The 72,089-nt window shown below is 44.6% G+C and overlaps 2 protein-coding genes and 1 long non-coding RNA gene across 4 annotated transcripts; 1 reads left to right on the top strand and 2 right to left on the bottom strand.

Moving 5' to 3' along the window:
* The first annotated feature begins 8,868 nt into the window (after positions 1-8,868).
* LOC147857359 (uncharacterized) lies at positions 8,869-13,550 on the top strand. 2 transcript variants are annotated; one of them, XM_087328400.1, is made up of 4 exons: positions 8,869-9,286; positions 10,332-10,621; positions 10,894-11,819; positions 12,666-13,550. In XM_087328400.1, the coding sequence occupies exons 1-4, from the start codon at positions 9,078-9,080 to the stop codon at positions 13,041-13,043; spliced, it is 1,803 nt and encodes a 600-aa protein (XP_087184526.1). In that variant the 5' UTR covers positions 8,869-9,077; the 3' UTR covers positions 13,044-13,550. The 2 variants fall into 2 exon arrangements, with proteins under 2 accessions (XP_087184526.1, XP_087184525.1); XM_087328399.1 differs by having other exon boundaries at positions 8,871-9,286; positions 10,332-10,618; positions 10,891-11,819.
* A 13,812-nt stretch (positions 13,551-27,362) lies between these two features.
* Positions 27,363-29,476, bottom strand: LOC147857358 (uncharacterized). The gene is made up of 4 exons (XM_087328158.1): positions 28,566-29,476; positions 28,117-28,456; positions 27,851-28,015; positions 27,363-27,764 (listed from the first exon to the last, which is right to left on the bottom strand). Exons 1-4 carry the CDS (start codon positions 29,474-29,476, stop codon positions 27,363-27,365), a joined length of 1,818 nt encoding a protein of 605 aa, XP_087184284.1.
* An 819-nt stretch (positions 29,477-30,295) lies between these two features.
* LOC147857357 (uncharacterized) lies at positions 30,296-66,668 on the bottom strand. Its single transcript, XR_015530570.1, has 3 exons — positions 66,657-66,668; positions 31,542-31,735; positions 30,296-30,318 (listed from the first exon to the last, which is right to left on the bottom strand). It is a non-coding gene; the product is annotated as an uncharacterized LOC147857357 (long non-coding RNA).
* Positions 66,669-72,089: the final 5,421 nt, after the last annotated feature.

Genomic DNA, 72,089 nt, shown 5'->3' with positions numbered 1-72,089 from the left:
ACATCATCAATACATGCTCCAATAAACTCTTCAAACTCTTAGTTTTTGGTCTGCTCCTATTGGCTTTACAACATTGATAGTGAGATGTTTTCCATAACGCAAGGAGTGAAAGCGATAGGTATGGATTTACAACATTGACATTTTTTCGACAACAAAAGGAGCGAAATCAATAGTCTTTACAACAATGACAATGACATTTTTCTACAACACAAGGAGTGGAATCGATAGTGTTATGACTTTATAACATTGAGACTGACATGTTTTCCTTTAAAAGGCAACCTTTCAAATATTTTATGATGAGTAGCATAATTCATATATAAAGGACTATGGAATATTGTGCAAAAAATACACTTGCTATTTGAAAGTATTTGTCATGGAAACATTTCATACTGTGAGAACCTTGCATGAAAGAAATGGAATACCTTCTTTCTTTGTATTTGGTCAATTAAGTATGGGAATTAATGAAATAGGGCAAAACTATTATTTGAGGATACTACAAAATTGATACTTTCTAATCTAATATTGAAGAGCACAAACAAGGACTGTTAGAGTAATAGGAGTCAAACATGAATTTTTCACTTTCTTGGGGTCTTCAGGGTGGTGTTAACGAAGGATGCATAGATAACAAGGAGCGAATGAAAAGGCCTTACCAATAAAACTTATTACTTTTATTAGGTCTTCATCCAAGAAAGCTAGCCCCTTCAATTGTGATATACTAAATTTAGCACACTCATATTTAGTCAAAGCTACGTAATCCACAATTAGTTTGCTCTTTAATGCTATTGTTTAGTGTGCGTGGTGTGGTACATCAAATTGTCAACCATACACTTATGGCAATCATCCTTGAAGCATCGAAGCTTTGTGGATGAGGCAATGAAAGATAGGAGGTGGAAAAAGGCTATGGAATTGGAGCTAGAGAGAATTTCAAATTACTAGTCTCAAGACGTAGTGGGTTGCTAAGAAGGTTTGAGGGACAAAGTGGATCTAGAATACTATGTACCATAGTATGAACCATACATACCATACGTGCATTTGCATTGGAGTATGGTAAACACCCTCAAAGTATGGTAAATACCATACTTTTGTATTCATTATTTATTATAAGTTAAAACGTTCTTTTAAGGTTTAAAAAAAGACATGAGTATGTTTTCATAACATACGCATTCATTTGCAAATGTATGAAAAAGAATGTTTGCAAATGCATTCAAGTATGTTACGTTCTATGCTAGTATCTACAAGGTTGGCGGGTTTATGGATTAGTACATAAACAAGTAGCATATGGGTATGTACACACGAAAGGTGTGGGAGAATTGTGTATTCCTAGACTTTGTTTACAAGGTTCTAAATTATTCATGCAATCATGGTAGTGTCCATAGTGAGAAACTAGTTACATACCAAATAGATGTGAAATCATCCTTTCTTAATGGATATTTCAAGCAAGTATTTGTAGAGTACACACTAGACTTTGAACTAACCAATTCCAAAAGCAAGGTTTTGAGGTACCATGGGCCTAATATGAATGAACGAATGTAATTTTCAAGATGGGTGGATTTATAAAATGTTTAACAAATGTCATTCTCTATGTCACGACAAAAGGTGAGTAAATAATGACCATTGGTTTGTGTGTGGATGATTTTGTTCTCATGGGAAGCATCGTGTTTTATTTGGATAGAATGAACCAAAAGTTCGATCCTAGTTCAAGATGATGGATCAAAGTATGTTGCTCTTCTATTTTGGGTAGATGTGCATGGCGGGGAGATGGAGTAGTTCGTTGTTCTTTGTGGACATGGATTGAAGGATTGGAGGATTGTTATATACAATGTGACACGACGTGGCTAAGAAATATTTTGTTGAAAATTAAAATGTACACGTAGGGAAGGCAACCATAGTTTAGTTCATATGAAAACTTTTTAAAGCCGAGAACATGGAGTATTGTCCTTTAGACAACAATTGTGTGGATATCTTGAGGCAGTATCAACAAATGGAGAAAAGAACAACAAGAGGATGATGCAAGTTTCCCAAGGGATAGATGCGAGAGTTTGGGAAACCAAATGATGATGGAGGTCCCCATCAAAAAATATGAAACCGAATCTTAGTCTTATAAGATGACAATGTTGGCATGAGCAAAGAATTGATAGATGAGCTAACTTTTTAAATCCTCTTTCAACTTTGTTTGGAGCGTTAATGGTTGAATTAACAACATTTTCCACGTATATTGAGGACCTTCATTATTTGAATGCTTTAAAGATGTCCAATGAGTGCCAAATAATTGGAGAAATCATTGATGAAATCATTTAATTGAAGAAGGGTTAAAGGACTTCAACAATAACTCTAAAAACAATATTTGTAGCTCAATCAATGCATTGGAATGGTCTCTTCATTGCTTAAGACATGATTCAAGGGGAGGTAGATTCATCTTCTCTTAACAAATGCTTATGATAAATTTGACAATCTTACCATGATCAAATTTGTCTCGCATGCACATGACATACATGTGCTCCACATATTTTCACACCCATGCATACATATACTCTCTCTATGGTCATGTTTTCCACAATTTATGTTTATATACATCCATTTATTTAGTGTAGACCATTTGTAATTTTTCTTGATGTTCTTTTAATTGTATCACTGCCATTTATATAACGTGATTACATCAAAAGAACCAACTTTGCTCAATTGAGAGTGTCATCCCGCAATTTAGCAATCAGCAACGGTTCGGTTCGAGAGTGTTTTATAACCGCTTAAAACCGAACTATTAAAAAAATTTGAAACTTAAACCAAACCAAACCAAAATCATTTATACCGAATTGTTACAAAAAATTCAAGCTCAAACCAAACAGTTTTAGAGACTTTCAAACCGTTAACCATTAAAACTGTGGGTTTTTTTTGTTCATTTTTGCTTTTTAAGTTTATCAAAATTCAAAATTTCACATTATAATTTTAAAAATTTTAAATAAATATTTCAAATTTTAATTTTTCAAAATTTAAAAATTTGCTAAAATATCAAAATTAGGCTTAAAATGTTAAAAAAAATATTTAAGAAAATTATATCAAGTGTCAATCCTAAACAATCAAACTGTTTGAACTGAAAACCGATAAAGACTCAAACCGAAACATTAAACCCCCAAACTAAACCAAACCAAACCATTTAAACCGTTAAACCTTGATTTCACGATTCGGTTCGGTTCAAACCAAATCATTGCCGATTATTACCACTTCCCTCACTCACTCAGGGGAGAAGAACGTCCCCTAATCTTCAACCGATTCTGCGCTTCAATGTAATTACCAGGGGAAAGTGCTATTGCTTGTCTCCGATAATCAGCATACATCATATAAGAATATATCTTCTTTGAACCTCAAAACTATCTCAAAGGAATACATTAAGTACTTCTAGGTTATAAGTAAACATGAATAAACCTGGATTACACATTACTTTGCTCGGAAAGGCAATAACTCATTATTGATTCATTATCAACTTACATATTGAAGTAAGACAGTTAATAAATACAATATTTCTCGAAGCGATTGGTTTGTTATAGAACTACTCTATGTTAAGATTATTCTATTACATACTCGTCATACATATGCCACTATAGTGAATTGCATACATGCATGTCATTTTGAGGAATTCAAGTTAGTTCATGTGGGCTTAGTTTTCTAGAAGCTTAGGTGATTGCATTCTTTTGGGCAAGTGGGTGCTCAACCACTTGGTTTTTTTTACCTTTGGTGAATTATAGCATTTCAACAACCATGTCAACATGACATTATGGTCCATCTCATGAAATAGGGGGCTTGCAACTAGTCAACTGATTATTATTTTTTGCTTTTCATACCCATTCTCTATGTGTTATTATCATTTCAAACATATACTATTTTATTATTATTAGAAAAAAGGAAGTATGATCTTAGCTTGAAGTAGAGAGAAATTTATCTTTTTGCAAACTTCAAGACAAAATCATAAACCGAGCTCTATCTCAACTATGTGAATGGAGAAATTTGAAAACACAAAACATTGGCGTTAATAGACCTTTTGTCGAGCTGTGTAATGTAAAAGTGCGGGAGATGCATGCGGAACCCATTGATTAAATTTGAAGTATGTGTATGTATGTTTTTCATCTTCAAATATTCACACGTGTGTTAGTTATTATTCAATTCTTTTAGGCTTGCTTACATAAGGTCTAAATGAACCTCCTGAAATATCTAATATTGGATGTTGTAATGGTTGAGAAAGTATAGTATGAAGATATGAGTTTTAGTTATGTGATAAATTTTGGTCTAAGCAATGAGCATTGAGGTCACAACGTGACAATGCCACATGATTTGACTGTGTGTGTGTGTGTGTGTGTAACTATAAGGGGTGGTGTCGAAGTTTGGTACATCCTTGGACAACGATTTCTAAATTGTAATTCAATAGAACAAATTAAAGGGCTAGAATTACCTAACATAGATGTTTATCATGTGTAACATCCTTATTGGTGAGAACCTAATAGATTGTTTTCATTGATGGGACTTGATGAATGCACTTGATGCTGCGAAATTGTCAACATCAACTATTCTTGCTCTGAGGTGAAACTCATGAGAAACAACAAACTTTAAAAATAAAAGGGACTAGGATATCTCCTATTGGGTTCACAAAAAAACCACCCATAAGAACAAATGTGAATGATATCGGTCTCCATGGATAATATAGTGTAGATGTCTTATCAAGGTTCTCAAATTTGAGAAAGGAGTACGAATTGGTGAAATATGATTTACACGTTATTGAGATTTAATGTAGATAGTTTTGAAATCTCAAAGGGTTTTACAAACATATACCCTCATTATATACACACTCATTTGGACTTACCGATATATTGAGTAAACATGTAACGTGAATATCCCATTATGATGAGCATATTTGCTCCATGAAAGCAAATTTGTTTGCTTTTATATCAAATTTGTGTTTAGCGTTGAATATCTTTGAATAATCTTTGATTTAGAATTGAAAGAATTTGATGCATAGAAAAAGCCAGGAGTGTTATTGCTCTTTGAACATTGCTTGAAAAGTTAAGTTGCCTTTTAGAATTGACTAAATATTAAAATCTCAGTAAGGTCATGTGCTCCTTTTTTCTCATCGGTTCCAAAAGCATGTTTTCGTGGGCATTTCTCGTGTTCATCTTGATCACCCCATATTTTTATTGTCTTGCTTGGAATTGTGTAGCCCTTCATCACAAACTTGTATTGCACTTTGTCCAAACTCAAATAAATGTGATCAATGATGAAATGAACCATGAAAGTAAAACGAGCTTAATGTCATTCATGATCAACTCATCTTTTTTTATGAGATTATGTACAATTGTTGATTATCGGAAATGAATTAGAAAAGAAGATAAGTATTTCCTCAACAAAAGGAAGGCCAACTTCAATAAGTGTACTCAAAATATCAATGGACAAATAACACATCCTTAAATGAATCAAATCCTTCGACAAACCATTGTAAAAATGCAAAAGGATGTTGTTTCGAAGGAAGGTGTCTCATTGAACCAATGCAATGCAACACGATAAGAAGATTTGGTCAACTACGGTTGTGCTTGTAGATTCAACCATGAATACATGTATTACGTTAAGAAAGCATTCCTCTATTGTGGTGAAGTCTTCTCCTAATTCTTTTAGCAATTGAATGGTGATATATTTTCATATGCCTCTACCTTGTTACATGCTTCGAGATGGGGGAAACAATGATGTATCTATTTTACCCAAGTGAAACTAGAGATAATTTTGATACTATGTTACATTATTGCAATTGGGGCCCCAATGAGATGACCAAAAACTTTAATAGCAAAGTTAATCCTTTTTGGATGTTAGGATAGTAATACAGTGCAACATGCGTTCATGTGTGGAGTCCTGTGCTCGGTTATTTCACGTTGCTTTAAGATATATGTACTGTCACACATCCTTCAACATTTGTAAATGGTCAACACGTGATTAGATTGACAAATCTAAAGAGAACCACCATCTAGATAACTTCATAAGTGTATTCCAAATGGAAATAACAAATTGTTAGCCTTTAATACCTAGATATTTCAAAGAAAATTTACTATATTGTTTTAGATTTAAATGATCCAAAAACAATGAGAAAAGTTAGGTTGTCAGAGCTGTAGCCATATCTAGACACAAGAGTCCAATAATTTGGTTATAATATGCTTCAACCACAACATTGTCATGAAAGGAAAGAAATATCTCATTCTTGATTTCTCTTATATTGGTGAACATGATGAGGGATCAATGACGATTTATAACAAACCTCGTTGCAACTACATCCTATTCGATTGTGTAATTGATCCTTTACCACACTGGTGTTGCTAGTCATAGAAAAGGACAAAGCCCTACCACTTACTTGATCATAGTGTTTAATTTTATATCACAATCGTTATCTCTTTGTGCTATGTATTTGTGGTTGCATATTGTGAAAAATATGTATGACCAACAATTTTTTAAATGTGACCATGTTGAGAACTGGTTTACAACTAATTGGAGTGAAATCATCAAGATTCATTAGGAGTGGCAAATACATGTAGGAGGATATGAAACCTCTTTTAAGCATGGAAATGCATAAAAAATAATGTGAAGTCCACGAGTACTCCTCGATGAAATGGCAGTGAAGAAGCTGGTTATGTGACAAAAGCAAAGCAATTGGGTTGACACAATGGTGATTACCACACATTTTGAAACAACTCACCAAGAAATGACGTGCAGGATAAAACTCCTTTTTGACGCCCAACATGGATTTAGCGAGAAGTAGACTACTTCAACAATTTTGGTTCCATTATGCACATGCATGTGGCATCTCATCTCAATACGATTCTAGAAAGGTTGTGCTATTTTTTAATTTGACTGATCTATTAATTGACATGTGTTTTTCGAGAAGGAGATATTGTTATTGTATCTGGCAGGAACATGGCCATAAGTTTGGGGATTTGTGTGCCAACCAAGCAGTGTTTTCACCCTACACTCACTCCTTGATACCAAAGACGCTTCTGCTAGATGACGAGTAGTGAACCGGGTCCATCAATCTCCTCGAGCATTGACACGCAAGGGTTCTGACCCTTGAGAAGTGTCCATTGACTGGAGTGTTCGGCAAAAGTTTGCACACATTCATCAAAAAACGCCAACGAGAAATTGGAACACGGCAACTCGGAGCGAAAATCACAAACATCACAACGAGCAACTCCTGAAAAGTCGTGACAGGGCTGTGGCGGTTTCTTCTTCTGTTGTCTCGTGATGTGATGTGAGGTGCGAGTTCTCGGGCGAAAGTGTCAGGTGGACACGAGGGGGAGGGGGGTCTAGAGAGTGGGTGGGCGGACAATGCTCGATGTTAGGTTTTAGGGTCCAAGGCCATGGCTATGACCAATGTCCTCCTCCCAACCAACCAAACCCTTGTGCCAGTGTCCTCACTCTTACCTCTCTGGAAAGTGTGAATGGAGAGAGAGAGAGAGAGAGAGATAACTAGATAGATAGAGAGATAGATGAGATATATGTATATATAGAGAGAGATGAGGTAGATAGATTGAGAGAGATGCGATAGATAGATAGATAGAGAGAGAGAGAGAGAGATGGAGAGAGAGAGAGAGAGAGAGAGGGTTTGGAAGCCCTAAATTTGGAGGGTTTGTTAACAGTTGACACAAAATAAAAACTGATGTTGACTATTTGCACAAATTTCCCTTTTTTTTTCTGAAAATAAAAAAAAGAAAAAACATGAACAAAAAGAAAAGAAAAAGTAAGAAAAGAAAATAATAAAATTGTTTTTTTAAAAAACTTTAAAAAATAAAATAAAAAGAAAAGAAGAAAAAAGCACAAAAAAAAAGAAAAACGAAAAAAAGAAGAAAAAAAGAAGAAAAAAGAAGAAAACAAAAGAAAAAGAAGAAAAAAAGAGATGAAAACAATTATTCAGAAGTTTATATATTTTATGACACGTGTAAATATTCTATTGGAAGATGGATGAAGTGATTAGGTTAACCATATACTGTATCATCTCATCTCTCTCTCTCTCTCTCTTCCTGCTTCTCTCTCTAGAAACCCCCCTTCTCTCTCTAAACCTTCTTTCTCTGCTTCTCTCTCTCTCTCTCTAAAACGCCCCTTCCCTCTCTCTCTCTCTCTCTCTCTCTCTCTCTAAACCTTCTTCCTCTGCTTCTCTCTCTCTCTCTCTCTCTTCTTCTTATTTGCTTGAGCTTAGATCTGCTCCTTTCTCTCTTAGATTTGGGTCTCTCTCTCTCTCTCTCTCTCTCTCTCTCTCTGCTGCCTGTCTCTATCCCTGTCTCTGTCTCTGTCTCTTCATGGAGCTCTTAATGGCACCTCCATTAATCCTACTTTAACCTTCTTATCCCCTCTCTACTCCTCAGATGAATCCTATCCCTATACCAATTCTGTTCCCTAACCCTCACCTTGACTCTACACCAATTCTACTTTTAAACCATAAACCCTAACCCTAACCCTAACCCTAAACCTAACCCTAACCCTAGTCTCAATGGTGGTCCGCAGCATGTCCGCCGCCTCCTAGCCCTTTCCTTTCCTGTCTTGGTGGAATCAGGTTAGCTCACGTTGGAACACCTCTCTAATTTTCTCTACTGGGGGCTAGGTTTTCTGTCCACCAGTTAGGGCTTTGCTCACTTGTCAACGTCTTCTATGAGGTTAGGGGTATCTTCTTCCAGGCCGCTGTCATTAGGGGTATCTTCCACCAGTTAGGGTTTTCCCGCCAATTGGAGTGTTTGTTTTGCAATAATTAGGGTTTCATGGAGTGAAAAGGCTCTTCCTGGAGTTAGGGTTTCAACTTGTTCAGGGGGGTTTTTCCTGCAGGTAGGGTTTCTACCGCTTTTTCTTTCTTTCTTTCTTTCTGTGTGGATCTAGTGAGAGAGAAAGCAAGAGTTGAGGGGTATGCTTAAATCAAACTCATGTCAGGAACATCCATATCCATGAAGACCACGAGAATGGTAGTAGTGTGAAAGATACAGAACTCCACACATTTCATCAAGAGTTCATCTTCAGTCCAAAGGTTTACGCAAGGATCGGCAGAGAGCGAGCGGAACACGGCACCGGCAATGGAATTAGCAGCAGTTGGAACCACGAGGACCCCATCCATGGCCATGGCCATGGTGAAATCATCTGCAGAGGCAAAGAAACACGAGGAAGATCTCATGGATCCTCCCCGCTGCAGCATTCCAGAGAAGGAAGGCCCCCATTGTGCAATTGATTTGAAGGCTGAATGTCCACTTCCTGCACCCATGGCAGACCTTCTGACTCCATCAATGTGAGTTTAAGAAGAAAAAACCCATCAAATCTTTTGCGCATTGGATGCTCTTTTCTATTAAGAAAAAAAACAAAACAGATTCCCTTCTTGATTAGCTAAAGTTTGCTTGCTTGATTCTTTTCCATCAAGGCCTTTCTTCATTAAATTTGTTCACCATTGGCCAAACAATTTTGTATGTAGTGTGAAAAAATCTGCATACAGACATAGGGAAAACCACCAAAACACCTCCCAATTTACTGGACATTTACCACAATGCCCCTACCTTTTCAAAAAACAGGGGATAAAGGGACCTGACATTATGTGTAATGGCCACATGACAGAAGGCAATTTCTGGTTTTTCTTGAACAATGAGTAAGATGTATTTTGGTGTTTACTTCCTTACTTATACTCCCCCCCCCCCCCCCCCCCCCCCTTTCCTCCCTTTTCATATGAACAATCTCTCTTTTTATTTGAGTGTACTACTTGATGCTTTTCTATCAAGGCCTTTGTGCATTAAATTTGTTCACTATTTGGCAAAACAATTTTGTATGTAGTGTGAAAAATCTGTATACAGACATATGGAAAACCACCAAAACACCTCCCAATTTGCTGGACATTCACCACAATGCCCCTACCTTTTCGAAAAACCGGGGCTAATAGGACCTGGCATTATGTATAGGGGGGGGGGGGGGGGGGGGTAGACACCACATACCCTTAACTTGTTGCTTAGTATTTATTTGACAGAATGGCCACATGACAGACGGCAATTTCTGGTTTTTCTTCGGTGTTTACCCCTCACTTATACTTTCCCCTCTCCTCTCTTTTCATTTCAGTTTACTTGATTTGACCAATCTCTCTTTTTACTTAATTTCCTCTTCGTGAAGTAGTGAACAAGTCATCAGATGCATATTGGTTCTTGTCTCATTGACCACATTAGCATTTTGTAGTTGTCAATCCATGATATCTTTACCATCTGAATTTGCATAGGTTTTATAGGTGATTATTAACGTTTTCTTTTTGTTTTCATCTTTTTTTTGACTCTAAATTTGCTTTCCCCTTTGTTAAGGAATGGGTATTCGAAGAGTAATCCTACTCTAGATCAACATGTTATCATAGTGGAGAGAGCTACTACTACCACTACTTCGAGAAACACTAATAATGCCCACATGCTTGTTATAAATGATAAAGCCAGTATCGATGATGCTGGCGATGGTGAAGGTGGTGTACCTGTGTTGTCGATGATGAATTCTCCAAGATTAACCCTAGGACAGAGAAACCCAGAACACACAGAATCTGGTGTTAGGCACAAATGGGGATGTGATTTGGAGCTCGCTAGCACAAAGATATCTGAAGGTACTTATTAGTCATTTGTATGTAGCTTCACATGTTGGAATTCTTTTCAAGATTCATCTTATGTTATCTGCTCAAAAGAGTGATATATATATACTTATGCATGGTATGATGATATGCTGAAAACAGTTAAGTATTGGACCATAAGATTTATGTACATAATGTAGGTTGATAGAGGAGGTATGAGACCATAATGTTGATGTTCATGTATTATATTGCGTGCTGATAGAGAGAGCTATAGTTTTTGTATAAACAAGGAGGTCTTGTTGTTTCAGGACGGCACGAGAATGTTTTTCTGAAGCGTGATGGCCCTTGCATTCTTGACTTGAACCTAGATCTCACCAATCCACCCTTAACAGATTGTGCTCGGCAAGAAAACCATAATTTCCTTGACCTTGAACTAGGGGCGTCATCATCACTATCGTCATTAAGCTCGCAACCAGAAGAAAGTTCTTTCTCAATTGATGGATTCACCCCCGACAGTTCGACATGTTACAATAAACCACTCTTCACAGAAGCTGTCAATAGGCCACTCTTCGAAAAAACCTTCGATAAGCCACTATTCTGTGTTGTCCCTAAGAACAATGAGAAGCCCCCGGATATGGATAGCTTCACCCCCGAAACGCTGGCAACATTTTATGATAAGTCACTCTCCAAAGAACCTCGCAATAGGCCACTGTTCGAAGAAATATACAATAGGCCACTATTCTATGTTGACACGGGGAACAATGATGAGTCTCCAAAGGCGAGAATGAAGACGAAGATGACACCATCTACATCTAGTGAGGAGAGTATAGGTAATGCTGGCGGCAGTTTTTTGAGCCGACCAACAAGCTTGTCTCCACCCCCAGACGTGAATTGTAATCATTCATGTACAACATCTGGCAGCATGTATTCAGGTGCGAGGAGGAACCAGATAGTGGGCATGTTTATGCGCGAGAAATCCTTGTTTGAAGAGGAAAGTAGCGTGAGCCAGAGTTGCCGACCATGCCGACCTCGCGTTAGAGGAAATAGTATCAGTGAGAGGATGACGGAGATCACCTTACATGACCTTTCTCAATACTTCCACATGCCTATCACTCAAGCTTCCAAAGAGCTTAAAGTCGGGCTAACTGTGTTGAAGAAGCGTTGTCGGGAGTTTGGCATACCGCGGTGGCCACATCGCAAGATGAAGAGCCTCGAAAGTCTGATCAATAACATCCAGGTAAGCATGGAGAATTGCATCTCTGAGCACCTCTTTTTGTGACCCTAATCCTGAACCCGTAATCCATCTCAAGCATACATTTGGAACATATCCCTAAATCATAAACCGATCCCAACCATATATATATATACATGGTACATAAACTGTAAACCCTAAACGTGGAGCATAAAACTGGTACGTAAATTCTAAACTCTAATTCCATCTCAATCCGTATATATATGGAAATAAACCCTTATCCCTAGAACCTGAAATTCAAATCCGAAGCATCAAAATGGTATGTAAATTAAATTGTAAAGTCTAAACCCGAAAACCAATTCCGAGCATTTCAATGGTATGTTAGTCCTAATGTATCCCAAATTTATAGAGTACATAAAATGTAAACTCTGATCCTAGTCTTAGCATGCAGACAGAACAAAAACCTTTAATCTACAGCCATCCCAAGCACATATATATTAAATAAATAAATAGATAATCCTTAAACACATCCAAGCATTTAATATCAGTACGAAATCCCTAAATCCTAATTCTCAACCATAGAAAACTGGCAGTTAAATCACCATACAACCAAACTCCAAACTCATAGTGCTTACCTATCCTAAGCTTAAATATTGTACATAAATCCCAAAGCCAGAAACCATCTAAAGCATATTTAGGTACATAAGCAATAAACCCCATCCCAAGTAAATATATGGTACTCCAACTCTAAACCCATCTCAAAATAACAAGAAACCCTAAAGCTTAAACTCTAAACCCATCCACAAGCATGTGGATGTATATACAATATATATATATTTTTCAATGTGAAGCATATTGTTAATGTAGTGATGTAAAATGAAATGTGGGCAGGATCTTGCGAAGGATCAAGGAGTAAAGAGCTCAACTAGGGTGATGACGACAGTGCGAGAGTTGGAAGAGCAAAAGAAGCTCATGGAGGAGATGCCAGGGACAGAGCTCGCAGATAGAACCAAGCGCCTCCGGCAAGCTTGCTTCAAAGCCAATTACAAGAAAAGAAGGCTAAGCACTCCCTCTTCACTGTCATCATCACTGTCATCAGCATTACGATCACTACCGTCATCATTTTCGGCATTACAGTCACTACCCTCGTTATCATCAACGCCGGAAAGTGTTAACAAGACCCTGCTATCATGCGATAATCATGCATCGGTGGTTCTTGACCTTAATTGCGGCCTTATTGCATCTGCAAATCAGATCGGCTTCCTCTAATCGTACCCTATCGTAGAGAGGTAGCTCCCTTCCGTCCAAACCTTGTAGCCCTCCAAAACAAAATCCTTTGGAGTTCAATCCAGCATCTTTTTTCGCAATGCTATGTTATATTAGATCTCTTTTTCTTCTAATCCTTTTTGTCCTTGTTTAAGCTTAGCTTGAGCTTTAGTCCAAATTTCACATCCAATATATGCCCATTTAGATCTAAGCCCAAGCCTGAAACCCTGAGTCCCAAGTACCTGCCATAAGCCATAAAGTCTTACCATAACCTTGAATCCTGAATCCTTAAACCCTTGACTAAGAATCTCAAACTGCAAACGTGGAACCCCTAGTTTGGAATATTTAGGCCACACCTAAAAGCCTAGACTATAACCCAATTCTCAAATCTGAGACCTAAGTCCTGGAACCCTAAACCCTATTCATGAAATCTTTAATCATTTATTTTTCTTTGGATAGTCATGATATGCAAAGGATATGGATTGTTTTAATGATAAATTCTATCATTTATCACTTCTTTCACTTATCATGAGAGACTCTTGTGCCCCCAAAACAGACAAATCCCATATGATTCTGATGGGGAACAGTTATCCTTGACAAATTTGCACTTGGGGTATATCTGTAAATTCCTTGTGTCTACTACTGTCTTGTCCCTTGCTAGTCATGAACACACATTATGTACACAATGTGCATTGGGCAAATGTTCACTGCAATGAACCCTGGTGAATTACCTGCTTTCGGTGTATGTTCTAGGTGGGTGTAATTTTCATTTGTTTTTCTTCTTTTGAATACTGACTTTTAATGGTTATCTCTTAATTTGTTTAGTTAATCCTTCTAATGTATTGTAAGTGAATGTCAAGTGTTTCATTTTTTCATATTATCATCATTATCTACTTCGATTACAATTTTAATGGGCATTCTCCATGATTAAATCTTATTGATAACTCACTAAAACATACAAGGTACTGCTCAAGGACATGACTTAATTGTTTTGTTTGGCTATCAGTTTGAGAATTAAGGTTTTTGAGAGCTGGATTGAGGTTAAGAAGAGCTGATATAGGCACTTCAAAAGCTGAGATGAACTATGAACTGTAATTGAAAATGTCATTCGGAAGCCTATGTAGTTGAACCATGTTCATTCGTATTAAATGTGCTGGTTTTGCTCATGAGATGGCTTAAGATCAACGAGTATATATAATTCTCTAGTTAAAATTATGGACTTATAAAGTTAGGCATCTTTGTAAACCAAAATATTATATCCATTATTAAAGGGAGCCTATTAGCTCATGGGAGATTCATGACGAGGCATGCTGAATTTGAGGCTTGGGGTCGAATGGCATCTTTGTAAACCAATCTAATATATCGATTCTAGAAGGGAGCCTATTGACTAATGAGGGCCTCACGATGAAGCTTACCAAACTTGAGGTTTGGGGTCGAAAGTTGATTGGAATAGGTTGTAGAAGCTTTTGAGATGATGATAGGGAGAGATGCATCACAAGACAACAAATTCCTTGATGATCTTCCACTTTTGGGGCCACAAATAATTCCATGGTGCAACATCAAGGGTCTTAATGATATCAAATTTCCCGTGAAATTATACGAGATCTTGATCAACATGGGACAATTTGAGATGCAAACTAGGTCGTTTCAAAGTGAGGGGCCATCTTCAAATGTGTAGGTACAAACCATCACATTTAGAGCACATACTAAGATTAACTAGGATTTCTTTGACTAGGATTTCTTTGGAACTTGTGATCATTGGCTTGTTCAAAAGGAGAGTAGCTCGCAAATATTTAGCTTGGTTTGGTCTTAGAAGACAATAACTTTGTGGTTATAAGCCTCATCGTTTGCTTGAAGCTCCAATTCCACATGACAAGAGAGTGCCTCCACTTTACCTTCTTAGGAGCTTGATCAAATCAAGATTTTGATATGGTAATCTGTGGAGAGGTTAGACTAGTGAGCTTGTTTGTATTTTTTTAGAATGCAAGTGGTGGTGAAGTATGTCACAAGGTTTTTATGGTCCATCACCACTTCAATGCAACATTTGGCCCCCCTTGAGTAAGGACATCATTTCTTGAATGTCACGATGATAGTGTTCAATTCCTTATCATACATTGGATTATTGATGTTCAATGGTGTGAATCTCTAATAAAATGCAATTGGGTGTAGGAGACCACAATCATATAGCTAGAATAGGATTGCACTAAGGTAAATTAAGATGCATCCACTTTTACTATGAAGGGCTTGGTCAAATTGAAACTCAAGTACGAGCTCGAGGTGAAGGATTTCTAGAGAGTCTTGAATGTTAGTTGGGCTAATTCCAACAAAAAAGATAATTCTAGAGGGTAAGACACTTAATGGCGTTCTTAAGGTCCAAAAGTTCAAGATGAACCTTTAATAGAAGTTTGTGAAACTCAAGAAAGATGGGACATCCATAAGATGGGTTAAAATTTATCATGCTTGGATTGTAGCAACCCTCCCTCTTGTCCATGCCGATGCTTGTAGGAGGGAACACATAGTCGAAGAATTCCATTGAGTTTTGATTGCCTCACATTTCTCCACATTGACATAGAGTATGTAGAGCTCATGCTCATGGAATTTGGAGAAGGTGAGGCATATATGTTCATTGCACATGATTCTCTTGAGTTTACAAGAAGATCAATCTATTGCCCAAATGTACTTCTAATGCCTATATTGTGGGCTTGATAAAAAGCAAATTGGTTGAACTGGAAAGATCAATCTTGAGTAGCTTATGGATGAAGGCCAATCCATACATCTGATACAAAGCCACAACTATACCTTTTTCGTCATGACAAATGAGATGAATTCTGGAGTGGGGGACTTTGAATGGAAAGAGAGTCTTTTCCAAGATTTTTGTGAACCTAGATCGATCCAAATGGCGGATAAACGCATTGGTAGACATCGATCGATCAATATTTTTTCGCATCCATAGAGAGTAGTCATAAGGTTAGTGTCATGACATATGATCTATGCTCATATTTTTGAACACCACACAAATTGATGTGAATAAATTGGATATATTGGGGTTTGTAGAATTGTAGGGCTTGGCAAGGAGAGAGTAAACATGAACATGTGGAGCACCACACAAAAACAAAGTTGCTTCAAAAATAGAAATCTAGTTAGATTTCTAGAAGGATGGGTCATAGTAGCAAAAGACTAGATAGAATATTACTTTGGGAAAGGGCATACGAAATAGGAGTGGAATAAACAAGAGCCAAAATAGGAGATGTGATAGCATTGTCATTGAGAAGGCTAGCCAAAACAAGAGCTAAAACAATGCTCCTTGTAGAAGATGGCAAAACCAGATTGCAAATCAACAATCAAATTGTGGGTCTCGAGTGTGGGCAAACTAAGAATGGTCGGATACGTGATGCAGTTAAGGGCAATTTCTTGGTGCCAAGAGATATGGAAGATCAAAGAAATGGTCTCTTGCATTGTGCTTTGTTGCCATTGGCATGTTGTGCAACCACCTCCAACACGAGCATATTCCCCATTTAAAAAGTGATTTATAAACAAGCAAACAATACCTTTATTTTAAGACACATTGTAAATATCATTAGAGTAATGATTATATTTTAAATAGACTTTGGACCCTAGATAAGAGCATTCTATATAAATAAAAGTGGGGTCAATTATCTTTATGTATGCGGATTATCAAAGGGTGTCTATGATAGAGAGACAAAAAGGATAGACAAAAAAAATAACTACAAAGAAAGAAAAGGGGCAAATAAAAGTTAGTAAGACAGAAAGAATGAAAAAGAGGAAGAAGAAATAATTCTATAATAGAGAATTATGGTGAATTGAGTGAAGGCAATTTACTTTTAACCTTAACGTCCAATACTTGTCTATGCAGATGCAACCTAAACTTTGCTACAATGTAATTGCACTAGATAATTATGAGTAGTTGTCAATCATGTAAACCAAGACCGTAACAAATTTCCGACAATTGGTATACCTATATATGATATCAAGAAAGCAAGATATAGTCCCAACTCGACTAAAACCGTATTCTAGAGGATTCTTGAGTAGCTATCCGGCCCCATGATAGAAGCTGGGAGTAGGACAGGTCATTGGACATGTGCTTGGACAAAGGTGTTAACAATTAGTGACCATATGCAATTGGACATTGTTGTTTGTGAGTAGTTTACAACATTTATACCATCCACTTGTTGGTAAAAGTGGACAATATTCCCAAGCATGTTGTACTCGGGGTAAATATTGTTGGAACTTGGCACGTCAGTTTTGCTTGTCGATCTACTAGCATGCAAACCTCAAATTTCCAGGACGACAAAGGGAAGCTCTTCATCCTTAGTTTTTCGCACTTGAACTCATTATGAGTTCACCCCCATGTTTTGATGGTTTGACAAATCAATAAACCTACACGAATGAGGTACAACAAATTCACAACTCTTTACAATTAAGATAGAATAGTTTGTTATATTAAGATCATTAAGACACACAAGCTCTTCACTTTAGTTTTTTGCACTCAAACTTGTTGTGTGTGCATCAACACAGTTTAACAAATTGGTACAAACATAGAACTAGGTATGATATTGAAATTCACAATTTTTTATGATTAAGATAAAGTGGTTTGGAAATATTTAAGATCATAAAGAGTGGTTATAAAATCTACAACTTACAAGAAATATGACTAAGGATGACCTAGATACATGGAACAAACCCAATGGGATCACACTTTTGATCACATTTTGATGGATTCCTCTCCACTAACCACTAACTCTTGTGGAGTCTTGTCAACACTAAATCTAAAAGAAGTAAAATCATTTGAACCCTAACCCTAATCTCAAAAGTTTTAAAAGAAGATTCCTAAGAAAATTGAAGAAAAAGGAATTGAAAATTTCTCCATTCATCAAGAGAGAAAAATTCAGGTTATGCCTTATTTTATGAGGTTTCGCGCTTCTTTTTCCTCCCTTGTTCAATGGAGTGAATGCCTTTTCATCATTGCATGGTGTATGGTTCAATGTACATATTTGGTTGAGTAATATCATAATTTTGAAAGGTAAAAGTCATATTTTTGGTCTCGGTGAAAATTTAACTTACACTTTTCCTTCTAACAATCATTTACCTTATCCAACTGAACTAATGAAACCATAGTACGTAATATACTCGAATGCATTGGCAAACATTCTTTTTCATACAAATGCGTATGTTTAAAAAAAAACAAAAAACAAAATCACCTTATAATAAATAATGAATGCAAAAGTATGATATTTACCATACTTCAAGGGTGTTTGCCATACTCGAATGATTGAAACATTCTCGAATGCGAATGCACGTATGGTACGTATGGTTCATAGTACATACTATGAATAAAACACAACGCCACTTCTATTATTATTTTGACTATACTAGACATTCCTCATCCCATCTTAATTTCTCTATGTCCCCTTGTTTTTGACATTTTCCCTTAGTAATTTGCTCATATCTTCAAACCCATGCATGCACATACACGATGCATTTGAAAATTTTCTAATGTAACACATTTGGCTTCCTCCCATAGTATTGTTGATTTGACGTCACACCATGTATAATGGCAACACTGATTGATCAAGTAGACTATTGTAACCACCACTTCTAGTCAATATCAAGCCACTCTTTTCTATTTCGATTCCTTTGCTCCACAACTCCATTTTGTTGTAGCATCTATGCAAACATGAGTTGTTGGCATACTCTTGATCACTAGAGGTATGATGTAAATTCAACAAAGAAGTATTCTCCTCTGCCATTGGATTGTACACATCGTATCTTTAGGTTGCTCTCTTTCTCCACAAGATTTTTGAAGTGGGCAAAATTAGTAAATACTTTGTTTTTCTTGGGTAGACATTGGCTAGAACCCTGTATGCTGAAACCAACCATTGATGAAGGTGACATATTACCTACATCCACTGTACGTTTCCATTTTGGTAGACTACAAACATTGATGTAGGTTATGTCTAGGAGTTCGTTGCCCTTTGATAATGGATGGTGGTTTTGTTTTCTGAATTGGCATGTTTCACACATACAACTCATCCTCCACCTTTGAACTTTAGAAATCCACCCATGACTTCTCTTGATTGCGTTGACTGAAACTTTTATATGTTAGAATTAGAATTTTTATCATCCATAAAGAGGCCAATTTTGACCTATGGGACCAGAGTATACATGTGTTCTTGATATATGTCTCCTTCCTAAGAAGGGGTATTCATATGTCGAAGCACAAAGTCTCTATGTGTTAAAGCATACACATATGAGCTCAACCTTCTAGGTGGTGTCTTAAGTATGAATCTAAAGTTATCACTCCCTCTTAGTACGTCAACATATCTTGAACGAATTGCACTATATGTTGAGCATGTGAAGAGCAAGTGGCATTCATCCTCTACCATGCCTTCATTGCATACTTTACATGTCTTCAAATTCGTTACATTTTGATACCATGATGCAACTTCAATACCTAACTTGTGAGATCGAGGGCGAAGTAGTGTAAGGGCTCTACGAGCATTGCTACTCATATTGGTAATGAGATAAGGTTGGATACAATCAATAGACATTCTTGCTTTATATTGGGACCAACATTCAGGGTTGACATTTGCAATGTCATATTCTAGCTTTGTCCTCTTAGCATCCTCCCACTTCATCCTTAATGATCCCACCAACCTTTCCTCAATCATTACATATTGCATAGCATTGCCTGAAAGCTCTAAAAGATCATCCACACCCCATCTTCTAAACCATTTCTTTATGTCAACAACCCAACCGGATGAGAGAACCTTACTTTTATGATTCTTTTGTAGCTTACACCCAACATTCCAAGAAAGATGTGGTAATCGATGATTCGGCATATTCTTGACTTTTGTAATGTATTTATATACTCTTTGGAGTGCCAATAGTTCTATGGGTCGAACACCCGTTTCCAAGAGCATAACCTGGTAAGAGGTAGTGCATTTAACTCCTAATTGCCTCCTTAAAAACATCTTTTGAATTTTCTCAATCTCGTTCCATGCATTAAGAGAGATGGTGTCACCCCATACTTCTACTCCATAAAGCAATACTTGAGTTACCATGACATTGAACAACATTAATTTTACTTCCCATCCATAAGTATCTCTTTGGTTGCATTGGTTCTCCAAAAGGTAATATGATTTCCAACCGGCTTGGAGTCTAGAATCAAAGCATGCATTCCATTTATTTGTGGCGGGTACATCAATACCAAGATATTTAAAGTTTTGAACAAATTGTATATGTTCACCTTTATATGTGAGCATAGGGTAATGATTGTTAAGATCTTGGTCCCTCCGGATGGGATACGAAGGCCCGACATCGGAAGACCCAGTGAGAACCTCTCATCGGATGAAGGGACATATATGTAGATATATTTCTGAGAGCCTATTGGGGCTATATCTGTAAATAGTCCTAATGTCATATTAGTATAAATGTGACCTAGGGCAAACGGTGTGAGATATATTGTATAGTGTTATTGGTGTAACGACTGTACAGAGAGACTGAGAGAGAGAGAGAGAGTGATATAGAACATGTCTCTGTTGTAACCGCCACCAGGCGAAGATTGTGAGCGAGAGGTCGTTGCTTCTGTGCTCCTTGTTGTACTCCTCGACATAGTGATAGTTTGGAGTCTGTGGACTCCCGTGGTTTTTCCCTCTCAAGGTTTTCCATGTTAACATCCTGTGTATTTCTCTTTCTGTTTGTGTACTTACCTCCATTCCCATTTCTTCTGTGTTTGATTGTCATCAAGTGATCTACGCTTCGGTTGTGGCCGGAGATTATTCCGCATATTTCTCGTCAAACTGGTATTAGAGCGAAACGACACAGAAAAATGGACGAATAATTGGGAGGCATGTTCAAGCTCACCGGCTCCAACTACTCAGTGTGGAAGTCGAAGATGAGAGACATGCTCGTGGTTAAAAATCTTTGGTTGCCGGTTCAGTTCGGGGACAAGAGACCGGACAAAATCGATGCCACGATATGGGAGGTGATGCACATGAAGACAACGGCGTACATGCGGTGCTTCATCGACATGAGTCTATACAACAACTTCAATGAAGAGAGTAAGGCTCATGAGCTCTGGGAGAAGATCAACATTATGTTTCAAAACAAAAATGTTGTTAATCAGGTTTCGGTATTTCGGAAGCTAGTAAGACTCCGGTACCAAGATGGCTCCAACATGGCAGAGCACATGAATGCCTTCCAGGGGCTGATCCACCAGGCAACATCATTGGAAGTACCTCTCGCTGATGAGGTACTAGCACTACTCCTGCTTGGTTCCCTCCCATATAGCTGGGAGACGTTGGTTGTCAGTTAGGGCAACGCCGGGCTGGAAGGGAAACGGTTATCCCTAGCAAGAGTGAAGTCGAGCTTGCTAGATGAGGAGGCGCGTCGGAAAGACAAGGATACGAGCTCTGACTCCAAAGCGCTCCTTACCGAATCGGAACGTGGAAGACAAAGGAACAGTAGTCCCTAGAACCGGGAAAAGTCAGGGACACGGTCAAAGTCAAGGGGGAGGCCTACTTGCTTCTATTGCGGCAAGCCGAGACACTTCCAGAAGAACTGTCGGCACTTCCGAAAAGACAAGGAAATCGACGGTACCAATTCGAAGCGGACACCGGACCGGAACAGTAAAGACCGGAAGGGAACGACGGCAATTGCGGCAAGTGAAGAAGAGTTGATGCTCATCACCGAGGAGAGTGAGTTGAACCTTGCCGGCGACGAGACAACGTGGGTTGTCGATTCGGGAGTGTCGTTCCACCTTACCCCGGACCGGAAATGCTTCTCATCCTACACAACCGGTGATCAGGGCTGTGTCCGGATGGGGAATGAAGGTACATGCCGAATTGTCGGCATAGGAGACGTGTGGTTGACAACACCAACCGGATGCAAGCTGCTGCTGAAGGATGTGTGACACGTTTCGGAGGTTCGACTGAACCTGATATCAGCCGGTCGGCTAGATGATGAAGGCTACATGGGTAACATCCAGAACGGAGTCATGAAATTCAGCAAAGGGAGCCTGATAGTGGCTTGGGCCCGGAAGGTCAACACACTGTACCTGATGAATGCCCGGTTATGCTCGAAAGAAGTGAATGTGGCTTTTGACACTGCCGGTGAGCTGTGGCACAAGAGACTGTTGCACATGAGCGTGAAGGGGATGAAGAGGCTTGCCGATGACAACCTCATTCCGGTGAAGAACATGCATCTTGAGAGGTGCACCGACTGCCTAGTCGGTAAGCAAAACCGGACCTCCTTCCAATCAAGGCCATCGATGAGATGTAATGCACCATTGGAGTTGGTGCATACCGATGTGTGTCAAGTGGACACGAAGTCCCATCTCGGAGCGCAGTACTTTGTGGTCCGTTCATAGATTACCACAGTAGGAGGCTATGGGCCACACCGTTGAAGACGAAGGATCAGGTGTTACCTGTCTTCAAGGAGCTCCACGCAAGAGTGGAAAGAGAAACTGGATGGAAGCTGAAGGCGGTTCGAGCAGATAACGGAGGGGAATACCGGGGGTAGTTCGAGGAGTACTGCTGCTCAAAGGGAATCCGGCTCGAATTTACTATGCTGAAGACGTCGGAACTTTAGTGTGCCTGTCAAGGCCATATATGTAAAAAGTCCTAAAGTCATATAAGAATAAATATGACTTTAGGCAATCACTTTAGGTAGTTGTTGGTATCATTATTGTTGTATAGATAGAAGATAGATGGAGAGAGAGAGAGAGAGAGAGAGATACAAGAAGTTCTTTTGTTGTAACCGCCGGTTGGCGAAGACATAGGGCTTGTGGTCGTTGCCTTTGAGTCTCGCATTGTATCTTCTCCTTATAGTGATAGTTGGAGTTTGTGGGCTCTCGTGGGTTTTCCCTATTAGGGTTTTCCACGTAAACATCTTGTGTCCTCTCTGTCGTCTATGCAAGTGCATTAATCTCCATTTCTTCCATTGAGTGTTTAAGATGTGATGCAATTGTGGCCGAGCGATATTCCACACACTTTCTTAATTCTAAACGATCAATGTTGGTTGCTTGTTCTCATGGGGTATTAGAGACATGTACTAAAGTAAGCATTAGATAAGGATAGATCTAGGTAGATAGAAAGAAAGGAGAGAGAGAATGAAGGGTGCCGATCCACCCGACCACCCTCGAGCGAAGGGATCGAGACGGACTCGAGCCTCGATTGGCGTCCCATACCACCGCCATGGCGTCGAGTCGTACCTGGTGCTGGCGCGCTCGCTACAAGAGTTGACCCACCACAAGACAGAGTCTCGACGTAGTCAACAAGATAATGAAATGAGGGTAGCTAGGCCTCTATTTATAGCGATACCCAAGGCCCCCAGCCATGTTCACACTTGGCCTAATGGGTTGTCTCAATCCCGAGGATTTAAAAGTAATCCTCCCCTTCTTTACACTCTCGTTTAACCCTCACACTTATCCACGTGTATAGAATACTACGGTAAATTCTCACCACGGGATATTATATGGTCATGCCCGTAACATACTCCCCCTCTTTAAAACATTGCACTCTTGCAATGGAAAGTTAGGGGAGTTAATTCTGAGAGTACTTTCATGTTCCCATGTGGCATCTTTTATTGATTTATCCATCCATTTTATTTTAAATTCTCGGATTTCTTTAGTACGTAATTTTTTTGTTTTAACATCGAGAATTCTTTCTGGCACATGTGGTTTAGAAGATAATTCTTCAGAAGTTACCAGAGTTTCAATTGTAATTGTATTGTCGCCAGAACCTAGAAGTTCTTTTAGACGACTCACATGAAAGACTAGATGAATTCCAACATCATCGGGAAGAGCGAGACGATAGGCTGATGACCCAATGCGTTTGAGGACTGTAAATGGTCCACAAAACCGTGGGGCTAACTTAGTGCACTTACCCTTAGACAATGTCTTAGAATTGTGAGGTACACGTAAAAATACCTTCTGTCCAGGGTTGAATACACGAGGTTGCCTATGATGATCGGCATAAAAATGCGCTCTATCTTGAGCTGTTTTTATATTATCTCGTGCAATATGCAACATATCTTGCATATCCCGAAGAAAGTTTTGCGTACTTCCCAACTCATCATGATGTATATTAACATCAATTGGGGCTCGTGGCTGAAAACCATACATCAACATAAAAGGACTATATCCCATTGAAGTATGCTTGGAGATGTTATAAGCAAACTCCAAAATTGGGAGATAACGTTCCCATTTTGTTGGTTTTGCACCAACATATGCTCGAAGCATGTCCTCAATAATTTGATTTACTCGTTCTGTCTGTCCATTGGATTGAGGATGATCCGTGGAGCTCATGCTCAACGTAGTTTCTAACTTCTTAAAGACTTGCGTCCAGAAGTCACTAGTAAATTTTGGATCTCGATCACTCACGATATCCATCGGTAACCCATAAAAACGAAATAATTCGTCAACGAATTGGTCAGCCAATTCAGGAGCTGTTACCGTGGTTTTAGTAGCAATAAATTTGGCCATTTTAGTTAGTCGATCAACCACAACCTAGATGGCATCATGGCCTTTTTGGGTGCATGGAAGGCTAACATTAAAATCCATGGATATACTTTCCCACTTATTATTGGGAATGTCCGAGGGATGTAAAAGTCCTGCGGCTTTAAGTCGCTCGGCTTTGTTAACCTGACATTGGTGACATTTAGTCACATAGCTATGTATGTCAGGACACATCTTAGGCCAATAAAATTGAGTGGAGATGAGAATGAGTGTACGATGTATTCCAGGGTGCCCTGCTGAGGGTGCATCATGGCATTAAAAAAGAATCCTCTTTTTGACCTCGGGTAAATATGGAATACAAACCTTCCCATTACGGTAGAGCAGACCATTAGCAATGTGGAAGTATTCCTTCGAGGATGTGGTGGTGTCTGTTCTAGACTCAACTCTTGCCCAGTATTTTGCAAAATAACTGTCATTAGGATACTTTCCTCGAAGGTGATCATAAAGATATGATGTTATTTCAGTGAAGCTAAGCACGTTAACTTCACGGATGCGACTTAGTGCATCAACAACAGTATTCATGGAACCTTTACGATATCGTATGGAAAAATCAAAGTCCTAGATGAGGTTAGCCCATCGTGCCTTACGACCTTTCAAGTCTTGTTGGTCACAAAAATATTTCAAGGACTCGTGGTCCGTAGTTATCACAAAGCGATTTCCATAAAGATAATGGCGCCATGTTTTGAGTGCATGTATAACTACAAATAATTCCTTTTCTTGAACGGTATACCAACATTGAGGAGAATCAAGTTTCTTACTCTCGAATGCTATTGGTTTACCATCTTGATATAAGACAACACCTATAGCATAATCGCTTGCATCGGTTTCAACCTCAAAAGGTTTTGAAGGATCGGGTAAAAGAAGTGAAGGAGCCTTGCATACCAGGTCCTTGAGTTCCTTAAAGGCGAGGTCTAGTGTAGCATTCCAGACAGTAGGTTTTGTAGACTTACGCGTTTGACCTTTTAAAAGATCAGTAAACGGCGTCGTCAATTGGGAGTAATTACGAAGGGATTTTCGCAAAAATCCGACAAAACTAAGGAATGATCGAACTTCTCGAATATTCCGAAGAGTGGGCCAAAGCTTGATTTTCTCGATGCAAGAAGGATCAATTTCAACTCCTTGTTCGGTTATGAGATGTCCAAGATAAGTAATTGATTTCTTGAAGAACTCACATTTTGAGATCTTCGCGTAAAACTGTCTGTCACGCAATGTTTGTAAAACAAAGTGGACATGTTTAGCATGTTCTTGTAATGTACGGCTATAAACTAAAATATCATTCAAGAAAATAATGACAAATTTTCCAAGTTGTTCTCGGAAAATGTCATTCATTTCTTGTTGAAATGTAGCCGGAGCATTGGTCAAACCAAAAGGCATAACCAAAAACTCATAATGGCCATAGCGCGTACAAAATGCCGTTTTAAGAACATCGTCCTCACTTATACGAATTTGATGGTAGCCAATACGAAGATAAAGTTTCGTAAAATACCGAGCTCCCTAGAGACGGTCAATTAGATTGTCAGCATGGGGCAATGGATATGAATTCTTGATCGTTACTTTATTCAAGCGTCGGTAATTAATACACATACACCATGTGCCCTCTTTCTTTTTAACCAAGAGAACTGGTGCACCCCATGGAGATTTACTATAACGTATATAACCCATTCGTAAATAGTCCTTGAGTTGCTTAGATACCTCATGTTCTTCGGATTGACTTAAGCTCAAAATGAGACTCCCATCGGCCCAGCCATGTGCAGATTGCTTCTTCGGTTCTTTCCTTTTTCTCTCCTGTAAATGCCTTAACGACAAACGATGGTTCACCCTGTCGCTCATCAGGTCTATTAGTCTCACGTTGTAGACTAATGACATGTGCCTCGAGAGCACTTTGAGATTGCCGAAGTTCGGTCATCTGTTGAGTGGTGAAACTAAGCTATTGGCTTATTTGCGAAAAATACATCTCAATGGCATGGTTGTTAGGTACGTTAGGTACGGTACTGATACCATATGTATTTAACGTATTAATACGGGTATAGTACCTCCCAATTTTAAAATACGTTAAATATGTTTTTTAGTATGTTAAATACCTATAAAATACATAAAATACGTATAGTACGTTAAATACGTTAAATACTTCTAGAATTTGAAATTTATTTACTTTCTTAAAAAATATTTGTAATATTGTAATATTGTAACCGTGTATATGCAATGTAACGAAGTATTCCATGGCTGTAGTTGCATCTTAAAAGTACTAAAGGGCAAATCGAGCAAATATGAGAATCAAAAGGATACAAATCAACAAATCAAATAGATATTTGTTAGGTAAAAAAAAACTCAAACTTGTTGGGCATTTACAACAACAGCCAAGGCCACGAAGCAAAAACTGTATATCCCTCACATGATTGAGGGAATTCACATGATGAGTCATGACAAGCTAAAATTCTACAAAAAAAATCGTACTTTTGACAAAAACAACACTTTGACAAGAAGTGCAACATACCTATTGAAGAAAAGACCACATCTTTTGATTTGGAAAAAACCTTCAGAACACATAACATCAAATATTTGAGATACACTTACATTGCATTTTGTCAAAGAAATAGAATGCATTGTAGGAACAAAATTTAGAAAAAAACCTTAACAACACATAACATCAGATATTTGACTTTTAAGAACACATAACTTGAGCTATGTCCAAGACTCCAATGTATCAAAATGGGCTTAGATCAAAGAAAAGTAACATATGGCTATTGAGCTTAGTAATAATGTATAGAAATCAGAAATATTAGTCATTAGATCTCGTCCTCATCACAATCACCATCTTCATCATCAGATTCAGTGTTAGTTGATGACATCAACATAGGTTCTTCGTCAGTAAGATCATCATAATTTGTATGAATTGCTTCTTCTATTCCATTGCCATTATCTTGATCATTTGGTGGTAAAGAAGCAAATGTACTTGATCTTGTTATTCTCCTATTACAAGAAGACCGCTCATCATCTCTTCTTGGCCTCTGCCTCCGTATTCGATCAATAGGGACTCCATCGCTTGATGTTGTCATATGTGATCTTGTCATGCTCCTTGTCATTCTTCTCATGCTCATTGTTTCTTGAAAATAAGTTTCATAGAATTCTCTATCCATATCATTCTCGTGGCTAATAGATGGAATATCAGGAGTCTTAGAGACATCTATCTCATTTGGATTCACTTGCAAACAAGTTTATAAAAGCTTAACGAAATTTGAGGAATGTAAATTATAAGAAGTGAATAAAACAATACCTGCATTGGAGATGCATTCACAGTCTCAAACTTGCGAACTAGCCTTAAGTTCTCTCGCACATATACCAATCGTTCAAGTTGTGCTACCTTTAGTCTGTTTCTATTTTTTGTATGTGCGAGAGCATGTGCATTCCAATTCCTTTTTGTTGCCCCAGAAGAGCAATCCTAATAGAAAACAAAATATGAAATAAAAGGTAGTACACAAAAGTGCAGTATTTTAGAACCTAACTATAAAATTGATCATTTTTTCAAAACTTGACACTTACTTGGGATAATATGCGGACATCTAATGCTTGGAGCTTTGGAGTTCTTCCACCAAAATTTTCCCACCATGTGACTGGCGTCATCATAGATATCTCTTCACGTGCTAATGCATAGCTAAATGTCCCTGTACCATTTCGATATTCATGCAATTCACGAAATAAGATATCACATTCAAGTGTCGAGTACAATTTTTCTGTATAGCTCATCCATGCATCCATTAACTCGGGGTTAATAAATGTAGCCTCCTCTCTCCACATCGGATGCAGCAAATGAGCTACAAGGTGGATCGGCCTCTTGAACCATTTCCATTGTATGTCAAATAACTTCAAAACATCTTCGTACCTAAAAGGGTATTAGTAATTACAAAATGATCTGATCTTAAAACATGAGAAAACATTTGGAGGTTTAATGCTAGGAAACCATAAAAAATTAAAATAAATATGAAATTTACTTGGATCTGTGGGGGATGTTTTCTTCCACTCCTTTTGCTAAAACATCTTTGCTTCTTCGCATAAACTCATATAACAAACCAATAGTGGATCCCTCCCTATCAGTAAGTCGTAAAACACTATACAATGGTGCCATTAGGGTCAAAACAACTTGAAACGAGGACTCAGTTGTAGGATCAAGGATGTAGTTCTTTACATTCATGGCATCTGGCTTATTGCAATGTGACCAAGACCTCCACATGTCACTCACCACTGTTTGCTCAAGAGGATACCAAACTTTGAGCAAACGTTGTATGACAAGGTACATCACACCAAACCTTGTCTTAGAAGGTCTCAAGATGGCGAGGTTATTGTGAGCAGAATTTTTTTTCCTAGCATTCCTCTTCTTGCAAAAAAAACGTACGATATTATTTGCTTTCAACATAATACTTTTCATCCAAGGCAGCTGACCAATGTCCTCCAAAAGTAGATCCAAAGAATGGGTTGCACATGGAGTCCAAACAATATTAGGGAACTCTGATTCTAGCAAAGACCCCATGCGGACACAACTAGATGCATTGTCTGAAATGACTTGGACCACATTTTCCTTACCAACTTCTCTAATTGCCTCTGAAATTCTTTCAGCTAACCAAGAGCTATCAATTGTTGGTGTTGTATTAGCATGACTACAATCAATGGACTTGAGGAACAATGTCCCATAACAAGATGATACGAGGACATTTACAAGTTGCCTATGAGAAACATCAACCCATCCATCTGTTAATATAGAACAACCATACTTGGGCCATGATCCTTTTACCCTTTCTAACTTTGCTTGCAAGGATATAACCTCATTTTTCAAGCCTTTCGTCCTCATGTAATTATATGTGACTCCATTATGTTTCTCTCCAATTGTAGAGAAAGCTTCTAACATGTTCCGCCAACATGGTGTTTTTAATAGATTAAATGACAAAATTTGCTTCAATGATACATCTCACCTCCATAACGTTTGCATGTTGTTTCCTTTGCATTTGTAACACATGTCCTTTACGCAACGGTTGTTGTTTCACTATAATTGCTGGTGGATATGGTTGGCGACTACCACCACCCATACATGACATGCTTTGACTTTCATCAACAAAGGTAGACGAGCATGAGGTAGAAACACCTAAAAGAAAAAAAATTCAAGATAAATAATTTACAATTATTTAAACATTAGTAATCAAGACACCTATTGTAGGCTTGTGTCTATACCTTGTTCAGGCATGTTGAATGAGTTGATCTCTGCTACTATATCTTCTTCTTCGCCAATTGCTTGGCTTCCACAATTACCATACAAAGTTGTAAGGTCAATCAACATTTCCTTGGGGACATTGGTACATTTCGTTACTCCATGGCTAGGTTTTCCAATTAAATGAGCAATCATTCGTGTTGCTGACCCATGCATATGTTTGTTGCAAAATTTACAGTTCCAACTCCTATTTCCTGTTTGACTTCTTACGACATTGAGGCAACATGTATCCCAATATTTGTTCTTAATGGGCGGCATTTTCCTTCTTTACGACATTGAGGAGCAAGATTATATGAATGCATTAAAGCAAATCGAAGAACTAAAAACTTTGAATAGATCAACCTTCAGGGAGGATGAGGATTATACTACTTTAAATAAGCAACTACAGGATACTCAAGAGTATCTTTTATTCATAGAAAGCAAATACAAGAAAATGTTACAATTAAGGACATGTATAAAAACAGAAAATTCAACTCTTTTGGAAGCTAAAAAGGAAGCAAAAATTACCATAACTTAACTAAAGAGCCTTAATGCTTAACGTAATAACGACATGCATAAAAGCAAAAAATTCAACAAGTTTGGAAGCCAAAAGGGAAGTAGAATTTGGTCAAGAAATCCATCTTGAAGATGTACAGAAAGGGTTCGATGAAGATCTATTTATTCATAGTGCTTTGCTAGATATGTATGTCAAATGTGGATATATAGTGGAAGTGCAAAATGTTTTCAACCGAATGTCCAATCGAGATGTGGTATTATGGACAACATTGATTGCATGATATGCTGAGCAAGGACCCGTTGAGGATGCACTGAAAAGCTTTGAAAAGATACAAGATGAGGGGATACTTATTACTACCAAACACTTTCACCTTTTCTTGTGTCTTAAAGGAATGCTCTCATTGGAGGGTTTGTTGAGTATAGAACTACTGAGAAAGCATTAGATTCTTTCGATAAAATGCAAGTTGATGGAATCTTTCCAGATGCATATACATTGCCCATGTCCTAAAAGTGTGCGGTTTATTAGGGCCTACAGATAAAGGACAATCCATGTATATGGAGGCTGTATTGAAAGGGTTCTAGCAAGTGCACATTTATTCATACCCATCACATTCAAAAGCAGACAACCAAAACCATGATATTCCAAAAAATGAGTAGTTGTTAACAAAAATAAATATGCATTGCAAATGATAAAAAATGGGACATCATTAAAAAAGGACCAAGCACTTTTCCCATGACACGAAATTGAGATCTTCAATGTTTCTGGAAACCAATGTCATTTATAGTAACATGGAAAGTAAATTAGAATGATCAATTTCTGAAATGAATTCAAATGGGATACAACCACTAAAATCAATAAGCAAAGGATTAGCTAATGCTACAAATTGTGAAAGATTTTGAACACATTGTCTACATGTATACATACATGTTTGAGTTTCAACACATGGTTCCTATAATATTTGATCTCAACACTTGCAAAGAGGAGAGTTTTATTGCATGACGTCAATTACAATTGTCTACCAATTTGTTACTTGTATAGATGCATTATTGTGGAATAGATAGATTGCTGGACACAAGCATACGTAAACTAGATCAACTAAAAATTAAATCTCTCTTGTCATTTGGTATTATCATACAACTTGACATTGGAATACAACAAAATGGGAGGTATACTTAATCATAAAAAATAAAAGAAAGAAACATATTCACTAACCTGATTTTATTTTCTTCTTCTTCTTCTTCTTCTTGTTGTTGTTGTTGTTGTTGTTCTTCTTCTTCTTCTTGTGCTTCTTCTTCTTCTTCTTCTTCTAGTGCTTCTTCTTCTTCTTCTTCTTCTTCTTCTTCTTCTGCTTTTTCTGTTTCTTCTTCTTCTTCTAAGTCTATTCTGTCCGTCTTTCTTCGTTCCTTCTATTTTACTAAAGTTGTTCTTTTCTTTTGCGTTCTATAGGGTTTTACTCACATTTTCTATAAATACGTACTATACGTATTTTTTTAAAGGTACATTAAATACCGTATTAGACGAATGTATATGACATTTGAATGAACAACTTTGACGTATGGTACGTACTATACAAATAAGAAGGTATTATACGTATTGATACGTTAAATACGCGTACGTAAACAACGCTGCTCAATGGACATTTGTCTAGGAGGATTCCCTTGAGTTCCTTCCGCTTGAGCGGATGACATCGGGTCGTTATTTTGAGCCATTAAATGATTATTTTTGGAAAAGAAATAGGATAAGGTCAGAGAGATAGTCACAACATCATGTCGTGATGTAAACCTATAATGGGCAAACATTAATCGATATCATGATCTCACATCAATACCCCTCTAGACGTATGAGATGAGGTTCAAGATTAGGTTACTATGGTAACACAAAGGTGTTTTAAAAACCATGGGGGTGACAAATGAATGTCTTTCCCTGATCTCTATATCGATTTTATATGGCGACTCCTCGAGGCTCAACCATGTATGTTCGCGTCATGAATAGCTTATACACGAAAAAAATGTTAACAATAAACTATGTTTCGGTGCCCACATATGTGGTTTCGGCTCTTTAAGTCCTATTACGAGGACCCCGAAGTGCACTTAGACCTCAAGTCTAAACATGTGTTATAGTCATATGTATCAACGATGTTGTATGATCTTGGTCATATTTGAACTCGAGACCTCGAGAACAAATGCATTAAACATTTGAGCCAACCAAGTAAGTTGCTCTTCTTGAATGTTTAATATTTCATGCATATAAGAGATATGCGAGGCATTTGCCCATATATGTTTTTTTAAAAGAAACATATATGTCAAGAGTCCTTATTTCGCCCTCTTTTACTACAACTATGTTGGTACGTTACCTAACCTCAAGTCTCGTAATTACGATGGCATACGCCAAAGTGCAACCTTATGGTCAAGCCAAATGAGCCCTCTTTTCGTAGTAGGCCCATGTGGCCCATCACATGGTCACGTCATTATGAATGCCTCTCGTAAGAATGATCTCATGGTGGCATCGTATCCATGTAATGAGGGAGGGATGTTGGATACGTGTGTCATAAGAGCGACCTCACATGAAGTGGGTCAAACCCTATGTACTCAACATCATTATGGCTATTGGAGTTTCTTTACGTAATGAAATATCAAAGTCACCAATGGGGATTTCAACAATAAAAAATTGTTGAAAAAAAGGGATGATGACAACACGTTTCTCACAAAAATGTGAGGATGACCACCAAGAACCTTTCCCCGAAAAGGAAAACATTCGATTTAAAATCACGTAATAACTTATATACACATATGTATATTATCACATATATACGATCAACTACGTATACACGTGACCACATATGGCTATATTAAAGAAATCGTTATATTTAATAGACAAAAATGACGTAATCGAGATACGTAATCGAGGCATATACCTCTACGCGCAAGAGACATCCAAAAATAAGGGTTAATCGTAATACGCAATTGAGGTATTGACCTCTTACGCATACAAGACCAAACACATATCATTTACAACAAAATCGAGGTGTTGACCTCATACGCAAACGTAACATATGTTTGTGAACGTAATACGTAATTGAGGTATTAACCTCGTATGCATACGACACTCATCACATATTATTTATATGTCAAACGAGGTATTGACCTCGTGCACATATATAAGCGTTTTAGATAAACAATTAAATACCACTACAACATCATTTAATTAATAAAAATAATCTACATATTAACCATACCCATGATTAGATGGGAGAAGAAAAAATAGACAAAAAATAACAAGAAAGATTACCGAAGTTCCTTGTTGATCCTTGTCTGCATGAAGGCCAACCGCACAACGATCGATCGCCATCCATCGAGAAGCTAAGACCAACAAAAGAAACATTAGTACATAGGCTCAGATACCAAATATTAGAGACATGTACTAAAGTAAGCATTAGATAAGGATAGATCTAGGTAGATAGAAAGAAAGGAGAGAGAGAAAGAAGGGTGCCGATCCACTTGACCACCCCCGAGCGAAGGGATCGAGACGGACTCGAGCCTCGATCAGCGTCCCATACCACTGTCGTGGCATTGAGTCGTACCTGGTGCTGGCGCGCTCGCTACAAGAGTTGACCCACCACAAGACAGAGTCTCGACGTAGTCAACAAGATAATGAAATGAGGGTAGCTAGGCCTTTATTTATAACGATACCCAAGGCCCCCAGCCATGTTCACACTTGGCCTAATGGGTTGTCTCAATCCTAAGGATTTAAAAGTAATCCTCCCCTTCTTTACACTCTCGTTTAACCCTCACACTTATCCACGTGTATAGAATACTACGGTAAATTCTCACCATGGGATATTATATGGTCATGCCCGTAACATGGGGAGTGGCGATGTCGGGAGTTTTACATTCTAGCTTGATGTTGTATGAGGCAGACGATGTTCAAGATGTTGGTGGCTGAGACCATTAGTGCAAAGAAAAAAATCTATTGTTAGAAGATCACCAAGTTAGCATGGTAGACCAAGGTCAAAGAGACAGAGTGAGAGAAGGAGAGACAGAGAATGGCACACAATATGTAATTGTATTATTCGAACTCAGAGTTACAATAGAATGGAGACAAAAACCTTAAGACTAGGTTACAAACGTCAATTTAAATACTAACTGACTTACGACAACTGCCCTTTCCACTATTTACAGAAATAGCCTAAACCTAGTGTGTCCAATGGGACAATGTGAATACGACCATTATACACCCGTATTCGACACTCCCCCGTAATGGGCGTATACACTATGTTGAAACATGGAATATAAATCAAGATGTACAGGTTATACCAAGAGATGTTAGAGTAAATTGGCTTGTAGCTGAATCAATGACGATCGAGAGGAAACAAAGGTCGAATCAGCTGGTTTGAGTGTAGAAGCTGGTTTGGTTGTCGAGGCCGAGTGCTCGAAGCTATCTCTGTTGTCCGACTCGATTAGACTGAATACTCCTTAACCCCATCTAGTGGTGAAGTGACTAAAATCGGTCAGCTGTGAGACACTTGGTCATCCCGTCTGATATGTGGTCAGTCGTGGAGATCTTCTCGAGGTTGAGTTTCCCTGAAGTTACATAGACTTGAACAAAGTGATACCGAATGTCGATATGCTTGGAGGTGTTGTGATGAACTAGTTTTTTCGACGAAGCAACACCACCCTACCTGATGGAGCCGAATTGGGGGCGGCTTGTCAAAACGTACACGCTAGCCGACCAAGCCATAGAGCTTCTTTCACCGCATTAGATGCGGCTACGTATTTGGCCTCAGTTGTTGAAGTGGTCGTGCATTCCTGAAGTTTCGACTTCCACGAAATTGCTTCATTTCTGAATTTAAAACATGTTAAGATACAAGCTCAACATTGGGTGCGTAAACCAGTGCGTAGACTGGGTGCATAAACCGGGTGCACAACGAGAGGCCGTAGCGGTGCGTAAACCAAGAGACCATTGAATAGATATTCCATAGAGGAATATATTTTGGGAGTTAGTGTAGAGGCTCATTGATGAGCACTGAAGTCCTCTGCGTACTGACAAAAGTACTGACCAAAATATATTCCTCTACGGAATATCTATCCAATGGAACAGGCGGCAAGCAGAGTTCTCTACTGCTTCACATCCTGTGTAAGTGATCAGCTTCTAAGCTACATTCGGGATGCGAAGACGCTGAAGGATGCTTGGGGAGATCTGAAAAAGATTTTCTCCGCGAGCACCACACCCAGAAAGCTCCAACTCAGGCAAGAGCTGAGCAATGTTCGACAACGAGATTTGTCGGTGGCTGACTACACCTCCAAGATCAAGGACATCTGTGACTCTCTCACCTCCGTCGATGTAAACGTCGAGGAGGACGAAATGGTGCAGGTTTGCCTCAGAGGGTTTGTGTCGAAGTTCGGAGCTTTCTAAACTACGGTCCGTACGAGGGAGAATACGCCATCGTTTTTTGACCTACAGTCGATGCTCCTAGTAGAGGAGAAGCACGCTCGACGCGCAATGGAGGCGGCTGACGGGAGCAAGATGGAAGGCATGGTTGTAATGCCAACAATCGTTTTGGACCCTCCAGAAGCAGGGGGGAGTCGAGATAGCACCGGAAACTGTCATGATATGGCAAGACTCGAACCCATGACATTATGTTACATGGGTCGAGTTGTTACCATTAAGTGATGTATTATAATACGAAAAATGTTATTTTCATTTAAATTTTATTATAGAAAATTGATGTATAATCCAGATTTCTCCATAACATTCTAGAAACTTCAGGAGTACTCCTGAGAACACTATAAAAGGAGGCACAAGGCATTATTTCGAACGAAATTGGTTCAACGCCAGTCTTAAGCCTCATAGTTATTCTTGTACTTACTCTTCAAATAATCTTTTGTGCCACAACTCGCCGGTAGTGTCAGATGCAACATTTAGTTCTTCACGGAATATCCGGGCATTCATAAATTACAGTGTGTTGACCTTCCAGGCTTGAGCCACTATTAGGCTCCCTTTGCAGAACTTCATGACTCCGTTCCGGATGCTACCCGTATAGCCTTCATCATCTAACCGACCGGCTGATGTGGACGAAGGAAGAGGCTAACCGGATCCGGAATAAAGCGTACCAATTCTTCCTACGGGACGGAAGCATATGGAAGCACCCGAAGAAGCAAGACGTCGTCCCACTCCGGGTAGCGGCGAGGGAGGAGGAGTAGGAAGCATTGTTGATGGCGTACCACGAGAGTCCTTGGGCCGGACATCGGGGGACGTGGGCCACGTTTGAGAAGCTGAAGGAGAAGTACTTGTGGCTGGGACTATACAAGGACGTGCATCGGTTTGTAACGACTTGCGAAAGCTGTCAGATGCATTCCATAGTCCGACATCGGGATGAGCTGCACTTGACTTACCCGCTGACCGTCCACTTCAAGTGGATGGTGGATCTGGTGACGATGCCGATGGGGGTAGGGTAGATGCGATACCTGGTGCTAGCACGAGAGCACCTGACGAACCAGGTGGAAGGTCAAGCGTTACTGAACAAGACGACTGCGGTCGTGTGCCAGTTCCTGATCGAAGAGGTGGTATGTCGGTACGGGTGCGTAGGGAAGATTGTAGGGGACCGTGGAGAACTGGATGCGCAAGAGGCTGAAGAGATGTTTGATCGGTTAGGGGTTAAACTCTCGCTCACCACAACGTTGTCGTGTTGTTACGCTCATGCGTATGAAACAAGGCGGGACCACGGGGGCCCTAAACTGAGGAGTGTGAGAGATAAGAGGAAGAGAGAGATTCACAGGAGCACAGAGAGATAGAAAGAAAGAATCAATTCCAATAACAATATAGATTACAACGTGCAATGTTACAACCGGCAAGTCGGTGACAGACTCAACATGCACTGAAATATGTGGTGGAGCCTCTATCGGAAGCACGCGGGCTTTCACGCAGCAGAGGCAACCAACCTAACCCAAATCCCTGCAACAACCGTGGTGGAGGAGAGAGCTTGGTTCCCAGTTCGACAACACTTCGTCCTCTCAAAAACGCGCCATCCCTTCTTCCTCTTCTCCCCCCCTTTTATAGGTCCTTGAGGAGGCCATTACATCAAAAGATGTCAACTTTATTCTCTGTCCCTTCGGACAGAGATACACATCGATTTCCTAATAAATATGTTACACCTAGTATATTTATATCAATCGTCCTATTCCTAGTTATGTACAATTGATATCAATTCGTGCACACTCGTGCAAGGGCGGGTTCATGCCTTTGATTCCTTGATTCCTCTTAGGGCCGGTTTTCTTCACGACATCTGCCCCCACCTAACCGTGCATCCACCGGTATGCACCAGACACGAACAATTGACGGAGAAGACCAGCCTATAATCATCCGTTACCTCCCGAATCCTCATCTGCTCCGAACCGGTGGTGGTCGTCGGTCACGCTTCCCGGCTCCGGCTCGTCCTCCTGTCGCTTCTTGAACGCCTTGATCTGCTTCCCGGCTATTGGCACTGTTAATCGCGTCCCGTCGAGCTCTGCAAGATGGTATGTCTCATTGTCATTCGTGCTCGGAACGACATAGGGCCCGGACCACCTCCTCGTGAATTTGTGCGTTGCCTTGTGCTGGTTGTCGAGGCTGCTGTCGTATACCAACACGCAGTCACCTTCCTCGATCTTCTTTGGCCGCAACTGGTGTGTTTGGTCGAACCGGCCTTTGTTCCTCTCCCTCGCCATTTGCAGCTTTGTCTTTGCCCGCTCCACGTCCTCCGGTCTTAAGCTGTCGAATCCGTGCCGCCAACAGCTCTTCCGGGCTCATCTAGTTCCTCCAATCTATCACCACCCACGAGGAAATCGTCCGTTCCACCGGCATGACCGGTTTCTGCCCGTACATCAGCTCCGCCGGCATGTACCCGGTTACTGAACTATGCATCGTCCTGTTTGCCCATAGTGCGTAGGGTAGGAGCCGCGACCAATTCCCGACCTGGCCTCCACAGGCCCGTACCAACGCCTTTACGATTGGGCCGTGTCCGTGCTCCACCTTCCCATTTGCCTTCGGATTGTAAGCCGTAGTGAGCGAGAGTTTAACCCCTAACCGTTCAAACATCTCTTTGGCCTCCTGTGCATCCAGTTCCCCATGGTCCGCTATGATCTTTCCCACGCACCTGTACCGGCATACTACCTCTTCGATCAGAAACCGGCACATCGCTGCAGTTGTCTTGTTTTGCAGTGCGCGGCTCTCTACCTGGTTCGTCAAATCCTCCGGCGCAAGCACCAAGTACCACATTTGCCCTACCCCCATTGACATCGTTACTAATTTTACCATCCACTTGAAATGGACGGTTGGCGGGTAGGTCGGGTGTAGCTCCTCTCGATGTCAGACTGTGGAGTGTAGTTGGCAACTTTCGCACGTTGTTATGAATCGGTACACATCCCGGTACAACCCTAGCCACCAATACTTCTCTTTTAGTTTCTCGAACGTGGCCCACGTCCTGCGGTGTCCCACGTGGAGCGGAACGCCGCCTCGTGTCTTTGGGAGCTTCCATGTACTTTTGTCCCGTAGGTAGAATCGGTACACTTTCTTCCGGATCCAATTAGCCTCCTCTCTGGTCTATGCCGCGTCCGGCGTCATTGTCCTTAGGAACCTTCTAATCTGGAGCCACTCCCCATCGTACTCGCTCTCATTGAAATTTTTAAGCGCCGGAGTGCTCCCTACCCTTGTCGCTACGTGAGCCGACTCGAAGAAGTCTACGCCGACCTCTTCGTCCTCCGAAACCATGTTGTTCTCATCGTCAAACCGTGCTCTAGAAAGCATATCGGCCATGGCGTTGTCCTTTTTGGAGATGTGTTGTATCTCTGGATCCAAAGACTTAATGTACGCGATCCACCTGAGCATTGCCAGGTCTGGAGTCACGCATCCAGAAACCATACCGAGGACCGGCAGGCAGTCCGTCTCGATGATTACTTCTGTCCCGATCAAGTAATCTTTATCGGACTTGACCACCGAAACAATACCCCACAGCTCGCGCTTAACTTAGGCGTATCCTCGTTGTCGCTCATTGAGAACCTTCGCCCCGAACTGGATCGGGAACCGCGTGCCGCTCTCGTCCTCCTGATGGATCACCCATCCTATCCCGGTCGGGCTCGTATCTACGGTTACGTAGATTGGGACCTCCTTGTCGTAAACCGCTTTCCAGAGAGCCGGTGCCGCAGTAAGTGCCTCCTTCAGTCTCCGGATCGACTCCGTATGCTCCTCACCCCACTCAAATTTGCATCCTTTCTTCAGTAGCCCGTAGAGCGGTTCTGCTATGTGCGCGTAATGCGGAACCCAGATGTGGTAGTACGCACATGCCCCCAGGAACCTCCACATGTCCTTATCTTCCACGGACAACCCTTTATCGGTACATCTTCCAAAAATGACATGATGATATCTGGGATGCAGTCCCTTAGCACTTTGTTGATAGCGTTCACCATGTGCGGCACCGAGTTGGTCCCTCCTTGCGGCAAGGTGCACATCCGCACTAGGGCGAGAGGAGTCCGCATGGTCGTAATATCCCTGCTCTCCATGACTAGTTGGAACTGCTCGTACTTCGAGTATAGATCCCCGACCGAATAGATTGACCTTCCGGTGAAGGCCTTTGCAGACTCGTCAATGGTTGGCCCGATACTTGCATTTCGGATGGTCACTTTATTGACCGGTTGCAGGTCCTAAATAAAACGCATCGTGTCGTTCTTCTTTGGCACCATAAATCACTGGTTCGAATATGGGGCACTCGACGGCTCGAGGATGCCCATCTCCACCTTCTTTTTCAGCAGCTTCACCAACTCCGGGATGTGAGCTCTAGGTACTGGAATTGGCTTGAGATTCCACGGCACATGCGGTACCGTGAAGATCACCATTGGTTCCACGATTGTCGGGTCCACACACCCGATCTCCCCCGGGGTGAACGCGAAGGCCTTCCCGTGCCTCCTGAGCATTCCTCAAAACCTCTCCTCCTCCGTTGGCAGTAGAAAGCCACCCCCACCGACCTTGAGCTCCTGTAGCGTTATGTCGATGAACTGGTGTCCTATGCCGGCCGGATTCTGCAAACTTGGGTCCCACACGACCCCTTTTATTCATTCCTTGCTGTCATCCTCACCTTCCGGTCCACAGTCCTGTACCTGGTATCCACGCAGGCCGTCCGATCCGACCTGAACCTTTCCCTGAAGTCGGCAATGACTTCGTACATTCCCACCAAGTTAATCGGAATCATCCGGTCTTTACTGAGGCCTTCTTCGATCACCTTCCTGATTTCCCTGAGGGTGTCGTTCTAGACCGTGAGGTCAATACAAGGAGTGCAAATGGTATACAATCGGTGGGTGAATGTGAGATTAAGAGTGAGAATTATAGAGAGAGAGAGAGAGAGAGAGAGAGAGAGAGAGAGAGAGAGAGAGAGAGAGAGAGAGAGAGAGAGAGAGAGAGAGAGAGAGAGAGAGAGAGTGTTCAAATTTGATGATGTAGGAGATATGGGGTTTGATATATTTGGTGTGGGATAGAAGATTTTATGGGCTTATTTGAAAAACATGTAGGGGAGTGTTAGAGAGAAAGAGAGAGGAAGGGTAGGAGAGAAGTCTGTGAGGTGGGAGTTAGGGATGGTGAAGTATGTTAGATTGTATGGAGATCTTTGAAAAAAGGAGGGGGGGTAGGAAGAATTGGAGGGTAGATTGGAAATTAAAGTGGAGGAGGAAAGGGTAGTGTGAGATTAAGAAGAATGAAAGGGGGAGGGGTACGAGAAAATTACTAAAAGAGGGAGGGGTATGAATGTAATTCTAGAAAAAAGGAAGGGGGAAAGGGGTAGATTGAAATTAGTGAACGAGACAGGGGTAGAGTAAATTGACAAAGTGGGAATGAAGTGAAAAGATCACGAAGAACGATTCAAGCGCACCCAAATCGTTTCATATACTTGGCGTGAGTTAGGGAAAGGTAGGGGTAAAGTTAGAATGGCAATGAAAAAGTAAAGGTTGGGGTAGAAGATCAAATTAGGAAAAAATAGGGGGGAGGTGACAGTTAGAAAAAAATAAAATTTGGAAACAATAAAAGGTGAGGGGAGGGGTAGGATTAGAAAATAGGAAAAAGGAGAATGAGGGGAAGAGGCTAAAAATTAAGAGGTGAGGGGTAGAATTGGAAAATAGGAGAAACTGAATTAGGAGAAATTGAATTAGGGGAGGATGCTAAAAGTTAAAATGTGAGGGGTAGAGTTAAAGATAAGGAAAAGTAAGGGGGAGGGTATAGTGAAAATATTGAAAAGTAGGGGAAGGGGTAGCGTTAAAGATAAGGAAAAGTAAGGGGGAGGGAATAGTGAAAATATTGAAAAGTTAGGGAAGGGGTAGAGTTAAAGATAAGGAAAAGTAAGGGGGAGGGTATAGTGAAAATATTGAAAAGTTAGGGAAGGGGTAGCGTTGAAAATAGGTAAGGGTATTATGAGAATTAGGTAAAGATAAAAGAGGGGTAAAGTTAATATAGAGAGAGACTATGGGGGAAGGATATCATGCAAGAGAAAGTGAGTGGGAGGGAGAGTGATGCAAGGTATATTGGTTACAACGGAAGGGTAGAACATATGTTGAATACAAATGCCGGCTACAATGTAGTCCTGTGCATTGGAAAGGAAATACTAAGATTATGCAAAATGCCAAATATTGAAAGTAGTCCATATGCACACATAATAAAAGAGACAAAAGGGAATGCATGGCTACCGAATGTAGTCCCATGCTTACAATGAAAAGATGTAAGGAAGTGAGAGATAATATGTTGAAGGCATGTATGGGATGCCGATGATGCCGTTGCAAATGCCTTCCACTTGAAATGAGGGAACTCGACACGAAGTGGATACTCGAAGGGCGTCGATCATATGCCATCGTGGGTTCACGTCTCTGTGGATTGGTCCTCCATAGAAATTACTACGAATTGTGAGTTCTAGACCGTGGGGTCAATACAAGGAGTGCGAACGGTATACAATCGGTGGGTGAATTTGAGATTAAGAGTGAGAATTATAGAGAGAGAGAGAGAGAGAGAGAGAGAGAGAGAGAGAGAGAGAGAGAGAGAGATGTACAAAGTTTAGAGGGAGAGAAATGAACTAAAAACTAATTCATATTAAGAAACTTAAAAAGTAATACAAAGAAATGGTCGATGTGGCAAACTAGTTTCGCTCCTAAGGAGCTCATCAGTGCACATGACCATATAGAATAGGAGGGGTTTATATAGGGAAGATAAGGGATGTGTGTGTGTGAGAGAGAGAGAGAGAGAGAGAGAGAGAGAGAGAGAGAGAGAGAGAGAGAGAGAGAGAGAGACCGCTTCCATGGCACCACTAATTTCTTCATCGGGGGTGAGGACTCCACATACCTTGAGCCGTTCCTCCGCCTACTTCCTTTCCCGACCGTTGACGTTGGCTAAAGTACAACTTCCGTTCTCGGAGAACCGAAACTTCGTACCTATGGTACATGTGTGGGGTTCCTCCAGTGTGCCCGGACTATTGCCGCCCGACACCTTGATAGCCCTCGCTAAAAATCCCCTCAGCTATCGCCGCCGAGGGTCTCGCGGTTCCTCTCATGGTTCGGCCTTACAGTCAAGAATTGGACGGAGTGTCATCCATCTTAGCTTGTTACGCGCGCGTACACCTACCCATTATCAAGCACCTTTGTTTCCATGCTTGCCGCTGTAATGTACGGTTCACCAAGTATCACCGGGTGCGAGGACGTCTCCTGTACGAAGAAATGGTGATCTATCTAGACATCCCCAATCTTCACGCTTACATTTGGGCACACCCTGTGCAACTCCTCTATAGCGCGCGTTGCTGCGCGTATCTTCCAACCGTGCTTGGTGTTGATTGGCCACTTCCTTTTCTTGTAGAAGTCCATGGACATCAGGTTTATCTCCGAACCATGTTCTATCAATGCAATCACTGGCTCCTGCACGTCCCCGATCCGGACAGGGGTTTCCGTGGTGGCCCTGTCCCAGTGTAACTTCGAGTAGTGGCTCTCCACCAACTCGTCTTCTAGGGCCGCATCCTCCATGTGCGCCGTCCGCACCTCCACCGGCTTCTCCGGTTCCGACTCTGTAGAGAGCCGCTTGCGCTTCACTAGATCTACGATGGAATCGTGGAACTCCTTCTTCGCAATCCCAAGCACTTCCCGCAAAGATAGCTCAACCTTGTTGTCGAGGATCCGTTCTTCTAGAACCTTCCGTAGGTCCGTCGTCCTTTCAATCTCGGTGCTTAGCCGGTAACCGACCCGCTTCATTTTGTCCAGGTTACCACCATCGTTTTGATTCTGCCCGAACTGGGTCTCGTACCGTTGTCATGAAGATTCTGGGCCATAGGTAGAAACAAGGTGAAACGCACAGGAACACCGATTGACGCGAGTGCACGCCTCGAGGGAATTAAATAGGACAAGTACTAGGCATGAGTATAAGGAGGGGTACTAGGTAGTTAGAGCATAAACATCGCATAAGTAGGAAGAGTTATGAGGAGAGTAAATCAGGGGAGAGAATCTAGGACAAAAGTAACGGGTCATGAATGTTTGTAATGGTCGCTCCTTGAGCTATAAAAGGGGCGACCTTTGACTGTCTTCGGGATGCCATTTAGAGGAAAGGATACACAGAGAGAAAGACCGAGGACTGACCGCGGAAGAAGGCGCTTCCCCTTGATCGCGTCAGAAGCCCGAGTGCTCTCGACTTGGGGATCGACCTTCTGCGCACCAACATCTCTTTGTACCTAGCTATTTGCCAAGCTCCGCGCTCCATCACCGGCTTTGATCCGGCTGTAACCACTCACAACACCGTGCACCTGGGTTTTAATAGAACTCTTTCTACCTAACATACTCCGTTATCAATGTCTTTGTCCGTGTCTGTGTCTACGCGTGATTCTCTTGCTCTCTCTCGTTCGCTAGACTTACCCGCTATCCCGTGGTCTCAAGACCTACGCGGTCCCCAAACTCCTCCCTCGTTTTCCTGATTCCTTGGTTCGAGACCCCCGTGGTCCTGCCTGACTTCTACGCATCTGCGAGGATTTCCTCGACATCTTTGGTGAACCCGACGTGAAGAAGGGCGGCAAAGGAATCTGGAGATGAGAGGAAGCGAACTTGCAAAAGCGATGGCGGTGGCGGTAGACCGTCTAGTTATTGCTCGCGAGGGCGCGAGTGCCCTCGATCGGGCCATAGAGGCAACAGTCGGCAAGATAGGCCGGTTCAGCGGAAAGGACGCCACGAGTTACTTAGAGGCCTACAAATCTGAAATGCAGATGAGGGACATACCCGAAGATAGACGGCTAGCGGGGTTTCCCCAGGTCGTAACACCACACATCCATATAGAGATGGTCGAAATACAAGTGGGCTGTCACGATTGGGTAGAGTTCGTAGAGGAAGTTCTCGAGAGGTACAACTACGAGGATTCGCTCCGGCTATTGAGAAAGAATTTTATGGACTAGGTCAACATCCCTGACAAGGGTCAGAACGCTTCTGCGCTCCTCCAGGAGTTCGAGTCACAGTTCGCACAACTCTCTAGGTTGAACAGAACCGTGCTCAAAATGAGCAAGGTTCTATTTTTTGTCACTTCGTTCGACTCACGCGTCCGGGAAAGGGTGGGTCTTCTTCTAGAAACTAACCGGGGCCTCACGACTGACTGGGCGACCGTCAAGGAAGTATGTAGCAGGATTGACAAACGCCGGGACTAGAATGAAAAGGGGTCCTCGTCGGTCGGACCAGTTGTCGAAATCAGGGCCGAACCAACGCCGACCTGAATGGAAGAAATGAGGAGGTGGCTCGAGCTAGGCCCACCCCCGGCGAACATAGTCGTGGGACCTGCAGGTGGCGCCGGACTAGAAGAACTGACAAGGATGGTGCGCGACCTCCAGACCACCCAGGCCGGACGAAGCGACGAAGGTCAGCCGCGCGACTGGCGACCACCGGCCAATCAGAGGTGCGTATGGTGCGACGCCACTGGATATGCCCGGAGAGAATGCGCTGACTTTGGAGAAATGCTTAGGAGTAATGTAGTCTACCTTTCGAACAACAGGGTACATGCGAGCGACATGCGAATATTGCTTGACACGAATTTCGGACGAGGTGGCATGAAGAGGCTATGGAAGAAGCCGTGGCCTGGCACGTTGAAGCCATCCACTATTCGGCTTCGGCCAGCATACGCGTAGGGGAGAAGAAGACCAAACCCGATTCCAAATCTAGGTTATGGCCGGTCGTTCTCGAGTCCTTGTCCGGAGGAAGACTGTAGAAGGAGGAAGCGGAGCACGCAGAAGAACGTGTTCGCGAAGTTACCGGGTGGAGCGACCCCGTTGAAGAAAGCACCGGCTTTGTGGAGGCCGCGTGCAGAAACTACGAACCCCTGATTGACGAAAGGCGAGCGGGAAAAACTGGGGGAGCGGGCCCATTGGGGAGGCAGGACACACGAAGCGCAACCAAAAAGCACGATGCCACTCCGACCGGATCCCAGGAGAAGGAGAAGGGCAGGATTCTGAGCTTTCGCTTAAGCTTGGAGATAGAGGAAACAACGAACCTACAAAAGGTTCTAGAGGAGCAAGTTCTCGACAGTCGCATAGAACTCACGCTTAGGGAAGTGCTCGGCATAGCAAGAAGGGAGTTCCACAACAACATCGTGGACCTCGTGAAGAGGAAGCGTGTTGCAACGGAACCGGAGCCCGAGAAGCCGGTGGAGGTAAGGGTGGCACTCCTCGATGAGATAGCCGTGGAAGACGACCTCGCGGAGTGCCACTACGCCAAAACGCATTGGGCAAGAGCTACTATAGAAATGCCGGTTCGTATCGGGAATCTCAAGGAACCGGTGGTGGCGTTAATCGACCACAGGTCGGAAATTAGTGTTAGTGCCCTAGTTGTATGTTGCACTAGTGTTAGTACGGAGTCACATACACCAGTGACTATGGTACATAGCGCATCAGCATTCCTTCTCTTCCAGGCTCGAAGTAGATCAGCATTTGGAGGAATTGATGTGGTAGGGTGTGCAGGGTCAAAGGTTGCCATGGGCTCAGGGTCTCCCCCTGTGGGTCCCATGATTGTTTCCAACAACTCGTAGGAATCCAAAATGGCAGACATTTTGAACTTCCATAGAGTGTAGTTGGTTCCATCTAGCTTTCCATCAGACAATGGAGGTGGGCGAATGCGCAATGGAGCAGCTGCAACATTCGTGGACAAGGCCATTGATACTCTCTCTCTCTCTCTCTCTCTCTATTTCTCTCTGTTGCTAGACAACAACTACCCGTATATACCTAATCTAGATCAACCTCTTCGCTCTGATACCATATTAGAAATATTGAGAATCGAGTAGATAGGTATATAGAGTTACAACTGCAGAGATGGATATATGAAAACAGAATTTCTATTACATATGAGAGTAGTTCAAAATGGTAGTTTTCCCATGCGCTCACACCTTAGAGCTTAGATAGGATATGGACCGACTCACTACAAAATTAGTGGGGACTAATGATCAATCTGACCACTGTGTGAGAAAAGTGACTTATAATCTATGTTTGGTCTTAGTATAAATGTGCAAGTCAGTTGACAGTAGTGGAGATATTCCTTTTCTGTCAACTGACTTGTCATTTAATATGACCCAACTCCCTAGGTACAGGCTAGTGCTAGATAATACTTATCTTGAAGTCAATGACGCATACTTCAAGACTAAGTACATCGTAACTTGCCCACAAAATATTCTAGCTGACTTGATTAGCCAATCCTTTTATCTATTTCTCTCTTTCCTAAATATATTGTGTCCTACGCATCTACGGTTTCCTAGATTAACACCTTATCGACCCATATGGTCGAGTTGCACACTAGCCGCTCCTCATTTGGGGCGCTATCACAAAATGTGCACTCTAAGAGCACATATGGGGATAGATTTACAACTTGGGGCTGATCATTGATTATATCTAACAAGGCGACTGACCGGATTCCCTCGGGTGGCGATGCCGGGCATCCATGCGGAGGTGCTCGAGGTACGGGCTGAGAGCCGGACCTGGGAAGAGTTCGAAGGTCGGCTCCTCAAAAAATATGGGCTTGATGACACGCTTCGGCTCTCGAAACAGGACTTCATGGAATGGGTAGAGACCCCTGGAAAGGGGAGAAACGCGTCGGTGCTCCTCCGGGAGTTTGAAGAACGCTTCACGCGTCTTTCGGCGCTCGACCGGACCGTACTAGACACAAGTCGCGTCCTGCTGTTTGTTAAGTCGGTGGATGTGAGGGACTGGGAGCAAGTGGGTCTCCTGCTGGAGACTGATGACGGACTGACGGCCGACTGGGCCGTGGTGAAGAGGGTCTGTGGCCGTTTCGACAAACGGCGAGAGTGGGTCGATAAAGTATCAACAGGGGATGGCTCTGTAGAAGCAAGGAAACTCGAGCCAACCCCACCAACGCAAAGGGAAGAGACCTGAGACTGGCTCGAGACCGGATCAACTTCGACCGACATGGTCAAAGGTTCGTCCAGAGGAGCAGCTCTAGAGGAGCTGATTAGGATGGTAAAGGACCTTCAGATTGCACAGGCACGGAGGGATGGCGGCGAACAGGCCCGTGACCAAAGGCATCTGGCTGGAAACCGGTGTTTGTGGTGCGATGCGGTTGGCCACGTTCGGAAGGATTGCGGGGACTTTGCCGAGGCAATGAGAGCCAATGTGGTGTACCTATGGAACGGTCGGGTGCACGCTAGCGAGACCCGAAGGGCCCTAGACCTGAATGTCGGACGAGGGGGTATGAAACGACTGATGGAAGAAGCGGCGGCTCGCCATGTGGAGACCGTCCACTACTCGGCGTCGGTTGGGATCCGGGTCGGAGGTGGTGAGGCCCGGAAGACGAACGAAGCCGGATTCCGGCTGCTGATGCTGGAAGGCCTCGCCGGCGCACGGCTAAGGAAAGAAGAAGCGGACCGTGCGGAAAAACGGGTCCGGGAGGTAACCGAGTGGAGCGACTCGGTCGAAGAGAAGACGGGCTTCGTTGAAGCCGATGCCAGAACTACGAGTCTCTAGTGGAAGACAAGCGAGTAGGTAAAACTGGAGTGACCGGGCCCTCGCAATGGTACGAGACCCGATTTGGTCAAAGGCAGAATGAGGCCGGTGCGACCGGCGCACCGGATAAAGACAAGAAGGCCGGGTACCGGTTGAGCACGGAAATCGAAAGGACCACGAACCTGCAAAAGGTCCTGGAGGAACGTATCCTCGACAACAAAGTGGAACTGTCGCTGAGGGAAGTGCTCGGGATCACCAAGAAGGAGTTCCACGACTCCATCGTAGACTTGGTGAAGAGGAAGAGGCTGTCGATAGAGCCAGGGCCGGAGAAGCTAGTGGAAGTGCGAATGACACACATAGAGGACATGGCGCTAGAAGACGAGTTGGCGGAGAGCCACTATTCGAGGCCGCACTGGGCCAGAGCGACCATAGAGACCCCTGTTAAGGTCGGGGATTTCCTGGAGCTGATGGTGGCATTGGTGGACCACGGTTCAGAAATCAACTTGATGTCCATGGACTTCTACAAAAAGGGGAAATGGCCGATCAACACCAAACACGGCTGGAAGATACGGGCAGCGACGCGCGCCACGGAAGAACTACATGGAGCCTGCCTAAACGTATAGGTGAAAATCGGCGATGTTGAGATCGACCAACACTTCTTCATGCAGGAGACGTCCTCACATCCAGTTATTGTCAGGATATGGCAAGGCTCGAACCCATGACCTTATGGTATATGGGTCGAGCTCTTAACCATCACACCATCTATTGTAATTCATAGGATATTATTTTCATTTATATTTTATTATAAGAAAGTAATGTATATTCCGGATTTGTCTGGAACATTCTAGAAGTTTCAGGATTACTCCTGACAACACTATAAAAGAAGGCACTAGGCATTATGTTGAACCAAATTGGTTCAACACCAGTCTTAAGCCTCTTAGCCGATTTGTACTTATCTTTCATATAATATAAGAGCTGCTGTCATAATCCTATCTCTCTCTCTCCTCTTCTCACTTCCTCTCTCTCGGGAATCTTACGCAGTCCCGTCCTCTTAGTACTAATAGTACTACTCTTCTTAGTACTAATTCCATCTCTGCTTTAGTACTATTCCTGACAGTTTGAACCAATTTGTTTTCCTCTTTCCTCCAGCCTACTTTTCGTTCTCCCTCATCCTCCTACCCTTTTCCCTCTAATATGGCTAATGTTATCGCCCAAGAATATCAATCTATTTTCTCCGAGTTACAGTGCCTAAAGGAAAAGTTTGTTGCCCTAGAACAAGAAAACCAACGGCTGATAAGGGATCTGCAACAAATCGCTCTAGAAAAGCAACAAACGTAGCAACAACATGGGGAGTTAGCGTTACGGGTGCAACAACTCGAAGCGGCATTGCAACAACAAGGATCAAGTCCCCAAGGATTTCATAAAGAGCCGAAGATTGGACTTCTTGTGAAATTTGATGGAACGCGATCACAATTCAGAGGATTCCTTAATCAGGTACGATTAGTCCTCCAAATGCATCCTTCCCGATATCCCACTGATGCATCCCGAGTCGGCTTAATAGGCACGTTGCTTAGCGGCTCAACCTTAGCATGGTTCGCTCCCCTTCTAGAAAAACAATCGCCCTTGCTTAATAACTTTGAAGATTTTATTAGTGAGTTCAAATCCTGCTTTGGAGACACCGACAACATCAGGACGGCGATCAACAAGATCCGGTGATTGCGTCAAGGCGATCGTCCAGCCTCTGCCTATGCGGCAGATTTCCACCTACTCGCTTCCGACATACCCTGGGATGATCAAGCACTATTGGAGCAGTTTAGCTATGGCCTGCGAAATGATGTCAAAGATCTACTTCTAACCTTCCCCGAAGAACCAAAGTCTCTTACGGAGGCAATCAGTCGAGCGGTCCGATGTGACAACCGCCTCTTCGAACGGCGTTCGGAACGTCAATTACAGATACCACGCGCTAGGCCGGAGCCCACTTACGCCGCAGTCGTGGCTAGACCATTTGCACGAGACATACCTCAAGCAAATACTTCGACACCGATGGAGATCGATACCATGCGTCGACGCGGCCCGTTATCGGAAGAAGAAAAGCAACGACGACGTGCAAATCGGTTATGTCTTTATTGCGGTGGACCAGGGCATATCGCAATCAATTGTCCCCATAGGCCAAGAAGACAGGTAAATCAAATTGTAGCCTGTACTAAACCCGAGTCAATTCTTCCCTTAGGAGTGTCTGATAGTATTAACAGTACTAATAGAGTGTTTGATAGTATTCATAGTACTAATAGCCCAAGTATCTCAAATAAATTTGAAATCCTTAGTAAATTAGATGAAGAGTTAAACGATTGAGTCCAGCCAAAATAGGAGCCGTTTGGTTGGACAGCAGCCCTAGATCTGTACAGCCCATTAGTGGTTCCATTCCTTCCAAGCAAGTTAGCAATGTGTTCCTAGCCCAAGTCATTGTTAGTACTAAAAGTACTGCCCCAGTACCCGTCCTAGCACTTTTAGATTCCGGAGCTAATTCCTGTTTCATGGATCGAAATTTTGCCTAAGCTTCTCAGATATCCTTAAGAAAACTTCCTTGTCCCGCATCTGTAGTAGTCATTGATGGTCATCCCATTGCTTCCGGGAATATTGTGGAAGAATCAGAACCCATTCAAGTTGTCCTCGGTAGTTTTGTGTGTGTAATATCATTTAATATAATTAGTAGTCTAGAGCATCCCATTGTCCTAGGATTACCTTGGTTTGAATTACATAATTCAGCCATAGATTGGAGAACAAGAGAAGTCCGATATCGACCACCCCAAGAATCAACTCACCAAGTTTCGACCATTTCACTCCATCAACTACGCGAAGAAGGACCCAAGGAGGCAATGTTCCTATTTGCAATATCAGTACATCCTTCCAGCACTATTAAGAAGGACTCCTCAGTACAACTTCCAGCAAAATATCATCCTTATGCCGATGTATTTGACAAGGTAAAAGCCAGTACCCTTCCTCATCACCATCCCTATGACTGTCCCATCGATTTACAACCAGGAACTGAGCCACCATGGGGACCAATTTACAACTTGTCACCCACCGAGTTAGAAGTCCTTCGAGCCTACATAGAGGAGAACTTGGCAAGCGGGTTCATCCGCCATTCGAAATCTCCGGCCGGTGCACCCATCTTCTTTGTCAAGAAGAAAGATGGCTCACTTCGTCTTGTCGTTGATTACCGCGGATTGAATAAAGTCACAATCCGGAATAGGTGTGCACTTCCTCTTATATCAAGTCTTTTAGAGCGAGTTAATGGTGCCATGTTTTTTACTAAAATTGACCTACGAGGAGCGTATAATCTCGTGCGGATCCGACCGGGAGATGAGTGGAAGACCGCCTTTCGCATGCGGTATGGGCATTTCGAGTATACTGTTATGCCGTTTGGCCTAACCAATGCACCCGCAGTCTTCCAACACATGGCAAATGATATATTCAGAGACCTCTTGGATATCTGTTTGATCATTTATCTGGATGATCTATTGATTTATTCGAAGACCCAGGAAGAGCACGATTCTCATGTACTATTAGTACTAAAGCGACTCCGCGAGAATGGTCTTTATGCCAAGCTAGAAAAATGTAGCTTTGACTGCAAGCAAGTGGAATTTCTAGGCTACGTCATCTCCTCAAAGGGCATCGCCATGGATCCAGCTAAAATCCAAACTGTACTAGAGTGGCAAATTCCACAGTCAGTACGAGATGTACAATGTTTTCTAGGTTTTGCTAACTTCTACCGTAAGTTTATACAAGATTACTCGAAGATTATTTTACCTCTCACACAACTTACGAAGAAGGGCCAAGCATTTCTTTGGTCCATAGAAGCAGATATGGCTTTTCGGCATCTTAAGAAAGCCTTTACATCAGCACCGATTCTAGCTCATGTGGATACAAGCAAACCATTCATCATGGAGGCTGACGCATCAGATTTCGCCCTCGGTAGCATCCTTTCTCAACAAGGAAATAAAGAAGAGTTGCATCTGGTGGCTTCTTTCATATAATATAAGAGCTGCTGTCATCATCCTATCTCTCTCTCTCCTCTTCCCACTTCCTCTCTCTCGGGAATCTTACGCAGTCCCGTCCTCTTAGTACTAATAGTACTACTCTTCTTACTACTAATTCCATCTTTGCTTTAGTACTATTCCTGACAGTTATACTAGGAGAACCATACATCACGGCGGCATGGATGGAGACCAAGGTGCCGGACAACGGTTCGGCCTATGCAAGAGTCAAGAGCCAGGACGGGCGTCACTCGGTTTAGTTCCTGACGGTACGACCAAACCATGAGCGTAACCGCGAGACCCTCGGTGGCGAAACCTGAGAGGATTTTTAGAGAGGGCTATCAAGGCGTGGGGCCGCGATAGTCCGGACACCCCGAAAAAACCCCACAAATGTACAGTACAGAAGAAGACCTGTACCATAGGTAGGAAATTTTGGTTCTCCGACAATGGAGGTTGTACTATGGCCGGCGTCAACGGCCGAGAAAGGAAGCAAGCGGAGGAGCAGCTTAGGGGATGCAGAGTCCTCTCCCCCGACGAAGAGATCAGCGGCGCCGTGGAGGCGGTCTCTTTTGACGACACCTTGGGCGAGTTGCGAAAGGTGATCGGTGAAGACCTTAGAGAAGACCGGACTGTTCCGGTAGGTTCGATGGGAATGTATGAAGTCATCGCGGTGTCGCATTGTTACGCGCGTTGTCGTGAAGAATGTGCTTCACGATATAAAAATGAGCTTAAATGTTGTATTTAATAATATTTGAGAGACTTGAACCCACATCCTTATATACGATGTACAATGTACATACCACTAGGCTAGGCTATTTATTTGTAAAACTGTATAATAAATGTGCTTCATGATATAAGAATGAAGCTATATATTGTATTAAGTAAAATTGAGGGACTTGAACCCTCAACCTTGTATATCAAGCACAAACCATACACCACTAAGCTAGGTTATTTGTTTTAGGCTTATATCCATCATTATACTTATCCCAATACATGGGAGCTCAAATGAGCATGATGGCTATCATGCATCACATGCAATGCATGTGCGCCAAATGGCGATCATGCATCAGATGTAACTCATGCATTACATGCATGACATTACCATATGCATGGAAATACTTATAAAAAGAGAGGAAAGGAAAACAAAAGGGAATCAATGAATCAAGAGAAAGTGAGAAAATAATACCATCAAGTAAAGAAGACTAGCTCATTGGGTGGAGAACCTCTCGTTTCGAAGTTGAGGTCGTGGGTTCAAATCAAGGGTCGGTAGAGAATGTGTTCAGTTTGCGATCAAGGATTGTAAAGTTGGTAAAATATTTTCTTTTTAATATACATCATGTTTATATCAAATACTCTTGCTCCTTGATTCATACTTTGTCTCAATCTTCCTTATTAAATCATATTTTGTCTCTATCTTGCTTCTTGAATCATATATTGTCTCTATCTTCTATCTATTCTCATCTCTCTCTCACACGCACATTACTCGTAACTCTTCTTCTTGCTACTCTTAACCTTTCTAACATCACCATACAAGCCTTATTAAAATTTAAGTTCCTTCAACTCCCCTTAACCTTCGTCCCTGCGACTTCGCCGCACGAACCACAACTACCCCGACAGCGTGCGTGGAGAACAAGGCGGGACCACTGGGGTCTTGGATCGAGGAATAGGTGAGAAGAGAGAGAGAGAGTGAGAGACACGCTCACACACGGATAGACAAAGAAGCACGCGGGAACGCAGCCCGATCAACACAAGAGACACAAGTTGGGCAGGAGGTAGAGTATAAGAACACGTATATAAATATATGTATGCAGATGACTCGGACGGTTACAGCCGATCAGGTCGGCGAGATGGGTGTCGACGCCTAATCACCCACACATACAGGGGAGCAAGATAGAGATTCTGCCGGAAGCACACGGGCGTTCCACGGAGCAGAATCAGCCTCTCGAGAACTTGCGCAAAGAAAGCTTATGGAGAACGACAGAGGAGAAGAGCTTGGTCCCAGTCCGGCAGCACTTCGTCCCCTCTAGCGCACGATCCCTCTCTCCCCCGTCTCCCTCTCTTTTATAGCTCAAGGAGGGAGGCCGTCTTGCCCGTTTACATCACATTAATTCTCTGTCCTTTCGGATAGAGATACTCCTCGATTCTCCCTATAGAATATTGCTACCTAGGATCTAACCCTTGCGCCTTCCTACCTACTATACGACAAGGGACGTGCCCACGTGTAAGGGCCGGTTCACACACACTATACACGGTTTGCGCCTGGGGACGGTTTTCTTCACGACATCCGCCCCCACCTAACCGCACATCCACCGGTATGCGCCAAAATTTGGGTTCCGGCTTGAAGAAAACCGGTCCTTGCTTTTATTCCTCGTTAAATGGTTCGTCTTCCGCCTCGGGCTGCTCGTCGTTGCTGTCCGTGCCTCCTAGCTCCGGCTCACCATTGTGTCATTTCTTGAACGCTTTGATCCTCTTCCCCGCCAGCGGTATCGCCATTCTCGTACCGTCGAGCTCTACGAGATGGTATGTCCCATTGCCGTTGGCGCCTGTTACTACGTAAGGCCTGAACCACCTCCTCGCAACCTTCCGCGTGGCCCTGTGCTGATTGTTGAGGCTGCTGTCGTAGACTAGCACCGAGTGGCCTTCCTCGATCTTCCTTGGCCGGAGTCGGTGTGCTCGGTTGAACCGGGCTTTGCTCCTTATCCTCGCTACCCGAAGTTTCTCCGCGGCTCGCTCTACGTCTTCCGGCCTCCGCTCGAGCTGTCGAATCCGCGCTGCCAATAGCTCCTCCCAGCTCATCTCATCCCTCCAGTCCACCGTGGCCCACGAGGAGATCGTTCGCTCTGTTGGCATGATCGGCTTCTGTCCGAACATCAGCTCGGCCGGCATGAACCCGGTTACCGAACTGTGTGTAGTCCGGTCCGCCCACAAGGCGTAAGGTAGTAGCCGTGGCCAGTCCCCGACTCAGCCTCCGCATGCCCGTACTAGCGCTTTGACAATTGGCCCGTGTCCGTGCTCCATCTTCCCGTTCGCCTCCGGATTGTACGCTGTGGTGAGCGAAATTTTGACTCCTAGCCGGTCGAACAGCTCTTCGGCTTCTTCTGCGTCCAACTCACCACGGTCAGCCACGATCTTCCCTACGCACCCGTATCGGCATACCACGTCCTCAATCAAAAACCGGCACACGGATGCCGTCGTCTTGTTCTGCAGGGCTCGGCCTTCAACCTGGTTCGTTCGATCTTCCCAAGCCAGCACCAGATACCGCATCTGTCCTACCCCCATCGGCATCGTCACCAAATCCACCATCCACTTGAAGTGGATGGTCGGAGGGTAGGTCGCGTGAAGCTCGTCCCGATGTCGGATCATGGAGTGCACCTGACAGCTTTCCCAAGTTGTCATGAACCGATGCACGTCCCGGTATAGTCCCGGCCAATAGTACTTCCCCTTTAGCTTTTCGAACGTGGCCCACGTTCCACGGTGTCCAGCCCACGGGCTATCGTGGTACGCCGCCAGCAAATCCTTCTGTTACCCCTTCTTCGCCACCACTCGGAGCGGGATGCCGTTCCTCTTCTTTGGGTGCTTCCAGATGTATCCGTCCCGGAGAAAGAATCGGTAGGTTTTCTTCCGAATCCGGTTGGCCTCGTCCGTTGTCCATGCCGCGTCTGGTGTCATTGTTTTCAGGAACCCGCCGATCTGCAACCACTCCCCGTCATACTTGCTCTCGTCGAAGTCGTTAAGCGTTGGAGAGCATTCCCCGTTGGTTGTCACGTAAGCCGCCTCGAAGAAGTCCACGCCGACTTCCTCATCCTGTGAAACCATGCTGTCGTCGTTTTCGAACCTCGCCCTTGAAAGCATGTCGGCCATGGCGTTGTCTTTCCCGGAAATGTGTCGTATTTCCGGATTCAGGGACTTGATGTACGTGTTGGGATTACGGTCCCTTTCGGATGGGATGGTCGGATGTCGGAGATGAATGCCGACAAGCCCGGTTGCGGTTTCGGAACCGGATGATGAAGACCCCGGCTTCGGAGCCGGATGACGAATGTACCCGGAGAGAGATCCGGATGCGGGGACATATCTGTGAATATGTTTGCCAAGGGCCCTTGAGGCTATAGTTGTAAATAGCCCGAAAGTCATATGTGTATAAATATGACTTAGGGCAAACAGTTTTTATGTTGCTACTCATTTTTCTGTTTTTCCACTCAAGAGGAGTGAAGAGAGAGCAGCCGTGAGAGAGATAGAGCGCGAGAGAGGAAGAGGTCGACGCCTCTGTGTAATACCGCCGCCTGTGGCGAGGATAGCGAGCTCAAGGTCGTCGCCTTGCAGCTCGCCATTGTATATTTCCCAGCGTATAGTGATAGTTGGAGCCTTGCACTCCCGTGGTTTTTCCCGTACAGGGTTTTCCACGTTAAATCGCGTGTCCACTTATTTTTTGCATTTCCCATTTTCTGCAACAACGATTCGTGTGTTTCCTTGGTTGTGGCCGAGAAGTGGAGTTTAGAAAGTGTCGATTATTTTCAACAAACTGGTATCAGAGCGAGTTGCTGCAGAAAATGGAAGGCGGCGGCAGCGGGCAGCCGGGGATGATGGTGCTGAATGCGCAGAATTACGCCGACTGGAAGATCAAGATGGAGGATCTTCTGATTGTTCGGGACCTGTACGAACCGATTGACAGGTCGGAAATACCGAAGGGGGTACTTGAGTCGGAATGGAGGCTTCTGAACCGGAAAGCCGTTGCAACCATTCGGCAATACGTCGACGTGAGCGTTCTACAACATGTGGCGAACGACACCAACGCATATGAGATGTGGCGGAAGCTGTCGGGCCTCTACGAGAGGAAGAATGCGTTGAACCGGACCTCCTTGATGAGGAAGATAGTGAACCTCAAGTACCGGGACGGCGAGAGTATGGTGGAACACGTAAGCACGTTCATGGGATTCGTGAACCAGCTTGCGGCGATCAAGTTCCCGCTGGAGGATGCAATGCAAGCCATCATTCTGATGTGTACATTGCCGGAAAGCTGGGAGAACTTGGTGGTGACTCTCAGCACCTCCTGCACCGAAGATAACTTGTCCCTACAAACGGTAAAGACAAGTATCTTAAACGAAGAAGCGCGTCGGAGAGATAAAGAACCGGCCTCCGATCCGAAGATGTTGTTTACCGAATCGGATCGGGGAAGACAACGGAACCGGAGTCCGCAAAGACGGGAGAAGTCGGGGACCCGGTCGCAGTCAAGAGGAAGGCCCACATGCTTCCACTGTGGGAAGCTGGGGCACTTCCGAAAGAATTGTCGGCATTACCGAAAAGACAACGGAGCCGACGACACCGATTCGAAGAAGTCTTCAGAACGGAACGGTGCTTACCGGGGAGCCACAGACCGAAATGGTTCGGATCGGCGAGGGTAGGACCGGAAAGGAACGACGGCATTCGCGGCAAGTGAAGAGGAAATCATGCTCATCACCGAAGAAGGTGAACTAAACATTGCCGGCGATGAGACTACCTGGGTGGTCGATTCCGGAGCGTCGTTCCACCTGACCCCGGAAAGAAGATACTTCTCATCCTACACAGCTGGTGAGCATGGCTATGTCCGGATGGGAAATGAAGGTACGTGCTGGATTGCCGGCATAGGAGACGTGTGGCTGATGACATCAACCGGATGCAAGATGCTGTTGAAGGATGTCCGACACGTTCCGGAGGTTCGATTGAACCTGATTTCGGCCGGGAGGCTAGACGATGAAGGCTACACGGGTAGCATCCGGAATGGGGTCATGAAGTTCAGCAAAGGGAGCCTGATAGTGGCTCGGGCCCGGAAGGTCAACACACTGTACCTGATGAATTCCCGGCTATGTCCGGAGGAACTGAACGTGGCAGCCGACATTGCCGGTGAGCTATGGCACAAGAGACTGTGCCACATGAGTGAGAAGGGGATGAAGAGGCTTGCAGAAGACAACCTTATTCCAGTGAAGCACGTGCACCTGGAGAAGTGCACCGATTGCCTGGCCGGTAAGCAAAACCGGACCTCCTTCCGCTCAAGGCCACCGACGAGACGTAGCGCACCATTGGAGTTGGTGCACACCGACGTGTGTCAGGTAGAAACGAAGTCACATGGCGGAGCCCAGTACTTCGTCACATTCATAGATGACCATAGCCGGAAGCTGTGGACGGCACCGCTGAAGACAAAGGACCAAGTGTTGTCCGTCTTCAAAGAACTCCACGCGAGAGTGGAAAGGGAATCCGGCAAGAAGCTGAAAGCGATACGAGCGGATAACGGAGGGGAATACCGGGGGCAGTTCGCGGAGTACTGTCGCTCGAAGGGAATCCGGCTCGTGTTTACTGTGCCGAAGACGCCGGAACTGAACGGGCTGGCCGAGAGGATGAACCGGACCATAATGGAGAGGGTCCGGAGTATGCTGGCGCATGCGGAATTACCCAAGGGGTTTTGGGCTGAGGCGATGTCGACGGCGACATACGTGATAAACAGATCACCCTCAGTACCTTTGGACGGAGACACGCCGCAGAGAGTGTGGACCGGTAGGGAAGTATCCTACCGGCATCTGAAGGTGTTCGGGTGTCTCGCATATGTGCATGTGGCTAAGGACCGGAGAGGAAAGCTAGATCCAAAGACCCGGCCATGCATATTCCTCGGTTACGGCGATGACGAGTTCGGCTACCGAGTATGGGACCCGGTCGACAAGAAGACATTCAGGAGTCGAGATATCATCTTCATGGAGGACAAGACACTCGCCGACTGGGAGTCGGAGAAGAAGATGAAGAGCTCCAAGTCGACCGGTGAGGATCAACTCTACGAGGAGCAGTCCCGACCGGCAAGGGACCGGTTAACACTCGAGGATCCGGCCGAAGACGGTGAAGAAACAGAACCGGCCGAGGGAGATGAAACTGATACCGGAACCGGCCCCGATCCCGAAATGGATTCGGATGAAGAGGAAACGGAGGAGCCGGTTACCGAAGCTCCGGAACGAAGATATCCTCTAAGAGAGAGAAGGGCCCCCCGGAGATTTCCGGAACCAGAGCACGTACTGCTAACCGACGAAGGGGAGCCAGAGAGCTTTGAAGAGGCAAAGCTTGACACCCATAGCCGCAGGTGGTTAAGTGCCATGCAGGAGGAGATGGATTCCCTGCATGAGAACCACACATATGAACTTGTGGAGTTGCCGAAAGGAAAGCGGGCACTTCGAAACAAGTGGGTGTTCAAGCTGAAACCGGGAGATGCCGGAAACCTCCCGAGATACAAAGCCAGGATCGTGGTGAAGGGGTTCCAGCAGAAGAAGGGCGTCGACTTCGACGAGATATTTGCCCCGGTAGTGAAGATGACCTCCATCCGGACGGTGCTGAGCATAGCGGCAAGCATGGACCTCGAGGTAGAACAGATGGACGTGAAGACGGCATTCCTTCACGGCGACCTCGAAGAAGAGATCTACATGCAGCAACCGGAAGGATTCGAGAAGAAAGGGAAGGAGCACCTGGTATGCCGGTTGAAGAAGAGCCTTTACGGACTGAAGCAGGCTCCCCGGCAATGGTACCGGAAGTTCGACTCTTTCATGACCGACGAAGGGTACCTCAAAACGCTGTCGTGCCTTTTGGCTCCGGATCGTTGCATGAGTCGGGTGGGAACCGCCGAGGTTTTGGACTAGGAGGAAAGAAAAATACAAATAAGGCTAGTAAAGAATAGGTATAAAGAGTTATAAGATAAGAATCTCGTGAATCCCACGAGTTTAGTATATTTAGTCAATATTTTAGGTAGTAAGAGAATTATTTTAGCAAATTCGTGAATCCCACGAATATTTTAGATTGATTGATCATTATAGAAAAATAATCAACAAAAACTACAATGTGCTCCCCATCCTTATATAGTGATGGGAGAGACTAAGCATAGCTACATGCTTTTTTCTAATATGTTCATGCACACTAAATGTGCATGTGATGCTTTTCTAATCCTTGCTTTTATTTGCTAAATATAGTGCTCATGCACGCTAGATGTGCATGAGTCACTTTTTAGTTGCTAGCGTTTTTCTATAAAATATTCACGCACTCTAAAAATACATGATTTACCTTTTAATAAAGGTATGTGTAAATAAAGCACTTATAGTTATTAAATCTATTCTTGTAGAACACTAAAGATAAGGTAGCATAATGGTAAAGTTGAGGTTTGGCTACGTGGAGGTACAGGTTCAAATCTTGCCCTATGCACGTGATAAATATTTTGATATTCTTATTTTATTTATTTATATGTAATTAAATCGGTTATATTATTTTTCCTTTTTCACGTAGTGTACGAAATACACTACGACACTCGCCCCCTCCGAACCCGCACATCCTCCGGTATGTGCCGAAGTTGCCGATGCTCGTTGTCTCCCCTTCATCCTCCGTTTGTCCCGCTATGTCAACTTTGTCTCTCCATTTTGAGTAGACCCATTCTTTCCACCCGAACCATTGTCGCCATCCAATCCACCATATTCTTTGTTCTCTCTCGTCATATTCTTGGCCCTTGTCATTCGTGGTAGTGTCTTTTACTGGCCTCTTTCTTGTCTTCATCAACCTTGACTTTTTTCCGGATCGCTCTCGTCCGATCAACTTTCGGTTTGATCGGCTTCCGATCGGATTCGTATTCGGCCGAATCGGAATCGGTTGTTCGGTTTCGATTGAGTCGGTCTCCTTCCGGCCCGGTTTCGATCTATCGGTTTCGGTTTCGGTTGGCTTTCTTTTCCTCGTTTTCACCAGCCTCGACTGGTCCAACCTCCGGTTGAGTCGGATTAGCTTCTTTTCGGATCGGTCTCGTCCGATCGGCTTTCGGCTAGGTCGGCTTCCATCCATATTCGCGTTCGGCCAAGTCAGACTCGGTCGATCGGTTTTGACCGAGTCGACCCCTTTTCGGGTCGGCTTTCTTTCGGGTCGTCTTTCGGCCGAATTCTCTTCCTTTCGGTTCGGCTTTCTTTCGGTTCGTCTTTTGGCCGAATCGTCTTTTACCCGGTTCGGCTTTCTTTCGGATCGGAATCCCGTCCGGATCACCTTCCATCCGAACCGGCTTCCGACTTTACCTTTCTTGCCGCCACCTCCTGTCTCTCCGGTCTCACCTTGCTTCTCAGACACAACCGCCGAAGTCTCTAGGATTAGTGGGCAGGAATCCTCAGTATTATCATCCTCCATTGTTTCACCCATAGCCATATTCTCGGCTATCTCTCTGTCGTATGCATCGACTTCGACCTTTGTTTTCTCTCCGCCACCTTCCGTCTCTTCGGTCTCACGTTGCCTTTCGAACGCAACCGCCGGAGTCTCTGGAATCAGCGGTGGAGAAATCTCGATATGGCCATCCGTCGTTGATTCGTCCATAGCCACCTTCGATTCGATGTCATCTTTCTTGGTGACCTCCTCAATCAAGTCCTCCTTGCTCTCTTTCACTGCATCAATTATGGAAACATCAATTATGCTTACCCCTTTTTCACCTGATGTTTCGGACACTTGTATTCCGAAATCTTCTTCTACACTTGGGTTATCGGCCTTATCCTTTGTCGTTGTTCTTTCGCAAGACAAGAGGGTAGCTTGTTTTACACCCTCTTCCGTCGCACCATCATGTTGTATTTCGGCCTTCATATCGGCTTCATCGTTTTTCCTCAATCGACCATCCTTCATGGGCCATGTCGTTGTTGACGAGATTCTCATCTTCCTCTCATCATGTCTTCGGCATACCCTTTCGACTTTGGCCCAATCCTCGGTAAGACCGTTCGCACCGTCATCGTCTTCGAGTTCGATCCCGATGTCCATCCTTTCTTTTCGATCGATCGATTTTACGAACATTAGGACTTTATCCTCCCCCACCAACCGTTGTTCCCGCTCCGAGAGTCGAGCAAGACGATGCTCGAACTCTAGGAATGCTTGTGTTGCACTTCGGTGGGTCTTCTCCGATGCCACCCATTCGTCGAATTTTCGCCGATCTTGTCCCTTCGATCTCTTGTAATCATATGCCTCTCGTAAAGCTTCTTCGAATGACCCCCATGTCGAGTTTTGTTGCCGTATCTTGTGGATTCTCTCTTGTAGCTCATCCGTGGCTACCCGACTGAAGGATATCACTTGCAATCCTTCCGGTATCCCACATCGCATCATCTCCCCTTTGTAGTCACGTAGATAGCATGACACATCGTTTCCGTTGAATTGTCCATTTCGTTGTACGAGCCGCTTTACTGCCCCCGTGATCTCCGACATCGCTCGTTGTTCTTGTAGCATCCGCTCGAACATCATCATCATCATGTTCATCGCCTCTTGTTGATTCTCCATCTCCTTGCCACCTGCCTTCACGTCGGGTTCACCAACTGTGTCGTGCCTTTTGGCTCCGGATCGTTGCGTGAGTCGGGTGGGAACCGCCGAGGTTTTGGACTAGGAGGAAAGAAAAATACAAATAAGGCTAGTAAAGAATAGGTATAAAGAGTTATAAGATAAGAATCTCGTGAATCCCACGAGTTTAGTATATTTAGTCAATATTTTAGGTAGTAAGAGAGAATTATTTTAGCAAATTCGTGAATCCCACGAATATTTTAGATTGATTGATCATTATAGAAAAATAATCAACAAAAACTACAATGTGCTCCCCATCCTTATATAGTGATGGGAGAGACTAAGCATAGCTACATGCTTTTTTCTAATATGTTCATGCACACTAAATGTGCATGTGATGCTTTTCTAATCCTTGCTTTTATTTGCTAAATATAGTGCTCATGCACGCTAGATGTGCATGAGTCACTTTTTAGTTGCTAGCGTTTTTCTATAAAATATTCACGCACTCTAAAAATACATGATTTACCTTTTAATAAAGGTATGTGTAAATAAAGCACTTATAGTTATTAAATCTATTTGTAGAACACTAAAGATAAGGTAGCATAATGGTAAAGTTGAGGTTTGGCTACGTGGAGGTACAGGTTCAAATCTTGCCCTATGCACGTGATAAATATTTTGATATTCTTATTTTATTTATTTATATGTAATTAAATCGGTTATATTATTTTTCCTTTTTCACGTAGTGTACGAAATACACTACGACAACGCAGTCCGACCACTGCGTGTTTGTGAAGAAGTTCGAAGGAGGAGACTTTCTAATACTCCTCCTGTACGTAGACGACATGTTGATCGTCGGACGGGACCAGGTCAAGATAGGGATGCTGAAGAAGGCTCTTCACCGAACCTTCTCAATGAAGGACCTGGGTCCGGCGAGGCAAATACTAGGGATGCACATCATCCGGGACCGGAAGAAGAAGCAGTTGTGGCTGTCACAGGAGAAGTACGTGACAAAGGTGCTTCACCGGTTCAACATGTCGGAAGCAAGACCGGTCGGGTCAACACTCCCGGCAAACTGCAAGTTGTCCAGCAAGCAAAGCCCCAAGACAAAGGTTGAGAAGGAGGACATGATGAAAGTACCATATGCCTCTGCCGTCGGGAGCTTGATGTACGCAATGGTGTGTACCCGACCGGACATAGGATATGCAGTCGGAGTGGTGAGCCGGTACATGAGCAATCCCGGCAAAGAGCATTGGAACGCGGCCAAGTGGATACTCCGATACCTGAAGGGCACAGCAAATGTGTGCCTCCGATTCGGCTCCGGTAAGCCCGAACTCGACGGCTTCACCGATTCGGATATGTCGGCTGATGCAGATACCAGCCGGTCCACATCAGGGTATGTGATGACGTATGCAGGGGGAGTTGTTTCATGGCAGTCGAGGCTGCAGAAGACGGTTGCGTTGTCAACCACGGAGGCGGAGTACATGGCGGCTGTTGAAGCCGGCAAGGAAATAATATGGATGAAGGACTTCATTAGAGAGCTCGGTATCCGGCAGGAGGAGTACCGACTCTACTGCGACAGTCAGAGTGCAATCCACCTTGCGAAGAACGCGGCCTATCACTCCCGGACGAAGCACATCCAGCGAAGATATCACTGGATCCGGGAAAGGATAGAAGACGAGGAGTTCGTGCTGACGAAGATCCACACGGACGAGAACGGGTCGGATATGCTGACCAAGGTGCTCACACCCGACAAGCTGGAAGCATGCCGGAAGAGGATCGGATTGGAGAGACATCCCATGCCGAAGTGAAGGGGGAGTTTGTTGGGATTACGGTCCCTTCCGGATGGGATGGTCGGATGTCGGAGATGAATGCCGACAAGCCCGGTTGCGGTTTCGGAACCGGATGATGAAGACCCCGGCTTCGGAGCCGGATGACGAATGTACCCGGAGAGAGATCCGGATGCGGGGACATATCTGTGAATATGTTTGCCAAGGGCCCTTGAGGCTATAGTTGTAAATAGCCCGAAAGTCATATGTGTATAAATATGACTTAGGGCAAACAGTTTTTATGTTGCTACTCATTTTTCTGTTTTTCCACTCAAGAGGAGTGAAGAGAGAGCAGCCGTGAGAGAGATAGAGCGCGAGAGAGGAAGAGGTCGACGCCTCTGTGTAATACCGCCGCCTGTGGCGAGGATAGCGAGCTCAAGGTCGTCGCCTTGCAGCTCGCCATTGTATATTTCCCAGCGTATAGTGATAGTTGGAGCCTTGCACTCCCGTGATTTTTCCCGTACAGGGTTTTCCACGTTAAATCGCGTGTCCACTTATTTTTTGCATTTCCCATTTTCTGCAACAACGATTCGTGTGTTTCCTTGGTTGTGGCCGAGAAGTGGAGTTTAGAAAGTGTCGATTATTTTCAACAGTACGCTATCCACCTGAGCATTGCCAGGTCCGGTGTCGCGCATCCGGAAACCATGCCCAGAATTGGTAGGCAGTCCGTCTCGATAATTACCTTTGCCCCGAAACGATACCCCAGAGCTCCCAAGAACCTCCGAACCCATGAACCTCTGCGGGATCCATATGTGGTAGAACGCGCACACTCCGAAGAACCTCCGAACCTCCGAACCTCCGTGACCGAGCTGCAGTCGTTCCTCAACGCGGAGATGGCTTCTACCTTAGCAGGAGACGGTTTCTGGCCGTACGGCCCGCATAGGTGTCCGACGACCATGATCTCTGATTGCCCGAAGGCTGATTTTCCCTTGGAGAAGGTGAGCCTTGCTCCCTCCAACCTCTGCAGCACCTTCTCACAGTCATCGATGTGCGTCGCCACGAATTTCCGGCATCCGTCCGGTCCGATCGTCTCGTCCCTTTCCTCCACCGGGCATCCCTTGATCGGGACGTCGTCCAAAAACGGCATGGTGATGTCCGGGGTACAATCCCTCAACACTTTGTTCATTGCGTTCACGATGTGAGCCATCGAGTTCGTCCCTCCTTGCGGCAGGGTACACATCCGTACTAGGCCGAGAGGAGTTCGCATTATCGTGATGTCTCTGCTCTCTATGGCGAGCTGGAACTGATCGTACCCCGAGTAGAGATCACCGACCGAGTAAATCGACCTTCCGGCGAAGGCCTCCGCGAACTCGTCTATTGTCGGTCCAATTCCTGCGTTTCGAATGGTCACCTTGTTGACCAGCTGCAGGTTCTGAATAAAGCGCAGCATGCCGTCCTTCTTCGGCACGGTAAACCAACGATTCGAGTATGGGGCACTTGAAGGTTCGAGGATTCCCATCTCGACCTTCTGCTTTAACAGCTCCATCAGCTTCGGGATGTGAGCTCTGGGTACTGGAATCGGTTTGAGACTCCACGGCACATGCGGTACCGTGAATATCACCATCGGTTCCACGACTGTCGGGTCTACGCACCCGATCTCCTCCGGCGAGAATGCGAAAGCCTTCCCGTGCCTTCCGAGCATTCCCCGAAACCGGTCTTCCTCCGTCGGCAGTAGGAAGCCGCCCCCACCAACCTTGAGCTCCCGTAGCGTTATGTCAGTGAACGTGTATCCTATGCGGGCTGGATTTCGTAAACTCGGGTCCGACGCAACCCCCTTTATTCGCAACTCGCTGCCCTCCGGCAAGGGAGCCGCGACTGGCCTCACCTTCTGGTCCACAGTCTTGTACCTCGTGTCCACTCGGGCCTTTCGAACTGACTCGAGCCCTCTTTTGAAGTCCGCGATGACCTCATACATCTTTTCCGAACATACCGGAATCGTCCGGTCCTCTTTAAAGACTCCTCCGACTACCTCTCGCAGCTTCCCCAAGGTATCGTCGAAAGAGACCGCCTCCACGGCTTCGTTGATTTCCTCTCCAAGGCCGAGGATGCCACATGCCCGAAGTCGCTCCTCCGCCCTCTTCTTCTTCCGCCCAACAACGTCAACTATCGTATACCCTCCGTTGTCGGAGAACCAAAATTTCCTACTTATAGTACAGGTCTTCTTCGCTATCGTACACTTGTGGGGTTCTCCCGGAGTGTCCGGACTATCGCGGCCCCACACCTTGATAGCCATCTCTAAAAATTCTCTCGGCTTTCGCCCCCGAGGGTCTCACGGTTCCGCTCATGGGTCGGTCTCACCGTCAGGAACTGGACTGAGTGACGCCCATCCTGGCTCTTGACCCTTGCATAGGCCGAGCCGTTGTCCAGCACCTTGGTCTCCATCCGTGCTGCCGTGATGTACGGTTCTCCTAGTATAACCGGATGTGAGGACGTCTCCTGCACGAAGAAGTGCTGGTCAATCTCGACATCGCCGATGTTTACTCGTACATTCGGGCAGGCTCCATGCAGTTCTTCGGTGCCACGCGTCGCTGCCCGTATCTTCCATCCGTGCTTGGTGTTGATCGGCCATTTCCCTTTCTTGTAGAAGTCCATGGACATCAAATTGATTTCTGAACCGTGGTCTACCAACGCCACCACCGGTTCATGAACCTCTCCGATCTTCACGGGGGTCTCCGTAGTCGCTCTGGCCCAGTGCGGCCTCGAATAGTGGCTCTCCACCAACTCGTCATCCAGCGTCATGTCCTCTATGTGCGTCGTTCGCACCTCCACCGGCTTCTCCGGTTCTTCCTCCATTGACAGCCTCTTCCTCTTCACCAAGTCTACGATGGAGTCGTGGAACTCCTTCTTGGCGATCCCGAGCGCTTCCCTCAGCGACAGTTCCACCTTGCTGTTGAGGATTCGTTCTTCCAGGACCTTTCGCAGGTCCGGGGTTCTTTCGATTTCTGTGCCCAGCCGGTATCCGCCCCTCTTGGGATTATCCTGGGCGCCAGTTACACCGGCCTCATTCCGCCTTTGCCCGAACCGAGTTTCATATCGTTGCGAGGGCCGAGCCCCTCCGGTTTTCCCTATCCGCTTGTCCTCCACTAGAGCCTCGTAGTTTTGACAAGCGGCTTCGACGAAGCCCGTCTTTTCTTCCACCGGGTCACTCCACCGGGTCACCTCCCAGACCCGTTTTTCCGCGCGTTCCACCTCTTCTTTCCTTAGTCGTGCGCCGACGAGGCCTTCTAGCATCGTCGGGCAGAATCCGGCTTTGTTCGTCTTCGGGGCCTCGCCACCTCCGACCCGAATACCAACTGACGCCGAGTAGTGGACGGTCTCCGCCTCCTCCATCAACCTTTTCCTACCCCCTCGCCCGACGTTCAGATTCAAGGCCCTTCGGGTCTCGCTGGCATGCACCCGACCGTTCCACAGGTACACCACGTTGCTTCTCACCGCCTCGGCGAAGTCCCCGCAGTCCTTCCGGATGTGCCCGACCGCATCACACCACATGCACATGTTTTCATCCAGAGGTCGTCGGTCACGGGCCTGTTCGCCACCATCCCTCCGTGGCTGGGCGATCTGGAGATCCTTTACCATCCGCGTTAGCTCCTCCAGAGCTGCTCCCCCGATTGAGCCCTTGACCATGCCGGTTGAAGCCGACCCGGTCTCCAGCCAATCTCGGGTCTCTTCCCTTCGCGTTGGTGGTGTTGGCTCGAGCTTCCTTGCTGCGACAGAGCCCGCCCTTGTCGACCCTTTGTCAACCCATTCCCGCCGTTTTTCGAAACGGCCACAGACCCTTTTCACCACGGCCCAGTCGGCCGTTAGCCCGTCGTCAGTCTCCAACAGGAGGCCTACCTGCTCCCAATCCCGCTCGTCAACCAACTTAACAAACAATAGGACACGGCTTGTGTCCAGAACGGTCTGGTCATGCACCGAGAGGCGCGCGAAGCGTTCCTCAAACTCCCGAAGGAGCACTGACGCATTCCTTCCTTTGTCGGGGGTCTCCACCCACTCCATGAAGTCCCGCTTCGAAAGTCGAAGCGCATCTTCAAGCCCGTATCTTTCGAGGAGCCGACCTTCGAACTCTTCCTAGGTCCGGCTCTCGGCCCGTACCTCGAGCACCTCCGCATGGATGCCCGGCATCGCCACTCGAGGGAATCCGGCTAGTTGCCTCTCTTTCGGAATGTCCCTTATTACCATCTCAGCCCGGTAGGACGCCACGTAGCTCGTGGCATCCTTCCCACTAAACCGGCAGATCGTACCGACAACCGCCTCGATAGCCCTATCAAGGGCGCCGGTGCCTTCGCGCACACTCACTATACAGTCCACAGCCGAAGCCATGGCTTCTGCAAGGTCCGACCCCCTCATCTTCTACTCCTCTGCCGCCTGTTCACGTCGGGTTCACCAAATATGTCGCGTTGTTACGCGCGTGCGTGGAGAACAAGATGGGACCACTGGGGTCTTGCACCGAGGAATAGGTGAGAAGAGAGAGAGAGAGAGAGAGAGAGAGAGAGAGAGAGAGAGAGAGACGCTCACACACGGATAGACAAAGAAGCGCGCGGGAACGCAGCCCGATCAACACAAGAGACACATGTTGGGGTAGGAGGTAGAGTATAAGAACACATATATAAATATATGTATGCAGATGACTTGGACGGTTACAGCCGATCAGGTCGGCGAGTCGGGTGTCGACGCCTAATCACCCACGCATACAGGGGAGCAAGATGGAGATTCTCCTGGAAGCACACGGGCGTTCCACGGAGCAGAATCAACCTCTCAAGAACCTGCGCAAAGAAAGCTTATGGAGAACGAAAGAGGAGAAGAGCTCGGTTCCAGTCCGGCAGCACTTCGTCCCCTCTAGCGCGCGATCCCTCTCTCCCCCATCTCCCTCTTTTTTATAGCTCAAAGAGGGAGGCCATCTTGCCCGTTTACATCACATTAATTCTCTATCCTTTCGGATAGAGATACTCCTCGATTCTCCCTATAGAATATTGCTACCTAGGATCTAACCTTTGCGCCTTCCTACCTACTATACGACAAGGGACGTGCCCATGTGTAAGGGCCGGTTCACACACACTATACACGGTTTGCGCCTGGGGACGGTTTTCTTCACGACAACGGACTTTGGGGAAAGGATCGGGTCGGATCGGACAGCTCGTGTGAGTACAAAGTACAAGATTGTGGACCGGAAGGTAAGGCTGGTCGCGACACCCTTGCCGGAGGGCAGCGAGGAGCAGATAAAGGGGGTCGCGTCGGACCCAAGTTTACGGAATCCGGCTGGCATAGGGCACCGGTTCACCGACATAACGCTATGGGAGCTCAAGGTCGGTGGGGGTGGCTTACGACTGACGGCGGAGGAGAACAGGTTTCGGAGAATGCTCGGAAGGCATGGGAAAGCCTTCGCGTTCTCGCCGGAGGAGATTGGGTGCGTAGACCTGACGATCGTCGAACCGATGGTGATCTTTACGGTACCGCATGTACCGTGGAATCTCAAAACAATTCCGGTGCCGAGAGCTCACATATCGAAGTTGATGGAGCTTCTGAAGCAAAAGGTGGAGATGGGCATCCTCGAACCGTCGAGTGCCCCGTATTCGAATCGGTGGTTTACGGTGCCGAAGAAGAACGGCACGCTGCGCTTCATTCAGGACCTGCAACCGGTTAACAGGGTGACCATCCGTTATGCAGGGATCAGACCGACCATAGACGAGTTCGCGGAGGCCTTCCCTGGGAGGTCGATCTATTCGGTCGGTGACTTGTACTCGGGGTACGACCAGTTCTAGCTAGCCGTGGAGAGCAGGGATGTCACGACGATGCGAACCCCTCTCGGCCTAGTACGGATGTGTACCCTACCAGATGGCGGGACGAACTCGGTGGCGCATATGGTGAACGCAATGAACAAAGTGCTGAGGGACTGCATCCCGGACATCACCATGCCATTCTTGGACGACATCCCGATAAAGGGGTTTCTAGTGGGAGATGCGGATGAGATTGTCGGCCCGGACGGATGCCGGAGGTTCGTAGTGAACCACATCAACGACCGCAAGAAGGTGCTGCAGAGGCTCGAGAGTGCACAACTCACCTTCTCCGGAGAAAAACTGGCGTTCGGGCAGTCAGAGATCTTGGTGGTCGGACACCTGTGCGGGCCTTACGGTAGGAAACCGTCTCCGGCAAAGGTAGAAGCCATCTCCACAATGAAGGACGACTGCGGGTTGGTTACGGAGGTCCGCAGATTCTTGGGGGCGTGCGCGTTCTACCACATTTGGATTCCACACTATGCGCATGTTGCGGAGCCACTCTACGGGCTATTGAAGAAAGGGCATAGGTTCGAGTGGAGGACGGAGCACACGGAGTCGGTCCGAATACTAAAGGAGGCGCTTACTGTAGCACCAGCTCTCCGTAAAGTGGCTTATGGCAAGGGCGTCCCCATCTATGTGACGGTGGACTCGAGCCCGACTGGGATCGGGTGGGTGATCAATCAAGAGGATGATGTTGGCACGAGGTTCCCCATCCGGTTCGGCGCGAAGGTCCTCAGTGAGCGACAACGAGGATACGCCCAGGTTAAACGTGAACTCTGGGGTATCGTATCGGCGATGAAGGCCGATAAAGACTACCTGATCGGGATAGAGGTAATAATCGAGACAAACTGCTTGCCGATTCTCGGCATGGTTTCTGGATGCGTGACGCTGGACCTGGCAATGCTCAAGTGGATAGCGTACATGAAGTCCCTGAATCCGGAGATACAACACATTTCCGGAAAGGACAATGCCATGGCCGACATGCTCTCAAGGGCGAGGTTCGAAAACGAGGACGACATGGTTTCAGAGGACAAGGAAGTCGGCGTAGATTTCTTCGAGGCGGCATATGTGACAACCAGAAAGGGGAGCACTCCGGCGCTTAACGAATTCGACGAGAGCAAGTATGACGGGGAGTGGCTCCAGATCGGCGGGCTCCTGAAAACAATGACAGCGGACACGGCGTGGACAAAGGAAGAGACCAACCGGATCCGGAAGAAAGCGTACCGATTCTTCCTTCGGGACGGGTACATATGGAAGCACCTGAAGAAGAGGGACGACATCCCGCTCCGAGTGGTGGCGAAGAAGGAGGAACAAGAGGAGTTGCTAGAGGCCTACCACGAGAGTCCCTGGGCCGGACACCACAAAATGTGGGCCACATTTGAGAAGCTAAAGGGGAAGTACTGGTGGCCGGGACTGTACCAGGATGTGCATAGGTTCGTGACGACTTGCAAAAGCTGTCAAATGCACTCCATAATCCGACATCGGGACGAGCTTCACCCGACCTACCCTCCGACTGTCCACTTCAAATGGATGGTGGATTTGGTGACGATGCCGATGGGGGTAGGACAAATGCGGTATCTGGTGCTGGCTCGGGAGGATCTGACGAACCAGGTTGAAGGCCGAGCGCTGCAGAACAAATCGACCACGGCTGTGTGCCGGTTTCTGATCGAGGACGTGATATGTCGGTATGGGAGCGTAGGAAAGATCGTGGTTGACCGCGGAGAGTTGGATGCGCAAGAGGTTGAAGAGCTGTTTGACCGACTAGGGGTCAAACTCTCGCTCACCACATCGTACAATCTAGAGGCTAACAGGAAGGTGGAGCGCGGACACGAGCCGATCGTCAAAGTGCTAGTACGGGCGTGTGAAGGCCAACTCGGGAA

Source organism: Azolla caroliniana, unplaced genomic scaffold (assembly GCF_043228905.1).
Source record: "Azolla caroliniana isolate FFs.n. ecotype wild unplaced genomic scaffold, voAzoCaro1.0.p SCAF_12, whole genome shotgun sequence".
Taxonomy (NCBI): Eukaryota; Viridiplantae; Streptophyta; class Polypodiopsida; order Salviniales; family Salviniaceae; genus Azolla; species Azolla caroliniana.
This window is presented reverse-complemented; position numbering and strand designations above follow the sequence as displayed.

Coding starts and splice junctions, on each gene's coding strand:
- LOC147857359 (XM_087328400.1), top strand. CDS start 9,078: ATGGAATTAGCAGCAGTTGGAACCACGAGGACCCCATCCATGGCCATG. Junction 9,287..10,331: donor GACCTTCTGACTCCATCAAT/GTGAGTTTAAGA, acceptor CCCTTTGTTAAG/GAATGGGTATTCGAAGAGTA. Junction 10,622..10,893: donor CACAAAGATATCTGAAGGTA/CTTATTAGTCAT, acceptor TTGTTTCAGGAC/GGCACGAGAATGTTTTTCTG.
- LOC147857358 (XM_087328158.1), bottom strand. CDS start 29,476: ATGTTAGAAGCTTTCTCTACAATTGGAGAGAAACATAATGGAGTCACA. Junction 28,457..28,565: donor AACATCCCCCACAGATCCAA/GTAAATTTCATA, acceptor ATACCCTTTTAG/GTACGAAGATGTTTTGAAGT. Junction 27,765..27,850: donor TGAATGCATCTCCAATGCAG/GTATTGTTTTAT, acceptor AATCCAAATGAG/ATAGATGTCTCTAAGACTCC.